This window comes from Lagopus leucura, unplaced genomic scaffold, assembly GCF_019238085.1.
Source record: "Lagopus leucura isolate 7727_CA_CO unplaced genomic scaffold, USGS_WTPT01 Super-Scaffold_100004, whole genome shotgun sequence".
In the NCBI taxonomy this organism is placed as follows: Eukaryota; Metazoa; Chordata; class Aves; order Galliformes; family Phasianidae; genus Lagopus; species Lagopus leucura.
The window spans coordinates 67,825,340-67,896,809 of NW_024962264.1; the positions used below are offsets into that span (position 1 = coordinate 67,825,340).

The 71,470-nt window shown below is 45.9% G+C and overlaps 2 protein-coding genes and 1 long non-coding RNA gene across 9 annotated transcripts in view; all 3 read right to left on the reverse strand.

Moving 5' to 3' along the window:
• Positions 1-22,401: 22,401 nt before the first annotated feature.
• On the reverse strand, positions 22,402-27,008 carry LOC122180139. Of its 3 annotated transcripts, none has more exons than XR_006178929.1 (4): positions 26,858-27,008; positions 26,547-26,739; positions 24,950-25,131; positions 22,402-23,439 (listed from the first exon to the last, which is right to left on the reverse strand). It is a non-coding gene; the product is annotated as an uncharacterized LOC122180139 (long non-coding RNA). The 3 variants fall into 3 exon arrangements; XR_006178928.1 differs by having other exon boundaries at positions 26,529-26,739; XR_006178930.1 differs by having other exon boundaries at positions 22,402-23,770; positions 26,529-26,739.
• A 16,649-nt stretch (positions 27,009-43,657) lies between these two features.
• Positions 43,658-51,071, reverse strand: LOC122180379 (5-hydroxytryptamine receptor 7-like). Its single transcript, XM_042871991.1, has 2 exons — positions 50,563-51,071; positions 43,658-44,429 (listed from the first exon to the last, which is right to left on the reverse strand). The coding sequence occupies exons 1-2, from the start codon at positions 51,069-51,071 to the stop codon at positions 43,658-43,660; spliced, it is 1,281 nt and encodes a 426-aa protein (XP_042727925.1).
• Positions 51,072-61,334: 10,263 nt separating this feature from the next.
• The window catches only part of SLC4A11 (solute carrier family 4 member 11), a 132,561-nt gene continuing 122,425 nt past the window's right edge, over positions 61,335-71,470 (reverse strand). For all 5 annotated transcript variants that reach the window (XM_042870991.1, XM_042870990.1, XM_042870993.1 and 2 more), the window contains 3 exons: positions 70,274-70,469; positions 67,983-68,152; positions 61,335-64,772 (listed from right to left, as the gene is read on the reverse strand). In XM_042870991.1, the coding sequence (XP_042726925.1) occupies positions 64,709-64,772; positions 67,983-68,152; positions 70,274-70,469 (430 nt within the window). In that variant the 3' untranslated portion in view covers positions 61,335-64,708. The remainder of the gene's footprint in view (positions 64,773-67,982; positions 68,153-70,273; positions 70,470-71,470) is intronic.

Sequence of the window (71,470 nt, forward strand, 5' to 3'; positions counted from 1 at the left end):
TTATCAACCCTTTCACAGAGTTGACTCCCCTCCTGTTTGTAGGCTCCCTTTAGGCACTGCAGGCTGCAATGAGGTCACCCCGCAGCCTTCTCTTCTCCATGCTGATCAAGCCCAACTCCCTCAGCCTGTCTTCACAGGGGAGATGCTCCAGCCCTCTGATCATCTTTGTGGCTCTCCTCTGGACCCTCTCCAACAGCTCTCTGTCTTTCTTGTACCTGGACACAGTTCTGCAGATGGGGCCTCACAAGAGCAGAGTAGAGGGGGATAATCACCTCCCTGTCCCTCTGGCCACCCCTCTTCTGATGGAGCCCAGGATACCATTTGCTTTCCAAGCTGCAAGAGCACACTGCTGGCTCATGTTAAGCTTTTCATCCATCAGGAACCCCAGGTCCTTCTCTGTAGGGCTGACCCAACCACAACCTGTCCCCACCATGCCCACTAATCACGTCCCTCAGTGCCACATCTCCATGGCTCTGGGATACCTCCAGGGACGGTGACACCACCATTTCTCTGGGCAGTGTGTTCCAGTGGCTTTTGGAGAAGTTTTTCCTAATATCCAACCTGAATAATGGGTTTCTCCTATTCTCAAACCTCTGGACAAGTTTTGTAAGTAGAGCCGTGATTACTTGTTCAACTATCTGTGAGAGAAAACAGGCTCATCTGCAAACAATCCCAAGATGCTAAATGGCAGTTCAGTGCCTGCTTAGGAATCTGTGATGATGATAATTCCTGTGGTTTATCCCAATTTAACATCTGCGGTGACTCTGCTGACATTATGTGACAATGGGGGAGGGAGCATAATTTCCAACACCCTTCAACATGAAAGCATATGTGCATGCAACCTCCAAGGGAAAACATTTTTGCTTCCAGTGATGCTGAGCTTAAATGACTGAAATGGACCATATCTGTGGAGTACAGCATCTCATACTTCTTTCAGATTGGATATAAGGAAGAAGTTTTTTACAGTAAGGGTTGTGAGGCAGTGGGACAGGTTGCCAAGAGAGGTGGAGAATTGGAGAGACTCAATTTCAGGCTGGACAGGGCTCTGAGCACCTGATGGAGCTGTGGGTGTCCCTGTTCATTGCAGGGGATGTGGACCAGATGGCCTTCAAGGATCCCTTCCAAATCAAACAATTCTACCTTTCTATTACTCTATGCCAGACCAACGTTGTTTATTTGGTAATGGCTCTGGCTTGGACCAGATACAGGTCTTTCCTTAATTCCCATACCTCAGGTCAGCACCAAAGCTAGTAAATTCTTGCAATGGACACTCATCATGCAGTATAAACCATCTCAGATTTAGCTGTGTCATCTCAACCAGCTTTCCATGCTTTCTCTGTAGGCAGTAGAGAGAGCTCAGTACCTGCAGGTGATTCAGCCCTTGCATTTTGCCTGATCACCATCGGGTGGGAGGACTTCCCTTCATCAAAGCCATCTCTCCCTATGGACCTCAGAGGGAATCCACGCAATGTTCTGAAGCTCATCCCTCCTCCTGAATTCTGGAATGAAGTGTGCTGTCACACTGGTACGAACAGCCAGAGCTCAGGCTCTGGGTAATGTCAGCATCCACTGGGCTGCTTTTTGGCATTTTCATCTGAGACACACAAAAAACAAGCTCCTTTAGGATGTTATACAGGGGCTCCTTGGATGCAGACTTGCTCTCCAGGTTGGCTGACAAATGAGCATGAGGGCAGAAGTCACAACCGGGGAAGATATGAGTCAGGTCTTACCTCATTAGGGCTGTAGCAGCAACGGGGGGCTGTTGGTGGTGCACAATATGACCCCTTATCTCGAGAGTCTGAGGCAATAGGAGCTACTACCAAAAAGCTGATCTGGGTCGTCAAAAACACCTTGTGAATTCCTGCTAATTCACCCATTACTTCAGCTGGAAGGAGCCCTGCAAACGCTGAAACATTTTGACAGCTGAAATATTTTAGCACTCTTGCATGAAAATGCTTCAATTTTCTCATTTAACAGCTACATCTAAGCTTTTCCAACTAACTTCCATTTTCTTCAGTAAAAATCGTGGGAATAAGCTTTTAAAAAGAAACAAAATTAAACAATTTAGATCACAGATACTTCATGAGAACCTGTTTTGGTTTTCTTTTTTTCTTTCTATCGCAGATGAACAATTCTTTTTTTTTTTTCCAGGTGCAGTAATAAGTACAGCTTTGGTAAGAAAATGATAGCAGCATGTAGCATCAGGTCTTGAAGTAGATGCATGTAGCATCAGGTCTTGAAGCAGACACCTTGCACCGGTGTCTGTAAGTCATCAGAAGGTGGCCTACATCATGATTAGAAGCAATCTTCCCAAGTCTCAGGTTGCATATTAGGAAAGTTTCTTCTCTGAAAGAGTGATCAGACGCTGGCACAGCTGCCCAGGGAATGGTGGATCACCATCCACGGAGGTGTTCCAGAACCATGGGGATGTGGCACTGAGGGACGTGGTCAATGGGCATGCTGGATGGGTTGGGATTGGGCTTGGGGATCTTAGAGGGACTTCCCAACCTTAATGATTCTATGGTGGAGAGAAGGAAACGGTCCTTTGGAGCTCCACAAAGGATGCGTGTCGCCACGTCCGAGTGACCGAGGGACCAGCTGTGGGCAGACAAAAAGCACCAGGGTTTCTGCATTTCAGGTCTCCATCTGCAAAAGGTCAACTGCCTGTGCTGTTGGCACTTCTTCAGAAGGAGGTGTGTCCCAGGCTAAATTGGAAGCAAAGTTTGGGATGATAAAACTAAGCAAGCAGCAAAACCCATTATGCCAAAACCCCTGACAGTTCGTTAGATTAGATCCACTGAGGCGCTAGGAAAGAAAGAAAACAAACCATCGCTCTGAGGCCTTTCGATGCATTTTGCACAATCACTGCCTTTTGAAATGTAAAAAGGAACACCCAGATTCTCACCGGGAGTGCGTGCTCTATTCACATGCAGAGCTGAAGGATTCTCCCTTACCATTTGTGCTGAGATGAAAGAACACCCGGTCTGTTGTTATTCAGGAGCAACTTTCCAGCTCGTATGTAAACCAGCGCAGTCCTTGGGACAGTATTTCGTAGTTGCTCAAATGGAGATGGTTTGATAAAGACGTGCAAGCCAGGGGGGAACCTGAAAGATGTGCTGTGATATAATGAGAATTTTCATGAATTACAGAGACCCGAAGGGAAGAGGGATTACGTTTTAAATTATGCATCATTTGTAATGAAGATGTTATATAGTGCAATGGATCATTGACCTGTGCAAATAAAGCATCTATCACACCCAAACAGAGCTGTTATGTGCTTCATCCTTTGGTCTTGTTTCACCTTCTCCTTGGCTTTCCAGCTAAATTCATGGTTTAAAATTGAATGAAATAGGGCAACTTCAGATCTGCTGTCCCCAGAGTTCTGTAGCATTGATTTTCAGGTCTGTGCAGTGGGAACCACTGAGGTAAACTCCTCTAGTGCATGATTTCTGAAAATGCGTGGAGAAATAGGGCAGTTCAAATCCTTGAAGGAAACGGCGATCATGGAGAATTTGATTGAGATGCTGTTTGTAGTTCTGGGATAGGTGTGGAAAAAAAGGTCAGGAGTAAAATATTAAGGTAGTCAAGTGAAAAAAAAAAATAGCTTTCAGCAACCTCCATTGCTATTTGCCTTGTCTTTGCATGAGGTTCCTATGGGTGTGTTGTGTGTAGGACTCACCTCAGCCAGCATTAAATTCCCAATGCTTGGATGCAACTGCTTGAGCTTCAGATCCTGGGCTCCTTCCCAGGCTGGTGGAATAAAAAGTCACTGAAAAGGGCAGTTCACCCAACCTGTTCTGGATGTGTTTTGCATCATTCCTGGGAAATGCTGCGTTGTGTTTTTTGGCTATAAGATCTTGTTGGCTGCGGGTCTTCGTTGCTCATGGAGCAAAGCAGCGGCAGCCAGCTGAGATGCAGGTGACCACCTGGAAAATGCTTGCAATGGGGCACTCTGCCTGTGGCCACAGACAGCTCTTGAGCCCCAGATTTGATGGAAGGGGAGCAATCTCAGAAGATATTCGTTCATGAAAAAAATGGCCAGAAAGAAACCTCGGTTGTGCCTCCACTGAGAAGAGGATGCAGACTGAGATCTGCAGTCCCTCATGCCCAGTAATTCCCATTGGGAAACACTTAACCCAGATTGCTTATCGATTACAACAAGCGAAGCCAATCATCCATGAATAGAAATACAGAGAAAGGCAGCTCTTACTGTGTGCTACACACAGAATTATGTATTTTCAACCCAAGAATCACTGAAGTGCTATTTGCTGTCTTAGTTGCCCATTGGCTAAAGAACCCAGCTGGTGTGATTTTGTCCAAGAGAATAAAAGACTGAAGACTTAGGAATCTTGGATCCAGGCTAGGGAAGGACTGTGTTTTTGGTCCATCTCTGTTAAAAAAGAGAGAAAAAAAAAAAGCAAACAGAAAACAGTAGAGAGTATATCATTCTCCAAATATTAGTGCTTTGATATCTTTTAATGTCACTGACGTAGGTTGCCCAGAGAAGTGGTTGATGCCCATCCCTGGAGACATTCAAGATCAGCCTGGATGGGGATCTGAGCACCTGGTTGAGCTGTAGATGTCCCTTTTCAGGGCAGGGGAGTTGGACCTTTAAAGGTTTGGACCTTTAAAGGTCCCTTCCAGCTTGAACAATTCCATTTGGACCTTTAAAGGTCCCTTCCAGCTTGAACAGTTCCATGATTCTATGACCTGAGATCCCTGAGACATTCATATAAGCCTTGCAGCAGCAACAGAGGAGCTGTGGGATGCTCTCACCTGTATTGAGATGTTACTGGAGGTCGGTTGAGATAACTCAGAGCATTTCCCACAGCTCTGTGTTTAAAGAGGTGAACCCAGTCTGAGCGACTACTTATCTTGTTATTGGAGTTATCTTTCATGCTTATTTTTGTGATTAGGGAGTAGAAGGCTTTGTAGGAACTCGAGATAGCATGCTGTGATTGGCAGGGCGTGGGAGACGTGAATCCATAAATCTGTGCCAAGGCATAATTGCTCGAGAGAGTTTTTTTTCCTAGCTCTATCCCAGTGAACATATATCACAGCATTTTTAGGTGGACCCCTTGAAGACTTGAGAAAATCACTTGCTCTGTGCAGTGGGAAAACAGCACAAGGTCACCAGGAATCATACTGGAATCACAGATTCCTAGCTGAGGGATAGAAAGGGTCCCAGGGTGTTTTTGGTCATTGGGATGCAGGCCTGAGGTGCAGAGCAAGCCACGTCCATGTCGTAGGTAGATGGTTGGAGTTGATGATCTTGAAGGTCTTTTCCAATCTTAACGATTCTGTGATTCTAACTGCTTTCATGCTCCTTACCTGGGCTGGAGACGCAGCCCTGTCCCTGCGCAGCCATGGCAGAGACAGAAATAAATTGTTGTAGACAGGTAAAAGAAGATCCCCTCCCCTATTTTCATCTTCCTGCCTCTAGCATTAGTTGCCTGAGACACGGCTTGCTGTGCTGTTATTGTTGCTTTTGTTTTATTTTTGTTTGCAGAGACAAACCCTCAGAGGCCAGCTTTGCAGCGTAACAAGCAAAATCCAGCTGACAGGTAAAGACAGGCCTGGAGAGGCGAGCTGGGTCATATGGGCTCATATGACTCATATTTGAGAGGCAAAAGCTTCCTCCCCCACTCTTTCCCATCTCGTCCTCACAACAAAACACACTGCACAGCATCAAAACAGTCCCAAGAAGTCTCTTGTCAAAGCCACTCGCAGTGATAAGAGGTGCATTTCCCACCGGGGGGCCAAGCCCTGAGATAAGTAGAGATGCTCTTAAAGGACACGGCTCTATGGGCAGCGCCGTGAAGTGCCAGGAGACGTCTGCAGGAGAGGGAAATGTCTGCCTCTGGAGATCTGTTGGGGTGATTATAGCTGAGCTGTGGGCAGAGCTGAGCTCCACAGTAAAGCCGTGTGTCTCCAAATTCGGACAGGGGCAAAGCTGTGGTCAGTAGGGCTGCCCTTTGGGTCCATGGTTTAAGGGAGTGCAGCGATGTTTGCATACCTGCATCTGTGAGCTGAGAGACCCCAGTTTCCACAGGTTTTCCCTGCTAAGCATTAAAATGGATGCCTGTTTTCATTTACCTGTACATCTCTTAAACTCCTCGTCACCAGACAGTTCCAATTTGGGTGCCAGCTGTGGAGGAAACATGAATGTACGTATCAAGAAAACAAGGGGCGAAGGAGTGTCACAGAATCGGATTCATTAAGGTTGGAAAAGACCTCTAAGATCCCAAGTCCAACCCTAACCCACCCCACCATGCCCACTGACCACATCCCTCAGTGCCACATCCCCACAGTTCTGGAGCACCTCCAGGGACGGTGACCCCACCATTGTCCCAGTCCTGATCACTCTTTCGGGGAAGACATTTTTCCTAATATCCAACCTCAACCTCCCCTGGTGAAACTTACCTTTCCTTTACATGTGGTCCCTGATGAAGATAGCTCATCACTAAAGAGATATAATCCCCTTAGCACCAGAGTTCACTTTTGGCTGCAATTTTTGGTCACCATGAGTAAAGCAGCAGGAACTTAAAAAAAGACTTTGGTCTTCAAGATTTCATAAATAGCTGCTTTCAGACACAGATAAGCAGCTGAAATCTTGCTCGAGCAGCTCCAAAAATAAATGGCTTCCTGCTCCTTCAGCTCAAGAGAAAATCAACAGCTTCTATGCATGAGCAAATTAATTTTTACCACTTGCAAAGCCCCTGTGATGGATGATTATGCATACGAAAGTGATATTGCTAGCGGGATAAAGGGGGGTTCTCCCCAGGCTTTTGGCCAGGCTTCCCGTGCTGCTGATGTTTTCCTTGGCATTTCTGCTGAAGCTTAGCTGCTCCAGGGGAAGACTTTGCTGGCAGTTTTCCCTAACCAACCCTGCTGTGACAGCTTCGTGCTGTTGCCTGTCACTGCCGTGTGCGATGCCCATCTCTTGGGGTTGGGAAGGCAACGGCTGGGTGATCCTCAGGTCACCTTCATCCAGGCTGGATATTAGGAAGGATTTCTTCTTAGATAGAGTGGTCGGGCACTGGCACAGCTGCCCACGGAGATGGGGGAGTCACTGTCCCTGGAGGTGTTCCAGAGCCATGGAGATGTGGCACGGAGGGGTGTAGTCAGTGGGCATGGTGGGGATGGGTTGGGCTTGGGGATTTTTGAGGTCTTTTCCAGCCTTAATGATTTTATGATTCTACTATTCTATTTGCTGAGCCCTGGGCTCAACTGGGACTTCAGCAACAGAAAAGATAAAAGATGCCTGTGGCCAGCCTTGATCTCTTTTAAAAGGGGAGGAAATAAGGACATGAAGAAAGCTAGCAGCTCTAGAAGCCCTAACCCAACTGGATCTGGGGTTCCCAGGGCTCTGCATCATGCTTCGAGTAGCAAGGAACCTCTATTCTGCATCTCACCAGGGTCTGGATTACCCATGTCACATCAGACCTGGACTCTGACTCATTTTCATAGAATCATTAAGGTTGAAAAGGACCTCTAAGATGATGCAGTCAACCATCAGTTTGTCCTCACAGTGCCTAGTAAATTATGTCCTTCAGTGCTGCATCTCCACGGTTCTTGAACACATCCAGGAACAGTGACTCCACCACTTCCCTGGGCGGCCTGTTCCAGTGCTTGATCACTCTTTCTGAGAAGAAATTTTTCCTGATATCCAACCTGAGCCTTCCCTGGCACAACTTGAGGATATCACCTCTCATCTTGTCTCTTTTACCTGGTGCAGAGGCTGACCCCTACCTCGCCACAGTCTCCTTTCAGGCAGTTGTACAGAGCCATAATGTCTCCCCTGAGCTTCCCCTTCTCCAGACTGAACCATCCCAGTTCCCTCAGCCATTCCCCATAAGACTTGTGCTCCAGACCCTTCACAGATCTGTTGCCTTTCTTTGGACATGCTCAAGGGATTTTGGATCAGTGCTGCCACCTGCACTGATCCATCCGGCACACTGTTTTCCATCTGGCAAAGCACAGATGTTGGTCCTACTCTCCAGCTGTCCCAAGCTGTCCCTGGAGATATCTCTTAGGGATAATGGATCTTCATGACCAACACAATGGAGGAGCCCATGAGGCCACAGCAGCTTTGTCCCACCACAAGGAGCTGAGGACAGATCCTGGCCAGCCACACTGCAGGGCACCTTACCCATGCTGAATTATGCAGTGGTTGATCCCATGCCATCTCCATCTCAGAAGGATGCAATAGATTTCCCTTCCCACCCAGCATCACACACCAGGGTTTGGGTTTCCAAAGCACCCTAGCGTCTGCCGAGCCTGTTGGTGTCAGTGGGAGCTGCTGGCACCCAACCAAAACTGTGCCCATTCAAGGTGACTCAGCTGAAATACAACATTAGCCAGAAAGGTAGGGCTGAGTTGGAAGACTTGAGCAGTTCTGCCTTGATTTTAATTCTGGCCGTGCATATCCTTGCAACGTTACAAAAGCTGCTGCACAGACTGCGGAAGGCAGAGACACACACACATCTGATTTTCAGAGTAGTACAACAGACAAAAGGGCCATAGATAGGCCATAGCATCCCGCAGAGAAAAGGTTGGCTTCCACATGACTCAGGAATGTCCTAGAGATCAGCTTTATCTATTTATGTATTTATTCCGGCTGGCATCTGTGAATCACTGCTAATAGCAAAGGGTTGCATAATTGCAATGAGGATGCTTTTGTGATGGCTCTGACCAAAGAAAAATACATCTATTTTGGCTTGTGTCTATGAATAGCTACTCTGCTCTGACTCTCTGCATTTGCAAACCTCAGATACTACTGAAAATAAGATATGATTGGCAGGTACAACCTGATTAGCATGTACAAATTGCCGTGGCCTTTCTCCAAGCAATCATTTGTACAAATTGTTTCCTCTGCTTCGTATCTGAACAGCAGCAGAGCTATTAGGTAAGTTGAGACTCGAGAAGAAGCAGCACGAGGCGAATGCTCACACCGTCTCATTTCACACCCTTCTGAGTGTTTGGCTTTTTCTGAACTGTGCTCTTTTCCCCTCCCTCAGAAAAAGGCCAAAAAGGCTTTAGGCAAAAAAGGAACTGTTTTATGGTGTTTGTTTTTTTTTTCTCCTGAAGATAATCCTAGCTTTTTCCTTTCTAATTTTTTTTTTTTTTCACAATCTTCTTTCTTTTTCTTTTTTTTTTTTTTTTTCCTTGCAGCAGCTGTTCCTAAAATATTTGCTCATCCTGGGTTTTCAAACAGACAAAAAATATCTTTCAAAGTTTTGAGCCTGTGTATTTCATTCCAAATTGCATCAAAATGGAAGAAGGGGAAAGGAAGAGAACCTTGCCTGGTGGAAAGTGCTTCAGAGTGGGCTGGGATTTTATGCCTCCTTTCCTTTCCAAGCCAGGAATAGGTTTCATGGCACTTTTTTTGAGTCATTTCATTTCTGCACACTGCTCTTAAGACATTTGCCAGTGCCAGTCGTGGAGATGCAAGCCACGAGTCGGATATGCCAAGCAGCTGAGACTGGCTCCAAAGATGTGCGCTCCCTCCCACTCATAGGAATAATTTGCTTGGCTTTATGGGATTTGGAGATTGTGTTGCACCATTCCTGGCAACCAAGAGCGATCAGACAGTGGGATTTTAGCAGGGTCTGTTGTGAGAGGACATGGGGAAATGGTTTCTAAGTTAAAAGAAGGGAGATTTAGGCCAGGTATAAGGAAGAAGTTCTTCACAAGAAGGGCTGTGAGGCACTGGAAAAGGTTGTCCAGAGATTTGGAAACATGGTGGATGCCTCAACCCTGAAGATGTTCAAGGTCAGCCTGGATGGGGCTCTGAACACCTGATGGAGCTGTGGGTGTCCCTGTTATTGCAGGGGAATCGGGCCAGACAGCCTTTAAGGGTCCCTTCCAACTGAAATCATTTTATGATTCAGTGATTTCCATGGTGGTGAAGGTTCCTTTGGCTCCAGGAGACCAACGCTTAGGACCTTCCTGTTCCCTGTAGGCAAAGCGAGGGGCAGCTGGAAAGTGAGTCAATGGAACCCCTATCACTGGCTCCTTTTGGGTGAGGATGTCACTCCAGGAATTTGATCCTACCCAACATAATTACAATAACAGCAGCACTTTGTAGAACAGCCCATCCAAATTTCATAGGCTTTTGAATCAATAATTAGGCATCTTAATGCCGGTTACGAATACCGAGCTGAATTCTGGCTGCAACCTTAATTAAAAACATCTCGCAGCGGGATAAATAAATAATTCCCTTTTAAGTGTGAGGCCATTTTGTGCTTCAGACTCTGCTGGGCTGCAGGAGGGCTGGTGTGTGGGAGAGGCACGATAGCTCTGCCTCGATGAGATAAGCACTGGAGAGGCAGCATGCGTTCTCTGATGCACTGCAAACCACGGGTCTTCCTGAGCTCTGCAGACTTTCTGGCCACGATCGCTTTGCTTTTTCTCTGCTCTCTCAGTGATACGTAAGATATATTTATTTCTACCCTGGTCGGTTCTCTGAGGGCTTAAAAAAATAGAGCGTGAGTGGGTGGGTGGGTGAGGGGAAGAGGAGGCGCTGGGAAGCCAAGAGAAGCGTGTTGTGTTGACGCAGTCATCATCTCCCATTTGCACAGGGATTGTGGTGCAGTGCTGCCCATCCCAAAGCACGGGTCATCCCCTGAGCCCAAAATGCCACGTGGGATACGAGGCATCATCCTAAAGGGCTCTTCCTGGCCGTGACATTTGTGCCGATAACTCAGACGGGGATGCAAAATGAGTGATGGCTTCAGCTGGGAAAAAGATTACTGGTGTAACGTGTAACGAAACAGGGCACACAAAAACACTGTGAGTCATGTGGGAAGTGCTCTGAACAGTGTTTCTGAAATAAATGAAGAAGTTTCAGAGGCCACAATCCAAAATGAGCTTGGAACAAGAGCGCGTGTGTCAGTTCAGATCAAGGAGAAGATGAAGGCAAAGCAGGACCCCGAAATGACAGTCCTTAAGGAGCAATGCTGAGAAATTCAAGTCAGTGAAACCATAAACAGGTTTTCAAAATGCATTGCTGCACGGAAAATCTCTGAATATGTGTATCTGGGTGACAGCTCCAGGTTTGCTGGACAAATTTGAGCTTTGGAATGGTAATTGGTGATATAAAGGAATAGAGGAATAAGAAAAATACAGGGTAGTGCCTGAGCAGAAATGTAGAATGGATGAATCCAATGAATCGATGGCCCCAATGAGCACTCTGTGTTGCTTCTCTTATTGAAAGCTGGGAAAATGTGAGTTATGAAATGGGAATTTCTGATCTGAGGTGAAAAGCCAGCTCTGTTTTGGATAGCTAACCTTGTCGTGGAGTGCTGAAGCAGCCAGCATTCCAGCTGGCACAGGAAATTTAATTAAAATCAGACCTGGGGATGGGGTGTGACTGGAGAAAACAGCAAGTAGTCTCTCTGTCTGAAAGAGCAAAAAAAAAAATGATCCATGCAACTACAGACCTTGTAGTCTGCCCTCAGTTGTTCATTGAGGAGCAGTGCTCAGGCTGGAGGAAGAGCCGGAGTTGGGAAGAGGGATGGGGAAAAAACCTTGGGGAAGAAGCAACTGAGCCCCAGCTTTGGACTGGCTTCAAGGTGGGCAGGAAGGTTTCCACCCCAGTCCACAGCAATAGGATGAGAGGTGATGGCCTCACATTGCACCAGGGGATGGTCGGGTTGGATAGGAGGAAAAATTTCTTCTCCTAAAGAATGGTCAGGCAATGGCACAGCTGCCCAGGGAATGGTGGGGTCACCATCCCTGGAGGTGCTCCAGAACCATGGGGATGTGGCACTGAAGGACATGGCAGTGGGCATGGTGGGGTAGGACAGGAGTTGGATCTGGGGATCTTCTCCAACCTTAATGATTCTATGGTTTTATGATGGAACTCCGAAGGAAGGCAGTCCCAATCCCCAGTGCATCTATTAATTGTGGAGCACGCTCTGTATTTTGCTGGCTGTGGTTTTGGTGGGCACAAGGGTCATCCACCCAGCTTTCCAAAGGGTCTGGCAAAAGTTGAGTGTCTGCACATCGATTCTTTATGCTGGGACATACAGGGACTGATAACATTTAATGCATTTCTTGTTGTTTGAAGGTGAACATTTATTCCCCTGCAATATTTAACACCTTGCTATGGATCCTGAGGAATATCTGCACCTTGATCATTATAATTAACAATAACACCATGCTGCAGGGGATGAGACTTCTCTAAATGCTTTCAATTGTTAATGACTCAGACCTTAAGGTTTAATTCATCCTATTCCCTCCTCATTAATTAAAGGCACTTGGTCTCAGCCAGATTAAAAAAGGGAGACTCAGGGCAGCTGTTACTGCCATGGCACTTCCATAAAGGTTATCCTAGCCCCAGATACTTTGGGAATGGGGATCACCGTGGGCAGTAGTTTGCTCCATCTGACTGGCTGCAAAGATGGAAAATGTGCAACGTGGTGATAAACCTCTCTTCCAGAGCTCCTTAAATCCCTTTCTTTACAACCCAGAGATTATGGCTACAGCTTGATTTCAGCTCCGATCCCTTGATAGCCAGGGATTTTTTATTTTGCAGCTATCAGATTGTATTTGCCACATGCAGAGCTCTTCTATTTTGTCTGTCTCAGATATCCTGGGGTTTTATACCTGAGTTTATGTTGTCTGAAACTCCCTTAGAAATACAACGAAGCCAAAAATAATTGTGTTTATTAAAACTCGTATTGCAGTTTTACTGCCAAGAGGTAGCAGAGGTCAGGACCCGATGGGACGCTTTCCAGGCAGAAAAGGGGTCAAGTGAAAAAAAAATCAATGCATTTTTAAGGGTGGGTCATATATCTGCAGCAGTGCTGTATCAAATCCAACTATCATTTCCAAGATCTAGATAAGATCCAACCCAGACTCCACTTGAAATTTAGTGAAAGTGAAAATTTATTTGCACTACTCTATTCAACAAGAGTAGAGTTGAAGTCAAAGGCGCCTTTGGTTGGTGGCACCTTCTCAGCCCCTTTCCATATATCCTTATATATTTTCAGTCCTTCCAACTTGGCAGTGGTTTGGTGCCAGTGCCAAAATGCTGTTCGGTAATGGAAGGCTTTGTCAGTCCCCTCCAGGGAATACATGTGAATAAGAGGGGTTTGGCACGAGGTCTAAATGACGGCACGTTCTTTGGGCAGAGCACAAAAAAAAAGAAGAAAAAAAAGAAATCAAATAATTTTTCTCTGCTTGAAAAAAAGTACTTTCATGTTAGACTGCAAATATCCTCCTGGTATTTTTGTATCTCCGGAGTAGCTTGGAAATGAAAGCAGCTTTGCAGAAAGGGCTTCAGAGGGGAATTTGTAGGGGTCTGAATTCTCTCTCTTGGTCCTGCCTGGGTTCAGGCAAAATTGGGAATTTTTGCTGCAGAAGTTAAAATCTGCTCAGGGATTTGAACCCACTCCCTGTCCCTCCCTGGGCCCCTGCTGCCGTGGGAGAATCACACGTTCTTTACCCTTGAAAACTGAAAAGCACACACAGAGATTGATTCATCCTTTGCCACTTGATAAAGTGGATAAAGGGAAATTTAAAACCTCTGCACATTTTGAGAAGATGCCACTTCTCCAGGTTTGCTTACCTCCCTACAGCAATTGCTGCTTATAACAAACTCAAAGCAGCAAGAACCAAGTTATCAGTGGTTAATCCTATTAAAGCAGGCACGAGCTGAGGCATAAGGTGTGTTTCTCTCCTCCACCAGTCATGGTGCCTGCCAAGTTATTTCTAAGACCCTTCACCTCATCTGTGACGTTTTGCTGAGCATTTGCTTGACCAGTAGGTTCAAAAGTTGGTAGCAGTGGGATGGACACAGAGACAGGGTGGACAGATGGACAGAGATCACAGAATCACAGAATGGCCTGGGTTGAAAAGGACCACGATGAGCATCTAGTTCCAACCCCCTGCTGTGTGCAGGGTCACCAACCAGCAGCCCAGGCTGCCCAGAGCCACATCCAGCCTGGCCTTGAATGCCTGCAGGGATGGGGCATCCACAGCCTCCTTGGGCAACCTGTTCCAGTGCCTCACCACCCTCTGGGTGAAAAACTTCCTCCTCACCCACACTTCAAAGATCCCTATTTGCACTGCTTTGCTCTGATCTAAGTGCACATATCTGGAGCACTGACTGTGTGTACAACCAATCACTGTACGTCAGCCCACAGCTGGATTTTCTTTGGGTTCATTATTCAGCACGAATATTTTGGCTTAGAAAAGATCTCTTTCACCACGATCTCAGTCACCATTTGATGCTCTGTGCCATATTTGGAGTTCACGTTTTTATATACATAATTTATGTACATATTTATATATGTAAGTTTTGAGTGAAATCTTGTGAGTGCAACTACACAGTGAACATATTCCCAGGGACACAGGGAGAGAGCAGAGTCCAGCAGAGCTGCCATGGGAGAACCAGAGCTGCAGGGAAAAGCCAAGGTCCTCTTCAAGAGTTTTTACAGTGGTCACAAATCAAAGAATCATTTGAGTTGAAAGGGACCCTTGAAGATCATCTGTTCCAATACCCCTGCTTGGAGATATGATTTAGCAGAGGGTTGTTAGAGCTACTAACCATAGTATGTTAGGCTGTGGTTGGACTTGATGATCCTTGAGGTCCCTTCCAACCTGAGTAATTCTATGATTCTATGAATGGACAGTGAAATCCACAGTTCGACAGGATGTTCAGAGCCCCATCCAGCCCGACCTGGAGTGTCTCCAGGGATGGGGCATCCATCCCTCCCTAAATCAGAAAGAAGTCTTTTCTCTGGAGTCACAGAAATATAAAAAGAATATATGGAAGATCTGATTTTTTTTTAAGCTAACTTCCATGATGACAACCAACTTGACCCCAGAGGGGAAAAGAGCTAAGAAAGCCTTCCCAAACCAAACTTCATCCAGATTTCAGGGCTTTTACAATGAAGCCAGAGGTTTGATTGGGACATCTGAGAAGAAAGTCTTCGCTGCCAGCCTATGTGTGAGATATCTGCAGCTTAATGGAACCTCCAGCCCTTCCAACACATGGTGCCAATATCCCACCATGCCCTCAGATCCCCCATACCCCATCAGATGATGGAATTACAGCAGTGCACCCACACATGGCATGGGAGAACAGATGGAAACCCACCATGCCTACGTAAAACCCAACACTGAGTTAAGCAGCCAATTTCTTCCAGCACAGCAGGACTGAACCCATAACAAGCTGCTCAGCAGCTCCTGCCCCATCCAGCATCACACTGTGCACATGATTCACTGCTGGCACTCCTGTGTTTTTAGTGCACAGATGTTATAATCAAACAGTCCCACTAAAGCCCCCAAGACTTGAGTATCTGCAGTCATTATAGCACCAGGAATGCATATTGAGCAACTGTTTTAGTTCTTCAGAGGGCAGAAAAGAAATTGAGGCGAATGCAGGATTACTGTAAGGGTGTTTGAGTGTGACAGAAGGGTATGCAGGGTTACAGAGAAAGGCTGCAGTCACCAATGGGCATTGTGAGGTGATGGGGACCATGATGCCATCATCTGTCAAGGTGGGAAGAAGCCACCACACCTGCCCACGAGCACTTTAGCCTCTTTCTCCATTGCCAACTGGATTCTCGGTTTCATTAGGCCAAGCATGGCCAACAGGTTAAGGGAGGTGATCCTTCCCCTCTGCTCAGCTCTGCTGAGGCCTTATCTGGTGTGCTGGACCTGGTTCTGTGCCCACAGTACAAGAGAGCCATAGACATAGCCCAGCACAGGGCTGCAATGCAGGGCCAGGGGGACCAAGAGGGGCCTCCAGCATTGGCCAGGATGGAGTTCCTGGATCCTGTCTTTTCTGGGATGTTTGAAATTCTTTGCCACTACAGTCCCGGGATCCCAGAGATGTAGTAATCCTCACAATGATGGAAGGAAAGAAGTCTCACCACTATTATGCAATTCTTTCCAGGCCTCTTAGAATCACTAAGGTTGGAAGAAACCTCTAAGATCACCGAGTCCAAGCATCCCCACCATGCCCTCTGACCATGTCCCTCAGTGCTGCATCCCCACAGCTCTGCAACACCTCCAGGGATGATGACTCCATCACCTCCCTGGGCAGCCTGTGCCTGGCAAATTTTTCCTAATATCTAACCTGAACCTCCCCTGGCATAAATTGAGACCATTACCTCTTGTAATTCAAATCATTCTTTCAGCTGTAAATGTTCTCAGGGAAAGGAAGAGTGTCCTTCTTTAGGACAAACTCTCCAATTGCAAGAATGCAAAGCACTGCAGGGCAGGAATCTATTGGAGGAGCAGTTGTGCCTGCAGAGAGCTCACAGTGCCTTGGGCATGGCTAAGCCATGGTTTTGGAAATTGCTTTCTGTCTCTTCCCTTTCTCTGCTCTTCTGAGTGTTGGCATCAGCCCAGGGTGGAGATGGCAATTTGTTTCTGGAAGCTCAGAGAAAGGTTCTGCTGTGCAAAAGGATGGAAAGCATAGATTTCTCTGTGGAATGAGCATCCTGGGGAGAAGCCAGCCTGGAAATGCCTTTGAGCTACCTTGTTCTGTTGGTATCTAACTACCACTTACACTACTTTACCACTCACCCTACTATCATAACATTGACTCATCACGAGGGCCCAGCACTGGGTTATAAGGAGCATGCATATTGGAATTAAGCTAAGTGAAGGCAAACAGGCTCATTCAGTGTATCAATATCTGACTACCTTTGTGAATCTCTCAGTCCTTCTTCCATGTTTGTGTTCCCCAGCATGATGGCCTGGAGGCAGTAAAGGGTTTCTTAGACAGTGAGAATTATTTTCACTGAGAGAAAGGAAGAGAAGCTGCTATTTTATGCATGAAGATGCACTTATTTGCTTTGCAGTTCAGGAAGAAAAGAGAGATGGATGAAGATAAAAGGGGAAATAAACCCTGCCAGCAATTCAGCCACCGTGACAGGAGAAGGTTGTCTCAAGCAATTAGCAGAAGCAACCAACAGCAAGATTAAGTAGAAATGGGATCCCTGGACATGCCAGCATTCATACATTCCTAAACCAGGTAGCTGGCCTCCTCATTCGGGAGGGTGGTCCTTTGGTCCTCTACTATGTTACCTGCAGTGCTGATGTACTCTTTGAACTATTTGGACAAAAAATTAAGGAAGACTGTGTCAAAGTTCTCCTTTTAGCTGTTTTTGCTGTGGGGTGGAGGTGAGTGACTGCTTTCATCTTGGAGGACTGCTATGGGCTTCACGTTAGCCCAGTCTTGGATGGAATATTTTTCGTCCAGGCTTGGGTCCCTCCCAGTGAAAGAGACCATGGGGAGCTGGATGTTCTGCCCAAACAGGAAGGAGGCTAATGCATCTAGGGAGCACAGATCATGAGGACAGTTAAAATGAACTGAGATAACTTATTTTAGAAGGGATGGTGCTGGGAGGTCAGGAAAAGATCAGCTTCCCAGTAGCTAAAGCATTGTGACATATAGGACTGACTGAATGCTCTTGACATCCACTAAGGAAGGGCAGGACAGAACATCAGAAAAAAAGAAAGATTTTTTTGTCTAGTAGTTAGGAAGCATGAAAGGCTGTGAAAAAGCTTGGAACTAGCTGTGAATATTTAAGGCTTTCTCTGGGAGCAGGCATCAGAAATAGGTTTAAAATACCACTTTGAACAAACAAGTCCTGTTAGTGACCAGAATGACCATGCTGTGGGGTCAAAGTTACAGGACAAAATCCACAGGCTTGTAGCTCACAGAGGAGTATCTCCATCCCACTAAGAAAAGAAAGTGAACAGATGCTCCTTTGGGGCTGTCCAGATGGCCAAGTAGCTGCAAAAGGCATAAAGAAGGATCATAGCCTACAGCAGCTTTCAAGTAGCCAAACAGATCTAAAATGAGCAACGACCTTCATAAACCCACTCGATGTAAAATACACCCTTGCAGCAGGGTGAAGATGAGGGGGAATCTCTGTCTCTCTCACGACATAGATATTTCAGCCACAAAAAAGGATTTCAGAGTGAGAACAATGTGCAGTCTGCTCTCACCACCAGAAAATCCACTTTTCCACACCAACTTCTTGCTTTCTAGGCAGGGTGCCAATGGGTACCTGGCAGCCTGCTTGCAGGGCACCACTCCTAATCACATTAGAGGAAAAGCACTTCCTTGGAAGGGAGACAGACATTGCAAAGAAAGGAGAATGTGGGCTGATCTTGCTAAGGGAAGTGAGCAAAATTACCACCCGAAGAGTGGTGTGAAACTTAGCACTGCAGAAATGGCATCTTTGTCTCCAGATGCTTATTAGATACAGAGAGCCTGGAGACATTCGTAGAAACAATAGATGATTGGGGTTTTGGGGAGGTCTTGCATCCATCCTATGATTCCATCAATCCTATGATTCATTCTCCTTCTACAAGGACCATCCCCAGTCCTGGGGAGAATTATCTGTCCCAGCTCATAAAACCTTCAGGAACGGACCTGATGTGACCTGCTGGTGTCCACAATGGCAATAAGGCTTTTGTTTTGCCTTTAACTATCCTACATTGGGACTTTTCTATATCACCATGGAAAAGAGTGACTCTAACAGCAGAATTGTGTAAAACATTGATCTCTGCCATCAGAAAACCTGGGGCTGTTCATTTTACAGATGGTGTAACTACAAAAGGCAGCTATGTTTAGGCAGGTTCCCACTTACCTGGTTGCTGGAAGGACTTGCAAATGTCAGGACCCAAGAAGTTATAGGTGTTATGGCCACATCTGCAGCACTTCCAGAGGAATTCCTGTAAACCAGCATGTGAAAGGAAAGAACGGCATATAGGCAATGGGAAACATGGTCAAGCAGAGGCAATACACTGATTTTGGGGACAAAATGTCAAACAAGCAAAGGCAGAGAGAAGAGCAGGGCAGATCTCAAAGGATGCAGGTAACTTGGCACACTTGAATGATTCCCACCACAACTTTTGCTTGCACAGCCACGCAAAACCTCCTGCTATTCCATGTCTACTCCACATCCATCACTCCTCCTTACTGTTTGTCCCATTAGGTGAGAAGTTCCTGGAGCCCAGAGCTTCGATGTCTTTACAGCACTGCTACAGAGGAGCTCTGGTATTAGATGGTTTGTTTAGGGTCTGGTGCTCAGATGCAGCACAGCACAACTTGGACATTATCAGTGTATTTGGAGGTTTTGGGTCAGTAGATGGTCATGTTATGAAGTAATCCAAAAGCCATTTAGAAAATGACTTCAAGAAAAGAGTTGATGTGGCACTTTGGGGACATGGTTTAGTCAGCATGGTGGTGATGGGTTGGGTTTGGACTTGGTGATCTCGGTGGTTTTTTCCAACCTTAATAGTTCTATGAAAATACTTACAAACAGACCTTTAAGATTTCCTAAGTTGTGTGTTTAAATGCCTTCCACATAAAACGTTCCTCATTAAAAAATCATTACAAATTTCTTTCTCTGGAATCAAACTCTCTTTGATGTAAAACAACATCTTCCATGGGAAAACTCCAAGCGTTTCAATGGAAGATGTCCAGCCAGCTCTCATGTCAGATCTCACTGGAATGGTTCGTGTGCAATAAAATGAATGCTCCTCCTACATGCGAAATGCATGTAACAGAATTAGCTTTTGCACAGGAGAAAGGTCTGGTCAACCACCCAGTTATTAAGAAATTAAGTTACTTTCTGTGAAGGACTCTTGCCTATCACAGTGTAAAGTTGCTCAAACGCTTTTCTGCTGGCAGGGCTCCTAATCCAAGTGAGGACTGATGTCAAGTCAGGGCTCTTGCTTCTGAATCTAGCAGCACAAAGTGAATGAAGAGGTGCATGAAATGGAAAAGACAAGATTGTCCCTTTTCACAGAGGAGGGAAGAGCTTCTGAAGAGCTGGGCTTTCACAGCTTGCCAGTTGGAAGCAGAGCCGCTGGATGAGTTTTATTTGATGTGAGCAGATTCCTCCTACTGCTGCACTTGAAAGGCAGATGGAAAGACCTTAATCTGGTCACTCCTGTTTTAAATTATGCATCCTCCATCTGCTGACTAGAGCACAGACATGCTGACAGTAACTGCTGCGCTTCTTAAAATAATCTCCCTGCTGCAACAGCTACTTGTGGAGAGGTTTACACATCTTCCACCTATGAATGGTGTCTGCACACCACACCTGAAAGCCTCTCTTGAGGGCCAGAACCCAACCTTGAGCCCTGCAACACTGGAAATCTCCAACCCCTGGTCCGTAATATTACTTGCAATGGGTCTTGATGGCTTTTGAGACCACAGCAGCCAAGCCTGGTTTCCCATCTAGTTGGAGCTCATGGGGATCTGTATTCAGATTCCAGCATGTGGGTCCATGGAGCAGAACCAGAACTTGGATGGGGACTGATGCCTGTACTCCACATTGAACACTCTCAATCCTCTGCCCCTTTCTTCCAACTCTAAATCAGTTGTGTCAGCTCCTTAATTATTTTAATTTTTCTTCCTTCTCCAAATCCCTCAAATATATTTTATACATAGGGTACAGGCTTAAAAAGGAAAGCTACTGCTGTGCCCTTTCCTCTGAAATATTACCGGAGAAATGTATGTATTTCATCTCTACCGTTCATTTTCCCAGACAGTTTTTACTTTGAAGGAGTTTGAAACAGTAATAGACTGATGGCTACTTTCCAGCTCTATTGATTAACAGTGAGTGGTCAAGATCTTCAGTGCCTGAGAATATATCCAGAAATAGGGACAGGTGAATTATTGCATTTTCCCACACAGGGAAGGAGCAGGGGACGATGAGACCTACAAGAGGGAGTCCAGAAGATCAGCCTACCCCACGTGGGTGCAATGTCCCAGCGTGGGGAAGAATCAATGATTATTTGTTTTAGCACAAAACAAGGCTAAATCATTTGCAGATCCTGTGATTTCAGAGTGTTTCTGTGGGTTCCTCCAGGCGTGAGGCAAAGAAGAGGGTTGGATCTAGATGATCCTTGAGATCTCTTATAACCCAACCCATTCTAAGGCTTGGCGGCCACCACTGCCCCTCCATCTCAGTGCTCATCTGATAGAGGTGCAATTTCTCCACCGACCTTCCAAGAAGGTATTTTTACTACCAGGAGGACAGAGAATTTTTGAAATTAAGTGCTCTCCTGGGATTAAAAAGCATTTTCTCATTTCTCCCATGGTATCCTAACACTGAAGAACGAGGGAGGGCAGATGCCATGGGTGACGGCAAGCAACTGGTCCCCACAATGTGCACAATGAGCCTGTGAGGAGTTGGGAGTGAAGTTGGAAGTGTTTGGATCTTCTCTGCAAGCTGTTGGTGCTGGGGGTGTTTCTGAACTGCCTTTCAGCTGGGCATCCAAGTGAAGTTTTTGTCTGCACATTAAGTGCTGCCACATCAGCCTCCAAGGGCATCAGAGCACTAGAAAGCTGCCATTTCCAATCCCAATGCAGCTAATAGTCAGTGAATGCCTGCTTCTATGATATATATTACAAAACTCAGATCCTGGCAGGATTAATGCACTGTGAAAAAGACTCAAGATCTTCAGTGTGGCAGGATGCTATTTTAACGCATCAGCTTTATTGGGCCCATGAGTGCCCAGTTTTGGAAGAATCAGGAATCCTTAAATGCAAAGAAATGTAGTGAAGAAAAACAGAAATGACAGCAAAAAAAGATAAAAAGCACCTGTAGAAAGTAAACTATGACAAATTTTTTGGTTTTTGTCTGTCAAAATGCTTAAGTCAATAGCTAACTGAGAAGTACTAGCATCAATACATATTGGAAAGCTGTGGAGTCCGAAGGAAAACAAATCTTTGTGTACTATAAAGTGATACATGGTGATATATATCACCAGGCAGCTGAAACACTACAAGAAAATCTTGAAGTAAAGGCATGTTCTCCATCTTTCTACTTATCTTTTTTATGGAATGAGATTGAACTTATATTATCTCCATTAAATCCAAGAGAATTTGCCAAGGGGGTTTCATCTGTTCTGCAGAAATCTAAACTACCATTTGAAGACACAACATTTCCCACAACGTTTTTGCAGTAGGAATAATGCATCTCTTGGGCTGTTCTGACTTATATCTTGCCCTGTTCACCTTCAGCTATGTATGTGCACCTCTCTTTTCTCTTCCCCTTTCCTTGGAAGGTGCCTGCTTGTTATCCACATGCACTGACATCGCAGGAGGACCAGCAATTTACGTACTCACCCAGGCTTGGGTCAGCTCTGCTCTCTTCATTTCTGTCCACTGATCTCAACAAGAGTTGGGTTCGAGCCACATGGTACCCCTGAGGATTACTCATGATCAATCTAGGGCTGAGATAATACTTGATCAGGTTTAGGATAAGCAATAAGAAGGAATAAACTAAAGCCATACATCTTTGACATTAGTAGTCAAGAAGCATCCCAGAGTGCTATTTCACTGATTTCAGTGGAATTATGTCATGCATTAATTTGAGCCAAAACCACAATACATATTTCAGTGCTCCTGAAAGCCCCCCTTAGAATTTATTCTCCAGTGGATGTTCCATTAAAAGAAAAATACACGACTTTTAGCCATTGATCAGAATATATTGTAACACATCTGAGCAGAGAGATTACAGAATACCTCACGGAAGACTGACCTTTTGATGTGTGACAGAAAGATTGCTGGAAACGAGGGAACAATCCAAGACTTATTAACTGAGAGCACCCAGGGGCATTAAAATCACTGCATTATGGCAGGCTTGGACTCTCGCCGTGCCCTTTATGTGCAGCTAAAAGAGACTTGCAAAAGAAGCTCCTCTGAAGAAATAGATACAATATTTTTGCAGCCAGTGACAAGAGAGTTTTGACAAATTTTAGATCAGCTCACTTGGAGGGAACAAAGGCTGCCGAAGCGAGTCAAGTTCACTCTTCAGTAGTCATGACAACACTTTCAGGAACTCACAATTTAGGGAAGAAGAAAAGGAAATAAATACTGATTGGAGACACAAAGCTATCCATTATTGCTTGTACGTTATCTCTCACCATCTGTGTGGCTTTGAAGCTATGAATCCAATGCTTGGTAGCATCCTGGGGTCCTGGCACTACATGGTACATCACAGCCGAGGTCAGAGCTCAGCAACTGCTGGGCAAATATAGGATCACTGTGCAGAAGTCCCATGGTCAGAGCCTGGGATGTTGTGGGCTCATCGTGAGAGCAATGGAAGAGGCCAGCTTCAGCTCCTTCCAGCTCTTCACCCGGGGCCACTTTGGGAGATGATAGCATTGGTGGACAAAGGAAGGGTAACCGATGGCTACCTGATATCCTGGGTGGCAACACAGGTTTAAGATCTCTTTCAACTTGACTTCTATCATTCAGTGTTATACCTCCCAGGGCTGCATCATAGGAACACAATGGCCGTCCTGAGGTGGGCAGAGTTGAAGGGATAGGTCCAAACTACTGCTGCTAATGCAGAGCACTCAGATTTTACGTTGAGGGCAATGAAGAACGCTGGGCACACTCCATCCTGCTGGCCCCTGGCCTGGTGGTGGCGTGGTTACAGACAGCTGGAAGATAGGAATATCAGAAACAACACCAACTGCTTGCTAAATGGAAGCAGATCTGTGCAAGTGCTTGCCTTGCAAGTCACATCTGTTCTTTGAAAGTCTATTTCCCTTCTTTCCATTCCCCCAGGAAGTTTGCTAGAGCATTATTAGATTTTCTTTTTCCTTTCTCTCTCTCTTTTTTTTTTTCCTTCATCTCTTTATATGTAATAGCTTCCCTCCAGCTAAATCTCTTCTTTGCTTCTTATCTTCTTTGCTTCTGCTAATGCCCAGCTGGACAAATGGAAACCAGAGTCCTCACTGGGCAGTGATGGGCCAATGGAAGCTGGAAAGGCTGCATGGCAGGGGAAAAGGGATTGGGATTGACAGCCCTGGTGCCCAGGCTTCCTTTGCAACCCCTAAATGGAGTTGGAAAATAAACAAACAAACAAGCAAGCAAGCAAGCAGCAAAGAACCAAAATAACAGCAAACCAAACTGGACAGAAATTATGGTTTCATCTGTTTGTAGCACAATGAAGGTAGGTGTCAGAGCTGTGCTGAAGCAGGGCAGAGGAAATGAGAATCTTCCATGGAAACTAATCTGGAGAGGCTGTGCTTGTGACCTGCGACCTCTACCAACAACAGAAATTGTCAAGTGGGGGACTAATTGGAAGGGAATGGATCCCAGTGCAGCTGAGGACATCTGTATCTCTTCTTAGTCTCTTGAGAGCCTCCTTGGACAGCAAGGTTCAAAGCATCACAGAAACTGAGCCTTATTGGACAGAGGCAAGAGATTGCATCCCTTTTGTGTGAAGTTTATGTACTGTATGTGTGTGCTGCAAGTGCCCACATGAGCACTGAGAGTACCTTGGCTGCATACCCCACTTTAAAGTAGCAATTATGGGACCCAACCAGAGCAAACACAGTTGTTGCAATGTCACCTTGTGCCTAGTGTGCCAGAAGAACCACGTCCAACAGCAGTGACAGATAGAAGATCAGCTTTTTTATGGTCACCAAAACATCTGAGAGATTGCAAATGTGCATGCACTGCTTTCCTGGGCAGGCTGTGATATGGTCTTAGGGATATTGAGATGAAAAGTGGGTGAAATGCACAGCAGGCCCAAATCCCAAACTGCAACAGGTCACAAGCACAGCCTCTCCAGATTAGTTTCCATGGAAGATTCTCATTTCCTCTGCCCTGCTTCAGCACAGCTCTGACACCTACTTTCATTGTGCTACAAACAGATGAAACCATAATTTCTGTACACATCAATTATGTTTACTATTATGTTGATCTAGAACATGACATTTTGACTAAATCTAAAATGCTTGCTAACAGTGAGTTTAAATCTAATCCTTAGGCAAACAAACAATACCCACCCCTTCTGGTGAGTCAACCAACTTGGCTGTACATGGAGGTAATTCTCATCACCACATTGAGAGCCAAAGGGAAAACTATTGCGATAAGCTGTACAGAAATCTGCAATTCTGATACCGAGTTTTGTTCCAGATAGGATAAACTTTCCAATCTTACCCACAAATAAAAATGCAAGTTTTCCATCAGGCCAATGAAAACTTCCTCCTCTTCACTCAAGCAAAATGTTTCACTTCAATTTCAGTCTTTTTATAGGTTGCTCTTTATCACGTAGAAAGAAAACAGTTTTCTTGCTGGTTTGTGGCAGTTAACAAAATTATATTCAGCAGCAAGCAAATAGCCTGTTAGAGGAAAGACATAGTTATAGGCATTATAATTCCTCTCCCAACACCATAAATGTCAAATACCTTCAAAACCACAACGTTTTCCAAGAAGCAATGGATAATGCCTTCTGTGAACATCACCACAGAGAGTATGGCTGCATATGGCAAGGAGAGAAACGTGATATAGGGCTGGGAGAGACACAGGTGCTCTCTGGGTGGTGCTAGGGCTCATTAGCCCACCCATTACTGTTTTAGCTCAGGTGATTCAAGCTTTCAGCAGTATGTTTTCCTATCAGTAACGATGCCACTTGGCTGTTTGCTTGGAGCTTTGCAGCATGTGGATGAATTCTGGGTTAGCTCATAGAATCAGAAGGTCATTAAGGTTGAAAAAGACCTCTAGGATCACCATGTCCAACCCCAACCCATCCCACCATGCCCACTGTGTCCCTCAGTGCCACATCTCCATGGCTCTAGAACTCCTGCATGGATGGTGACTCCACCAGCTCCCTGGTGCCCAACCAATCTTTTGGAGAAGAAATTTTTCCTACAATCCAACCTGATGCTCCCCTGGTGCAACTGAAAACCATTACCTCTTATACATTGGTTTGGAAAGTGAAGGCCTTGACCTTTCTAGTGCTTTTGCTGAGGGCATTGGGCAAAACACCGAGAAGTGCAGTTAATGGCCTAAAAACTGCCAAACATCCCTACAAATTTAAACAAGGAAAGATGTGCTTTTCTCCATCTTGGAGTCACAATAATAAAGATGAGACCAAACAGCTGTTAGACTTGGTTGTGCCTTTTTTTCCCCCCTGTATACCTAATGACATCAACGAAAATGTCAAATCTTATAGCAGCTCCTTCCTCCCTTTCCTGTTTCATAATCCAGTGTAAAATGCAGTTAGAAGAGAGGCTAGGAGCTGGTTTCCATCCAGATACTCCTATCCTTGTAGTTTTCCACACAGAGCTAGTGTTAGGCAGAAAAACTTAATATTTTAACCCAAACCACTCACTATTTCATCTGCCTTCACCCATGCCCAGCAGCTGTGGCCTCCAATCTTTACAGACCAGCATATTTCTCCAATGCTTTTGGGTACATACTATTGGCAACAGAAATAACTCATTGGGGGACATCTATTTTTCCAAAGCCATGACCCATCCATGGACTGCGGTTTGGAAACCAGATCCTTAAACAAAACACTTCCAACCCTTGAAATCCCTCCTTGTGCCTGGGGCTTTGCAAGCCTCCACTTCCTTTTGGCATCCATCTCCAGATTGTGTCACTTGCCAGCTTAGTTAAGAAGCTGATTTGAATGTTGTTTTATCACACTGTGCTTCTCAGACAGCATTGAGTCAGCTTTAAACCAGCGCAGTGTGTGCTAGCTCCCAGTTAATTATAGTCATAAAACATAATTTACTCCAGTAGAAGGAAATACTTGAATCTGGAGGGCTCTTTGCTGCAGACACCAAATCCTGAGTTGGGTTTTCTTTTCCCCCTTTATCACAGTGTTAGGAAGTGAATTTTCTGACTGTGGGATGGCAAATCACTGAGGACCACATCCAGACGACCCACAGTGCACGGATGATCACAGCAAGGATGTTTTGTCTCCAAATATCTTTAATGCAGCCCTGAGGAAGAGAGGAAAGGAAGTTGCGCCCTCAATAATTAACAGTTTACATCTTTATTGGGGCTTCTTAGCATCCACCAAAGCCCCCAGGTACCCATCCTCCCTCCAGTAGGACCTACCTCAATTCCCCATGGAAATGCCTCACAGGGTTGATGCTTCCTCCCATTTTCACTTTCCAGGGAGCTGAATTATTCCAGTACTAGTATTCTAATGGAGAACTTGATTTCCCAAAGACCACATGCTCTCAGTGCAAAGAGCTGCATCCTATTTGTTGTCCCTACCACAGCTGGACTGAATTCACTTCATTAAACCCATTCCTTACATCCATGTCATTAAGCAAATCCATCTGATTAAGGCACCTGATGGTTTGAGAGCTGAAGGTGGAGATAAGGAGAGATCAGCGCCCTCCTTGCTGTAGTCACAGCTCTTGGAAACATCCCAAGTACAGGACTCAGGGTTATTCTGGGATCATTTGCATGTGTTAGAATCTCTCTGCCATTGTCCAGAAGGGGGTTTTTGGCCAGAAACCAGGTTTAAGGTTTACACAAGAGGTTCAGGCTTGCACAGCTCAGCGTTTTCCCACCAAGAGGTTGCCTTGGATGAGTGCCCAGCTACAAGGAGACAGCTGGGGAAGGAGCATGGTGGAGGACATACGGTAGAGCTGCAGCAACAGCAACCCACTCTCTCCTTCAAACTGTCATGAGTGTTTGAAATAGGTGGGAGAGGTGTGGGCACAAGCTGGAATATCTTGTGAGAACTCCAGTGGGAGCAGCTTCTGCTGATGGGCACCTTGGAGGGGGCAGCTTGTTCCCAACAGTGTTTGAGGCATATAAGAAGGGTGAGAGCAAAGTGGATTTGCTGATGGAATGGCATATAACCAAATCCCTTTTCCTCACCTCTTTCCTTACTCCTTGCTGCTGGATGAGAAAGTCATCTCATCCACCTGCTTTTTAGCCAACACTGCATGAAACTGTGGTGCTCTCAGATCTCTTCCCTCCAGAGCTCTCCCAAAACAGAAGGAAGAGAGGCATGTAGGGGATACGTTGCCTGTGACATCATGATGGTGAACTTGATCCTCTCCAAATATTCCAGCAGATTCCCTTCTTGTTTGTTTCTCCAGCACTGATGCAGAGATGGTGGGTGGAAAAGCAGCTCTTTTAGGTCTATCTGGCCTATATCTTGTGTCTATCTACCTCAAATCCCAATAAACCCTTAGGAGATCCCAAATAGACACTGGCAGTTGTGGATTCAGCAAGAACAACCAGCCAGACGCTCTCCTTTAGGTTTAGGTGCTAACCAACCAGAAATGTGGTTCTCTTCCTTATGGGTATACACCCAAGTCCAGTAGTGTCGTTTACCATTATGTCCTCTGCACCTTCATCCAGCCTTGCTGGGGATGAAAGGAGTTGCAGGACAAGTAGGGAAATAAAAGCAGCTAGAAGAGAAATACACCTCACGTTTCCTCTTTTATCATCTTTCCTCTTCTGCTTTTTAATCCGATATTAGGAGGTGGGAAACTTTGTTCCAAATTTGGACAAGAAAGACCCTGGAGATGTGAATGCCAAAAGGAAAGGCAAGCTACCTGCAAGACAAAAGCCAAATGCAAGCCGTGGAAGCACAGGCAGATGTTTGCAGAAACAAAGCAGGGGATAAAAATAAAAACAATCTGCCAAATTTACCCTTAATGTGTTGGTTGGTTTCTCTTGCAGTGGGTTATTCAATTGCAAAGGATTTTGAAGTTCTCCATTTCCTGGGTGTGTTACAGGAGCAGCAGAGTTGAGACACAAGCTTTTAATGAAGTTTATGTAAATTTGGGTATGTTTATATTTAGCAAACCAGATTTAGGAGCACTAATAAAGCAGCAGATGAAGCGTAGAAAAGAGCTGGTGCAGTTTTCCACCGCTGTCATCTTTTAGCTTCCTCCCACCATCCCCGACAAAAAGAGTCTGTTTCTGTTGCCTCTTTCCCTTGCAAACAAGTGATTTAAAAAACCCCTTTTATCACCGAATGCTGTCTCCTGAGAAAGCAGCAGGGTCTGTATCTAAAGACCACAATGGAATGTGGAGAAAGAGAAAAATTTGGAGATGCCAAGAGTGGTGACCCCAGGTCCTCACGTATTCTGAGGAAAAGCTGGGTAATTAACCATTGCAATTAGCCTAATGACAGACGTGAGGTGTGTTGACTCCTGTCCATCTGCACAGCACTGCAACCTGGCTGTATAGTTCTTTGATTTGGGGAAGTGAGTGTAGTTGGACAGCCTGAAGAATGAAGCGAGAGCCTACAATGACCTATGTGGGGTTAAGCTGGAGACACATGGGAGACCCATTGTGTCCTGAGGCCTTGCTGCAACTTCTTTGAAATACGTAATTCATCCAGTCCAACCATCAGCTCATCAGCATCGTACCACTAAACCACGTCACTCCATGTGACATCTACTCTTCTTGAAAACCTCCAGAGATGACCTCCTGGATCTGAGCCACCCAGGCATATTCAAGCACTTGGATGGGGCTTCCAAGGAGCAAAAGGCGATCCCACATTGAGCAAACCCTTCCTTATCAGAAAAGAGCAGCACTCCTTTGTACACACAGGAATTCATGTTGAATACATCTGCCAGTCACAGGCATAAAAGCCAAATGAGATTTACAGGCTTGTGCTTGTGTTGGCTTGATGACCGGTGCTGTTTGGGTTGCATCCAGCCTATCTTAACCATTTATCTGGTCCTGTTGATTCCCTCTCTTCCACAGGGATCCCTCATTGTGACCATAAAAGTGCATCCATTTGGGGAAAGAAACGTCTTTAGTACTAGAAATTTCTATAGTCAGAGGTTGGCATCCAATAAAGTGTGACAGAGATTGTTACAGAATAGTGGGCAAAAAATGCTACCGAAATGCAAATAATTTCTCTTGTTTATGCCATCTCCAGCTTCTTATTTTATTAACAAAAGGGACAAAGTCTGGTTTTAGGATTAGCATGGTCAAAGCTTAGGTTTGAGATGGAGCTTACCCACATCCCATCTCAAAAGAGAAGCAACGCAGTGCAGCTGATGACAACAAAACAGCAAAACCCGAGCGTTTCCTATCTGCTTCTTACATCACAGCAAGGCAAAATTGCTGCCAGGCAGAAAGATAGCCAACAGACGGGAGCCTTGCTTCTTGTCTGCATGATTTAATGGGCGGTAGACATGCTGCATGAGAAAACCACACTTTCCTTGAGCCCAGCCTAAGATAGCCGATCGTTCATGTTTTCCTCAGGGATTCCATTCCTACAACACAAAGAGAGTTCTGAAAAACATTTTAAGAACTTATATGTTGGCAAGCACTCATGATATATATACATTTTACAGGAACCAACCATCTGCTTTAACAGCATTCACTGGTGCTTTAATGCTCACCAGGGAGGAAGCCTGCCAGTGCTGTGTGTTTTAAATCAACACCACCAAGCTGAGCATTATATCCAGATCTTGGCTGAAAGGCTCTGACATGGAATCACAGAAACACAAAAGCTTAGAAACATAGATTTGTGTGCACTAGAATGGACCTTTAAGGGTCAGCTAGTCCAACATGAGGAGCATGGAAATAGGCTCCACTCATCATGCAAGTATGTTGATCAGGGAGTTTTGTTTCTGGTTGAACTTTGGGTCATACAGTGGTTGCTGGGCCCATCTGAATCCTTCGCTTCCCTTGTAGGACTTCAGAGACTGTGCATCTGTCCCTGTGTGGCCCATTAATGGATGCTACCTGGTCACCTCCTCTTTGCTTCTGCTTTTCTTCAGCTCATCAGGGAGCAACTAGCAGTCCAGCTGGATCAGCCATTCTGAAAGGGCTATCTAACATCCAGATACCACAGCTAAGTAAAGATGAACATATTCAGTGCATCTGCCGTGCTCTGGAAATGTTGAACTCGTGGTATTTGCATCTTAATTAATGAGCATTGCTTCCCTGGAGTGGAAGTTACAGCCCAAAGGGATCAGGGGAACCTGGGTGGGCATCTCTTAGGAATGGGGGTTTCTTGCTTAATATAAGGTATTTTTGGAGGAAATGGGCTTTTTCATCAGCACTCAAATGTGGTCTTGGACTCCTGAGTGATCCAATTGCATGTGGTGATGTAGAGACAGGAAAACAAAAGCCTCTCAGGACTGACAGACTCACAGCATATGGACCGAACGCTCAACCTCACTTGATTTTTCAGCTGCAGCTTTTTTCCTAATGAATCTAAAGGTGCTGGAGGAGGAGAAGGACACATCTGGAAAAGAAATTTTGGAACCAGGAACCAGCTGTGATTACTGAACTAGAAAACACAGACACATGAAGAGAACAGAAAGAAAAAAAGATGAAAAAGCCAAAAATACAGCCCAAAACACAGGATCTGCCTAAGAGCTGTATTTCATCTTTCTTTCCTGTAGGCTCATCCAACCCAAGGAAGAAGGGCACTGCCATCACAAACCAGACCTACAAGGTTAATACCTATGTGAAAGATAAAAGGGAGCAGGAGAGAAGCCAGAAACATCCCACATGGTGACCTTTGCCATCTGGTTGTGGTGGTCCAGAAGGGAAGGACCTGGGGGAGCTGGTTGGAATCACGTTGGGCAGGGGATGCAGCAGATTAGTGCATCCAGCTCCTGACATGTCAGCAAGTCTCGTTAATCCAAGTTTACATTTTAAACAGAGAATAGGAGCTTCCAACCAAGAGGATTTATATGCAAGGACTTAACAGTTAAATTTATTCATGGCTAAACTGAAAAGCCCAGAGTTATTAAGGCATGAAATTGTGCCAGTCAATTAAAGCGTCAATCACAGCCAGGCTCATTTAGTAGAGCTGCTTTAATCCCAAGAAAGGAACATTTTTTTTTTGGCCTAGTGAGAGAACGCACTGACTTGACTTTGGTTTTAGTGGAATAGCTGTTCCTCAGTTACTGTTCACAGATTTGCCAATTTTCCATTAATTTATTTATTCAGATGCTGCCATGCTCCTTCCAAGGTGATACGTGTAGAGACATAGGTGCAGTTTGAGCTGAAGGTGGGATAACTCTATTGAGCTACACAGCAAACCAACCAGCAGACAAGGAAACGGAACAGAGAGGTATTTAAACTGGCAAATATTGCAACTTCGGGTCACCTTTTTTTTTATTCATACAATGGTTCTTCTTTTCTGTTTAAAGCTCAGCAATTCGATTATTCTACTTGTCATTTCATGCAACATCTGTTTGTTTTATTTGCTCTTCAGACATTTTTTTTTCCTTTCTGATCCAAATGCTGAATGCTGACTTCATTCGTGGCACGGTTTAAACAAACGTTGACTGTCATTTGGCCTTAGGTGAAGCATGGCTATAGAGAGCAAATCTCATACCTTATTGTAATGAGTTTATGGTCAGAAGAAATGTCTCCAGGGATGTTTTACATGGAAATGCTGGAAGAAAAAAGGAATAAAAGACCATATTCAGCATCTAGGCTCACATTCATTTCTGATATAGGGCTGGAGAGTCAACAGGAGCTCAGGGAGGTCCAATAGCTTGGCCAAGCTTGCACTGGAAGTTGTACATGGAGCTTGGTAGAGAGCTGATTCTCCTTCCAATGTATGAAGCTTATGTTTAACGTGGGGCCAACACACATCTTTAAGCAACTGTCAGAGCCTTGCTGGCAATGCAGCAGTATCTAGGACCGCATAAGCAGTGAATTTAGTGAATTCAAGTTCTCCGGTTTAAGGAGGTCAAAGCATTGTCCTCAATATCTGCTGTAGCAGTGGAGCATGTAGGTGAACCAACCCCACCTACAATAGCAGGGTCTGTTGTAATAGGACCAGAGGAAATGACTTCAAACTAAAAGAGGAGAGATTTGATTGGATCTGAGGAAAAATTTCTTTACAGTAATGATAGTGAGGCACTGGAAGTGCCAGAGAAGTGATGGATGTTGCCCAGAGAAGTGATGGATGTCCCATCCCTGGAAACATTCAGGTCAGGCTGGATGAGGATTTGTGCTCCTGATGGAACCACGGGCATCCCTGTTCATTGCTATACGAGGCCACATAAGATGAAAACCAACAGTTGTGCTGGGTGGGCACAGATGTGATGTCACTGAAGAGATTAACACTGAGCACTGTGGCTATGAGCCCTTGGCACTGCTTGGCTAAAGGGCTCAAGATGTCTTCCAGGAGTGAGTTCACAGAATCATTAACGTTGGAAAAGATCTCTAAGATCTCCAAGTCCGACCTCAGCCCATCCCACCGTGTTCAAAACCACGTCCCTCAGGGCCACATCTCCATGGTTCTTGAACACCTCCAGGGATGGTGACTCCACCACCTCGCTGGGCAGCTGTACCAATGCCCAATCACTGCTTCTGAGAAGAAATATTTCCTAATATCCAACCTGTATTGGAGAGAACCCTGTAAGTCTCCCCAGTCCTCCACCCCTGCCTCCATGAAGAAACACCTCAAGCCTTGCAGGGGGATGAGGCACTGAGTACAATACAGATGGAAGAACGCTGAGGTGTGACAGTGATTGGAGCATTATATATGCCTGAGAAAGTTGCATCTAGCTGCAATTTGCAGTATTAAAATAAGCCAATTTAATTACTAGGCTGCAGACTATTTTTTCCTGCTCCCACCTGCCACGAGATATTGTGAGGAAAAAATAGCACATGTGAAAAGAGAGCCTTAATAAAAAGTTGGGAGAAATTTAAGTGGGCCTTATCTCTGTTAGTATCCAGGTAACTCCTTTTAGTACTAAGGAAAAATTTCTGAGGTAGGCTGTTTGATTTATTGTCCGGGTCTTAAACTAGAACATTTCTGTCTTTAGCTCTGACAGTAAGAACAGAAGTGCTAAGCATAAGATGTCCACATTGTTTTTCATTTTGCTGATGGATGGTTTGACAGTCGAGAGACTTGTCACTGCCATCTCTTTTTTTCCTACCACTGATTTTTATAGGACATTGGCAGGGGGAGAGAACTGAACTTGCCATCAGCTGGTGGCATTTTGTCCGTCAGGTTTTTATGGTGAAATCTCAAATAATGTCTTGTCAGCTTCCTAAAAGCTGCAATGTTTTTCAAGTGTCACAGCCTTACATCCTTTGCGGCATGCAAAACGTTGTGTGTGTGCATTTTTAATCACTGACTTCAGAGAAAGTTCTTCCTTTATTTAGGATGACCTTGTTTAAATCCACTTGGACCCTCCTGGGTCAGCTTTCACCTTGATTTGTCAGGTTAGCGAGGCTGAGTAAGCTAAATTTGCAAGCAATGAGACTTAAAATTCAAGCAGACACGTCTTTTGGGTCAGTGCATCACTGAAGGGAAGGCTGGTGTCCCACAGTCCCTCTGGCTAGCTACATTTACATGGCCAGCTAGGCATTTGAGCATAAGCCACGCTCAAATTAAACCACAAGACTGCTTTAAATGGCCACTTCAGCCCAAGATCTTGAGTGTGGGCAAAGAAGGGAAAACCAACATGCTGGGCCATGACTCCCTGTGTGTCTCATCTACAGAAGTAGGGGGAGATATACCCACAATGGATGGACACTACAGTTTGGTGCCTTGGCTTCATCAAGGACCAGCCATTTGAGAGTTTTGAGCGTGCACTGTGTGCCCACAACTTCCCCTTCAATTTAAGGGCTTCCATTTGTTATTTCTCTCTACTTTTCTGTGTTACTTACTGGACGGAATGTTTCTAACTGATACTGCCGTCTGATTTTAATGACATCACGGACACAGACTATGGCAGTCCCTGTGTATGTGGGATTTCTGAGTCACCACCAGACACTTCTGCCAAATGTTTTGACACAGCTTTCCAAGACATTGAGATATACACAGGCAGGATAGAATTTATCCATTCAAATGCAGGTAGCTCCAGGGTAGCCATCTGCTCTGGGCGAGTCCCTGTGGGCTGTTTTATAGCACTTGGAAACAAACAGGCAGTGAAATGCATCTCATCTGCAACAGACAGCTAATTTTGGTCAGGAGGATAACTTCCTTAAAAGCATTTATTTCTCCACGGCAATGGCAACAGAAGCACTGTGTTACTACCTCAAACACAGGCATTAGGCATAGATGACTCTACCTCATTTTCTGATCCATGGGCAGCTCTAAATGGAACCTTGATGGAATGTTTTGGTGACCCTGGGTGCCAAGGAGGGAACCGTGCATCTTGGCACTGCAAGAGTTTGGGAAAGGTGAAAGAAACTTATTTTCTAGCCAGCTCTGTTCATATTCTTTTGAAACATTTCCTGGAAGAAATCCAAGGGAGCATCCAGCCTTTTGTGTCTAGAGATAGTCCCCTATAAGTTCAGATCCTAAAATGTTCTCCTGGCAAAAAGCTGCGGGAAGAGATGTCTCTATCAGGCTGTGTCGTGACCCAGAAGAAGAAAGGGAGTACAGCCTCTTCAAAGAAATTCCACTTGTGCCCTTTGGTTCCGTTTTACTCTGCTGAATTTTTACTGCTACGCTAACAAAGCTCGTTTGGATTGCCTGGACTGGGTGCCTAAATTCTGTGCAGTGGGAGTGAGCTCAGCCACGGGAGTCGTGTTGAGGAGCAGGTTGTGGCTGCTCTCTGTGCAACTCACGGTGCAAGAGAAACTCGGATGGGTGACATTTGTGTGACAGCTCTTATGAGGAGAGGTTGCCAAAAGAATATCTCCCCAGGCTACAAGTGTCCTTAATGTCTTGTGAAATTATCCATTAGAGCATGGGCTGTGCTGAGTTTTGGCTAGCAAATGGCACATGGAAGTGGCCACGCCAAGAGTCTCTCACCTTTAGATTTGAGCACAACTCTTTTTTATCACTTATTGCCATGTCTCTCTGGAGCAGGGGGAGGCACAATTCCCCTCCCCATTCCTCTTCCTGCCTCCTCTTGCAGCTCTATTTAGTGATTTAGGAGACTGAGCCATAGAATTCAAACCTAATAATGGGATCATGCTGATGTATTGATTTACTCTACATCTGATGAGCAGTGCTGCTTTATTCTTCTCTGGGCTCAGCAGTATTACTTGTAGTTCATCTTCGATGAGATGTCTCTCCTTGAAGCTTTTTTAAAAAATGTATTAGTGAGCATCATAAAATGCACATGCAATATAAAACACGGGGTGAAAATGTACTACATCACACTGATTTCCAAAAGCAACACATCCTGGGTTGTTATTCGCTTCATTTTCTTTCCTTGATCCTTGGTTCTTGCAGCATTTTCTCACAGCGGTGCTTTTGCTTTCTCTGTAGCATTTCTATTACTCCTGCTAATGTTTTTCCAGCCACCTTCCTTAAAGGGGTATTATGGAGTTTTCCCTATTAGAAGACAACCTTAACTTGTAAACTGATGGGACAAAAGAAGTCTGAATCCATTATCGGAGGGTCTTTGGGCTAAATTGTTATTACTGTTATTATAAAGAGGAGGAGGTGGAGGAGTATGGTTAGGGCTAGTTCTCACATCAGTACTGGATGCCCAAGAGAGAGAAATGTTTCTTCTTTCCAACACTCTTGAATGTGTCATAATGTTCATGTTGTTAAACTAAGGACTCATCATCATTAGACATTTCTCCTCAGTTGCCAGTTGAAAAACATAAAGAAGTAAGCAAGGAAAAGCAGCAAGCCAAACTTCAAGCCATTGGTGTCCTGATAGGATTTTTAAGTAAATTTGACATCAGAACATGTATGGGGTGGTGTGCAAGCAAGTCTACACCTGCTGGGGAAAGATACCTCCTTGGTCACTTTATCAGAAGCACTTTTTTTCTCCCAGAGAGACATGAACATCTCCTTATAGAGACAAACATTCCCTGAAACCATTTGCTTCTCAGCTATTTTGAAGGCCGTTTCATCCCCTGGTTTGATCCTGCAGTCCCAAACTCCATGCTAATTACTCTTCATTTAGATGATGCATCAATTTATTTACACTGCCGTCGTGCAGACCTTGAGTTTGGATTTCCAAAGTTTGGCAGCAGCCTTGAATACTCAGGGGATCTATTCACCCTTCTTCTCCCAACAGTCCTGAGATCCAAAGGGCTGATGGAATGGTTTCCCCATGGACTGTTGTGTTGGAGTCATGTACTGGTGGGCTTGGAGGGCTGGGTGAGCAGTCAGTGAGCCCCAGGGTGCTGGGAATTTGGATCACTCCCCAGGGCAGTGTATCTGCAGGCACCACTGAACTTATCTGACTGTTAGCATGTTGGATTTGTTGTAGCTAAAGGCTGTTGGCATTCTGATGTCTTTTGAGGATATAATAGAGAAGTGAGTCCCGAGGAGTGACAGCACTAAACTCTGAGTAACGTCTCCAAGGACCTAGATATTCAACCAGAACCGTTTTCTTTAAGCTGCATCAATTTCCATATGCAGCTCAGATTTTCTGACAATGCTGTAGAAATATCATGCTTGGAAAAGAGCAGTTTATTATGAGGAATGTTTCTCCTTCAAAAGGCAAAAAAAAAAAAAAAAAAAAGACTGAAATCCTTTTAAAAAATCCCTGAACATTCTTTCAAAAGTAATTAAGAGGTGACATTCTCACTCACTCTCATCCACTCTCACCTGAGAAACATCAAACGCCCTCAGCCTGGAGGTTTGCAGACAGTCGTGAGATTAAAGGGAAAAAGCAGGGTGATAGGAAGTGAAAGACTGGTAGAAGCCACAGGTAATCATGGAATCATATGATAGTATCATAGAATGGCTTAGGTTGGAGGAGACCTTAAAGATCTATGTAGATCTATGGATAGTTCCAACCCCCTCCACGGGCTGGTTGCCACCCATTAGATCAGGCTGCCCAGGGCCCCATCCTACCTGGCCTTGAATGCCTGCAGGCATTCAATCACATGTGGCTTTACTAGGACATTTCTGCTCCCAATCTGCCATTGCTTCTCTGCTATTGCCTCTCATGTCAGGAGAACCTCTTCCAGACCATGGCTCATCTGGGTACGTTCATGCCAGGCACATGACGTAAGCTGCTGCCCAGAGCTTTGTCTGTGAGTCAAATGGCTGAGGCGTTTAGGAGTCTAAAAATGTATATTTGGCATTCAGATTGTCTGCATTCAAACAGGAAAATCACAGGCTTGTGAGATGTGCTAATGGTTTACGAGCACGAGGCTGTGTTACCAGGTACTGTCACCAAGTGCCTGGCATGTGGCCACTCTCTTCCTCCCTCTTCTCCTCATTGCTGTATTAATAGACCATGATTGCATTCAAAGGTTCAGATACATGAAGCTAGGAATTGCAGAGAGGCTGAAAAATGGATCTAAGTAATGTGGTTCTTAGGCAGTTTTTCTCATCACCTGGAAAGAGTTAACTTTCATCACCTTTCGCATGGGCTGAAACAAGGGAGGTGGTGGAGTCACCATCCCTGGAGGTGCTCAAGGCCCATGGAGATGTGGTCAGTTAAGGGTCAGCTAAGGGACATGGTCAGTAGGCTGTATTGGCAGTAGGAGGATGGTTGGACTCGATGATCTTGAAGCTCTTTTCCAACATTAATGGTTCTATGATTCTACGATGTCAGACCCTATTTCAGTTTGTGGTGCACTTAGAGCCACATAGACTGTGACACCATGCTGTACAACATCCCCACCTTCCTTGGGCTGGGACACTTTTGTCACAGGGAAGCAGATATTTAAGTAGGAAACACAAGGAATCAACCCTGATGGGAGTTTTTGTACACTGTGAACAGGAACCCATTGGCAACAAGGGACCAAGCCCAAAGTTCATCCAGGGCAAAGTACTGGAGAGAGCTAAAGACAGCTGTCTGTTTGCAAGATGTATTCTCCTTCTCCCAGAAAAAGACATTTGTGTAACATCATCTTTCAATCTCCACTTGTTTCTTGTTTCCTTGCAAAATTGCACATTCTATGTGAAAGATCATGACCATTAAAAGAAAGTGGGCCCATGGAATAGGTGTCTGTTTCCTCCCCTGTGTGAGAGAGCAGACACTTCTTTCCTGATGTTTTGCTTAAGCTCTGTCTCAGAATGATGCACAAGATGGAGAAAAGGAGCCGAGTCTGACGACTGAAATTCTTGCATGCTGAATGTGAAATATTTGCAGATAAAAATGGCAGTAAAACAAACAAATGGAAAATCATTTCTTATGTAAGAACACAGGAGGAAAGTGTCACAGTGCTGACAGTTGTATCAGACATGCAGCTTAAATACTGCTAAGAGAAGGTTCAAAACAGAAGGAGCTGTTTTACAAGGCAGGTAGGAGAACTCTAAATTGTCTTGCCCAAGAACAGAGTTGCTAAATATCTATATGAGTTTGAGTGGGAGAGTAGACAAATCATCCAATTCAGGAAATAACTTGGTTGGAAGGGAAAGCTTGGTATCTCTGGTTTTATGAGCTGCTCAAAGGATAGACAGCTTCAAAGGTAGATGGAGTTACTCAAGGTCTGCTCCAGTGGAGATCTGAATGACTCCAGCCTTGGGAGCACCAGGCCCAGCATTGGCAGCTGGTAGAGCACTGAGATGCATCAAGTGAGGGTCAGGTGGGGGTTATGGAAAGGCTCTGTTCCACAGGGCAGTAGGGATGGCCCTGAGCTGCTGGAGCTCAGGGAGCAACACTGGGACATTGCTCTCAGCCATAGGGTTTGGGTGCTGTTTGTAGATGGGGGTTGGACTCAGTGATCCTTGTGGGTCACTCTCAGCATCTCACTGATGAGGGTACTGGCCCTTGCTGAGCACTGTGCATCCCCTAGGAGAGGCAAGATGTCCTGTCCCTTTATTTTTTGCCCAACTACATCTGGGACATCCCAGCTGCTGGGAGACCAAGGGGAGAAATAAGACAGAGGTCTTCAAAAACATAACTGACCTGGGAACGGTGCATGGAGATGATTGGTTTCAAACTTAAAGAGGGTAGATTTAGGTTGGATATAAGGAAAGTCTTTCACAGTGCGGGTGGCAAGGCACTGGAACAGGTTGCCCAGAGATGTGTTTGATGCCCCATCCCTGGAGACACTCAAGGCAAGGCTGGATCAGGGTCTGGGCAAACTGATCTACCTGTGGTGTCCGTGTTCACTGCAGGGAAGATGCACTGGATGACCTTTAATTGTCCCTTCCAACTCTAAGGATTCCATGGTTCTATAACCACTCACTCACCTTTCTAAAGGCAGGGCTTGAGTGGAGGTGAAGAACATGGGGATTTTGCTGAGCTCTCCACGCAACTCTCCAGCACGTGTTTCTCAGCTGAGCCCACCTACAAAGTGCTGACTTGAGGCAGCTGTGAGGTTTTGTACCCTTTGAGCAGAGACACACTGGCTTTCACTGCCCTGGGCTTTTCGTTACATCTCTAGCTGATCTCCACCAGCTTTGCTCAATGTCATTATCAAAAATTTCCAAACCCCAGCTGGGGTGGCTGTAGGGGTTTGTCAAAATTGTCTTTTCTCTCCAGATCACTTCTGTGTGTGTTTCTGTACATATTTCCTCTGCTGGCGGAGTGGGATAAAAAGCTGACTTGAGACCTACTCATTTTATGCCTGAATTACTTCAATTTTCTCTGCCCGAGGCTCCTCATTCTTTTCCACCGTGTTGCTACTGGTCTGCTGGGAATCTCTCCTTTCCTGTGAAAGTTTCTTTTGTCCTCCAAAATGTGCACTTTTCCCAGTGATCTCCAATTTCTGCCCCTTAGATCTCACGCAGTTCTGTTAGACACTTGTGTATGCACGCTCGATTTCAAAACGGCTCAAATTTATGTCCAGCCATTTTTATCTATTTATCTTTTGGGCGATGATGCACTGATTCCTGTCTGATATAAAACAAAAAATGCAACAAAACAGAGTGCATTTTCAGCATGGTTTAGCAGTGCCTCTGCAAGAATCTCGAGTCGCTTAGCTAAACAGTGGGTGCTCACTTGGGCGTGGAAAAGGCCTTGGTGTCTTTGGATGCGTATGGCTTTACTTAACCTAAGTACAGTCTTACCCTGGAGAGTCAAAAAGCAGAAGGCGAAGGTGATATCGACACAGTTTGGGTAACACTGCTGGAACGTTCATGAGAGACACCTCAGTATTTTGAGCAAAATGCTTTGTTTCAATGAAGCTGTCTCCAGCGTTTGGGATTCTCAAAAGGCAGTCTTAGCACTAAAGACTGAGGCAAAGGAGTTATTCAGTTGCTCCACCGCATTTAGCAGCAGACCTGCATTTTCCCTGGTCTTCCTTCTGTTACTGACACACTTAAAGACACCTTTCTTGTTATCCTCCATCTCCCTGATCAGGTTTAATTCCAAGTGGGCCTTAGCCTTCCCTGTTACATATCTGATGGCCTCACAACCTTCCTATATTCCTTCCAAGGGCCCAGACCCCTTTTCCAAATTATGAATACTTTCTTTTTCCACTTGAGTTTTTCCACGAGCTCTTTGCTCATCCGTGTGGGTCTTCTGCCACCTTTGCCTGACTGCTTACTCTTCAGATTGCATCAATCTTGACCTTGCAAGTGGTGCTTGAGTGTCAATCAAATCTCTTGTGCCCCCTACCTTCCAGTGCTTTAACCCATGGACATTCCATTCCAGGACAAACATTGATTTTCACAGAATCACAGAATTGTAGGGGTTGGAAGGGACCTCCAGAGATCATCGTGTCCAACCCCTTTAAGACAAACCATTCTGCATGATCCTTAACTTACGAGAAGTGTTGTATTGGATCATCCAGAATCATATTCTTTCCTCCTTTTCCTACTGAGGAACAATCAGTTTGAAAAAAAAAAACCCACCACTTTCCATATGCTTTCACTGAAAAGGATCAAACTCTTAGTCTTCATAGCTCCTCTCCACTCTGTTTTTAAGCAGTGCTAGGCATACCATCAGAACAGGGATGTTCAGAGGAATTAAGCAAGATTACAAACTCTGAAGGCAGTTTAGGAACTCATAACACAGAAAACTAGTATAAACTTGTCATTACCACCTTATGCATATATATATATGTACCAGAGCAGAACAAACCAGATTTTTGCTATGTGCTGACTATGAAGTGTTCCATCCTGGGGGCTTTTGCATCCTGGCAAGACATTCTGAATTAGCATCTGGTTAGTTTTAATCCTGACAGTGCAGTCAAAAGGGCATCATTAGCTCCATGGCAGGGAAGAAGATGGAGAGCTTAGGGAGGAAATCAAACCCTGAAGCAAAAACACATCCCTGTGGCCAGTCAGATCCAGTGACCAGCTGCTACTAAAATGCTGTGACAGAGCTGATGGTGGCCCAAAGTGTTTTCTGGGTGGAGAAGACTTGTTTTTGATAAGTCAGTCCAGAGATGGGCAGTCAAAGGATGACCTAGAGACATGTGGGTGTGGGAGTGCATATTGCACTGGCTTGGAAGCAGAGGCATCATGAAAATTGCAACCAAGATGGGGAAGGGTGATGGGTAACAAAGTGCACCAAAGTGACAAGACAATGACATTCTAAAGTAGGGAGGTTGTAGCACCTGTTGATGTTCTGGAAATGTGGAAGAGAGTGAGGGTATGCTCATGTCATACGGTGTCTCGTTGCATCCCTGGGATCCACGTTTTGCAAGGTGAAAAATCATAGGAGAATCTCAGGGATACCCCTCAATTTTCCCTGGGCGATGGCAATCTTCTTCGGAAGAACACTGGAGAACAAATCTCAACTTCTGGCATTGCTTTGTGTTCTGGGCAGGAACATATGACTGTAGTGATAAACAGCATCTTTGGAACATATGGAACCTTAGACTCATACCGTATGAGTCCCTGTTCTTTGTCTTGCATCAGTACTTACCATGGAGGCTCCTATAGTGGAGGGTGGACTGTAAAACTCCTTCTCAAGCCCTTATCTGAACAGTAGAACTTTCCTTCTGATCAACATCTGACCCCATGGAGTGTTGTCTGTGTCCTCTTTCTGTTGACGCAAGTTTGATGCAACAGGGTTGGTCAAGAGCAAAGATGAGTGCAGAAAAACAAACCCCACCAGTACATAAACACAAAAAGACACTTTAAAGCCCAAATACCCAAAGAAATTACACCAAAATAAAGAAACCAGTCTTGTATATGTATTTTTTAAAAAAGATACATCAATTTTAGTGTATTTTTTCAAGCTTGCTGGACATCGTACTGAAGCACTGTAAAGCTGTCAGAGAAATTATATACTTTTTTTTCTGTTGTCAACCAAAGCGTGCTTTCATGGAGTCAATTAGCCACAGATTATGAACACACATCACTTGTCTGAGAATGAATTACAGTACACCCCAATAAACATACCCATCTTTGCTCACTGGTTATCCCCATGATGGGGATGGCATCAGATTTTCCTATCCAACCATAAAGGAAACTGCACGTTCGTGTTTCATCCTGCAAGTGTGCCTCTTTCAAATGCTGCAGTGCTACAGTGTGAGGGGAGAGAGGGTCATTGGTGTTACTGCTCTGGCGTGCAAACCTGGACATGAGCTCAGTGTGAAGACTGCATTTACACCGGTGGAAAAAGTTCGTATAAGCTGGGCTGGCATGAGTGCTTGGATCTACAATGGAGCCTATAACTGCTGTTGTATCTGATAGAGAACTGCAGTCAGCATCATCTTTACATGGCATATTATGTGCTTTCCACCGACCTTAGAGCCCTTTTTGAAGGTGGAGAGCCACAGTCCTATTGAGATTTTTTTGTTCGGTTGGGGGGTTGCTTTTTCTTTCCTCTCTTTTTTATTTTTTTTAATTTTTTTTTTTTTTAACAGGTGGGGAAACTGAGGCACAGAAAGGTGGTGTGATTTGCCCACAGCTGGTGGTAGACCTTGAAACCCCCAGTCTCTCTCTCAGCTGCTCAACTCCCACCTGGGACATGGTGGAATGGCTGTTTGCTTGGTTCTCTTGGGGGAGAACTGCATCTCCTCCAGGAGAGAGGGGAAAAGTGTCACTCTCAGTGGCAATGTCTGGCAGTGGGCAACAGCACCCACGGTTTCTGCCACCCCAAGAGGCAGGAGAAGCAAGGAACCCGAAATGGAGGGGCAGGAGTTTGCTGGTCAGGCACTGAATTGGAGGACACAGCTCTACAGGATGCATTCGTGTCTCTCTGTGGCTTTCAGGGCCTCGTGCATGCTGGCGGCAGAAAGTCTCCTGTTGATATTCCTGTACCTGCACCTCAGAAGGTTCCAGAAGGTAGTCCTCAAGTCTCGGTTAAAGAAAGCATAAATTAAGGGATTGATGAGGGAGTTGGTGTATCCCAACCAGAGCAGAGTCCTCTCCAGCCTCAGGGGCAGGCAGCTGCAGTGTATACCACAGATAAAAGGCCGAGCCGTTGACATAAGGAAGAAAGGCAGCCAACAAAATGTAAAAGCCCCCACGATTATACCAAGGGTCCTGGCTGCTTTTTGTTCCCGTTTGAAGATGGAAATATTCTTCCGGTCTTGCCGGAGCAGTTTGGAGAGAGTGGCACATTCCTCCACCGCCTTGGTGCGCTTGGAGCTGGGATGGCCGCGGCTGGAGGCCTCCAGGCAGTAGACACCCTCCTCTTCATAGTGCTTGGAGAAGTTCATAAAGCGGTGCTTCTCAGCGCTCACCTTGGCAGCTTTGTAGATCCGGCTGTACATGACGAGCATGACCGCCATAGGGATGTAGAAGGCGACCCCTGTGGAATAGACCGTGTACCCAAAGTCCTGGCTGATCAGGCAGACTCTTTCCACGGTGACGTTCTTAGCCCAGCCAAAAAGAGGAGGAAGCGTGATGGAGGCGGACAGGAGCCAAACGATGAAGACCATCTTGGCCATCAGCTTCCCGTTTTGTCTCACGGGATACGTCAGCGGACGAGTGATCCCCAGGTACCTGGAAGAGGAAGAGTTGCAAAGCTCAGGAGGGTTTTGAGGCATAAATACTTCTTAAAGAATCATAGAGTCCTTAGGGATGGAAGAGACCTCTAAGATCATCTGGTCCAACTGCTCCTCTGCCACCAGTATTACTCACTAAGCTGTGTCCCTGTGTATCACATTTATACATTTTGCTTAGTGTTGGGTGATTTTCACTCCTAACTAGTGGTGAGGCCCTGGAACAGGTTGCCCAAGGAGGCTGTAGATGCCCCATCCATGGAGGCATTCAAGGCCAGGCTGGATGTGGCTCTGGGCAGCCTGGTCTGCTGGTTGGTGACCCTGCACATAGCAGGGGGTTGAAACCAGGTGATCATTGTGGTCCTTTTCAACCCAGGCCATTCTGTGATTCTATGAACTTCAGCCCGGAAAGGGAGTAAGAAATGAATTTCCCAAGTGAAAACATTCCCAGGGATCTGCAGCATCTTCTGTGAAACTTATTTCATACTCCTTCAGCTCTCTTGCCTAAAAGCCCTGTTTCAACTATTCCCTGCTGCATTCTTGCAGCCTCTCCATGCATGATACAAGAAGTCATTGAATTTATGAGCACAATCTGGGACCCGCATGGTTTCCTTGGGAATAAAATTAAAGCTTAGTTTTCCACCAGAGATAGTTTGCACAGAGAACACGCAACAAATTCCAGCAGTAAGATGTATGCTCACAGAATGGTTTGAGTAGGAATGGACCTTTAAAGGCTATCTGGTCTCACTTTCCTGCAGTGAACAGGGACACCCAAGGCTCCATCAGGTGCTCAAACCCTCATCCAACATGACCGTGGGTATCTCCAAGGAGATGGGCTGTCCAACGAATGGAGGATCTTATAGGAGGCACCACAAGCATGCGGTGACCTGTGGGCACACGTGTTTTAGTGGCTGGAGTTCTGAGTTACCTTATTAGTGTACGTCAACCATCAGCTCCCCTATCAACAGCAACGCACGACTTTGAAACACCCCCAGTGTCGAAGGGGTTTGTATGACTCAGAAATTTTGTCAACTGTTAGTTGGGAAATCGCAGTTGTACAAATGAGTAGGGAATTAGCCACTGTCAGCAAGGGTTCCCACTGGAAAACTTCTGCTTCCTATTCACCCCCAGTGAGTGCAGCAAAACCCTCCAGCTGTTGTATGGATTTCTTCCACGTTACAGCCAGTTTCGTACGAGCCCTGCCTGCTGTCAGGAATTTGCAGGCATTTTTAGGCAGGATGGAGTCACCTCCTAATTGTCTTGGATAAACTGGGTCAGGCTGGAAAGAAAGTGAGAATGGCAGCTGTATGGGCAGTTTTTTGCTGAAAGCTTTCCCAGTGAAAAAAGGCCTTTTTTTTTTTCCAAAAGGAGAATTTCTGTGGAGAATGATACCCTTGATGTTTCAGTTATTTCTCTCCAACATTCCAGCCACCTCACTGTAGGTGTTAGCAGGTTTTTCTTCCCTGATTCTTTTCCCTTCTCCAAATCCTCCACCAAGAGTGGAAAAAGACAGAAATAAAAAATAATCCAATCTTCCCTTCCTTCACCAGCGCCAAATAAATTCTAAGCTGGAGTATTCTCCCCTGAATTCCAAATGAAATGAGTTCTACCTCACTGAATTACTCTTTACCTATTTTCCTCTGTATTTTCCTCAGCTGGCCTTAGTTGCAAAAAGCAAGGCAAACCTTACACAACCACCTACACTGCTGAGTGCCTCACACTCACACAGGCTGAAGGGCGGTGTTTGTAGGCACAAACTCAGTGCAGCCTCAAAGGAAAGCACTTCTAACTCCATCACCCCATGAGAACATGTCTGATCACTGCAGGGGAGTTGGACTCCACGACCTTTGAGGGTCCCTTCCAACTCAAACAATTCTATGATTCTATGCATTGAGATGAATGAGATCTGATGAGACAAAGATGGACAATGGGACTGGTTTTGGTGCTGAGCTTCCAAACAAATTATCTTCTCCATCTTCCTGCCTGATCCGAGCTTGGTGAGAAGTGATGAGCTTAGGTGGGAGATGAGGCTCCAAGGGTGCAGAGTTAGGACAACAGGCTGAGAGGGAATGGCCTCAAGCTGCATCAAAGGGGGTTCAATGTTGGATATTAGGAAGCATTCCTCCAAAGGAGTGGTGATGCACTGGCACAGGCTGCTCAGAGAGGTGGTGGGGTCACCATCCCTGGGGGTGTTCAAGAACCATGGGGATGTAGCACTGAGGGCAGTGGCTGTGAGCATGGTGGGGTTGGACTTGGTGATCCCAGAGGACTTTTCCAGCCTTAATGATTCTACGATGCTAACGAATGTCCCTCCTGCTGTAGGAACCAGCTGCAGACTGGATATCTTTGGAGCTAGGGGAACACCGTGCCCTGCTGCTACATCCCCAAACACAGCACGGAAAAAATAATCACTCCTTCACATATCCAGGCCAAGAACTTTGCACGCTAATATGTGCTGCACTGTGTGATATCCTTTGTTACGCTATTACCCAGTCTTCTTCAGAAGCTGATCCCACTCGGGATTTGCTGAAACTTCAAGGAATTTACAGGCTAGCCAAGCAAATTCACAGTGACAAGATTAGAAAGGCAGGCAAAGCCAACACATCTCTACTGTGGGTGCCTCGTGCCATCTCTGCTGGAGGAAATGGAGCCGTTCTGAAATCTTTGCTGATGGCTGTGATGAGAGCGGGGAGAACTCAAAATAGGGCAGCATCTGCCACAGAGCAGAGACAGGCACTGAAATTCAGATCAAATTCCCTCGCTTTGATTCATTTTCGTGTGTGTGTCTGTGTTGCTGTTAATCGTGTTTAGTGGTAACGAGGAATAAAGGGCAGTTCCCACAACAGGGATTTCCTCGTGCTTTGTGTGACTTTGCTGTTCCATCAGTTGCTCCAGCCTCCTGGACTGGCCACTTCAGCACATTCATTCCATGCCCAACGGCAGCTACTGGCTCCTTACATCAGGGATTAAATAATAAAGGGAAGGAAAACCTCCTCCAGGTGGAGAACAGCGGGCAGGTGGAGGTTGTGGCTTCATATATCCATCCCCAAAGCATCCCTGGGAGCTGCTCATCCTGCTGTAAATACACCACAAGGGTCTGCCTGGCCAGGGATACGTTCGGATGAAGCAACAGGAAAAGCAATCCAGCAAAATGCTGTGCAAGTTTCACCTCACCAACACTTTCATAGAATCATGAAGGTTGGGAAAGACCTTCGAGATCATTAAGTCCAACCACGAACCATCATCTATGCTCGCTAAATTTTCAGGAGGCATCCCTTCCACTGGGGACAATACCAACTTGGAGCTCATCATGGGGTAGAAAACACCAGGAAGAAGGGAGAGCCCCACAAGGATTGCCTAGGAAATGGATGGAGATTTCATCCTCCATTCCTCCACCAAGAAAATATAAAGCATTTTGAGGGCCTTCGTTTATCCACAGCTTGGATTCTTTACAGAGAGCTTCATTTAACCTGAGTATCCAAAAGGTTTTGGTTTGTTTTTTGTTTTTCGTAATAACGAATCTATAGCTTTGGCAGGCATTTATGTAAGAAAAACGTAGGGGAAAGATGGATGTTTCCAGCATTTTTCATTCTTGATTTAAAGGAAAATCAATCAAACGCCACTTCAGACAAGATTTATTCCACCAGCTTCAATCAGGAGGCTTTTAGAAAGCGCTCTGCATTAATAATCAATAATAGCAGCCTACATTTTAAAAGTAGCCATCATCTTGGACAAACTGAGCATCTTTTATATCTAAGCTAAGCAAAGAGTGAGGACACTTCAGCCATCAATAAAAAGGCAGAACCAGGCAGCTGCCCAGTGGTGCCGACCAATTCAGCATTCAGGAGGGCACCAGAGGAAGAATTCATGTACCCTAGGAGGTGCCAAGGGAAGGATGCACAGGTGCTGTCCTTTCTTCTTGCAGGGCAGGAGGAGCAGCTTTGGGGAAAATTCCAGCAAACCCTTCACTGAACAGCGCTTTCATCTCTTTTAGAGCAAGTATTGCAGGCTCTCTGCAAGCTCAGCAATCCTTTTGCTTCAGCTTTACATTAGCACAGAAGATGAAACGCGTGCTTTTGGAGATGTTTCTATCAGGGGTTAAGCCTCAAATCCCACCCATCCCAAGATCCTGGATCCACGCTCTCCCTCCATTCACCTCCATCAGGAGCCTGATGGGAATAGAGCAGATGAAGGCTTGATGAGGAGCAATGGTGACTTAAAGGGTGGTTCATGCAGCCCACAGCTCTTTCCTAGGGATACTTGAGGGAGAAAGCAGTGGGAAGTGCCTCATTCTCTCCTCAGGGAATCAGAGAACATCCAAAATATTCCCCTTCCTTGGGCATGGGATGGACTGAACCCAAGGTGAGCTTGGTCAAGAGGTTCACCCACCTATCCCTCTGTGTCAGTGGTCAGGCACTGGCACAGACGTTCCAGGGAGTGAGGAGCTTGGAAGCTGAATGAGATGGGTACAGGTGGACTGGCCCCATTCCTAGTCTCCTCTAGCCCAAATCCACATGCCCAGTCCCATCTTCATGGTGAAGGGCAGATCAGTGTCATCCAGGACATTTGCTTGCACTGTGCCTGCCCGCATTGACAGTGGTATCGGGCTGGAGAGAAGTGGCTAATATGTGGGGGGATGAGATGCAGTGATTTTCATATAGGGTCTGTTCTGTTTACTTGTGCGTTTGAGAGAGCGTTTGTGTGTAGGAGGAAAAGGGATAAAAAGGGAAGGGGGAAAAAAGGAAGGGGGAAAAAAGGAAGGGGAAGGAGAAAAGAAAGGGAAAAGGGAAATTTGGAAACTGAAGCCAATCTAGTTAATGTTCAGCTGCTGCTTCACTCCTCGTGCATCGAGAAGAGAATTTCACCTATTACTGCATTTGATCTCACTGACGCAGACACGCTTTCCTCCTGACTCTTCATACACCTGCTTTTCAGGAACAGCCTGTTTGTGAAAGCCACCAGTTCAGCCGCAGAGCTGTGAGGTTGGTGGGGATTTTGCTTTCTGAGCAGCAGCACCCCGTGCACAGCAGCGACTGGCAAAGGGCTCGGGTGCATGATGCTGCAGCAGCCAGCTTATGACTGACCCTCTTGCTTTGTCACCCACTGCCACACCTGGGTGAGCCACCAGGGAGCTGTGACAGTCACTGTGGCCAGGGAGCGCGTCTTGCCAACCCTGTCCCTTCTCAAGCTGCTTATCACAACCCAGCCTGGCTCAGCAGTGCCAGCACAAAACCAAATCACCCTTTCCAGAAAGCCAGCATGCGTTTCAGATCTGGATCCGTCCCACTGGCTCGTCAGCACAATGTCCCTAATGACGCAGGCTGCTATAATTAGACCCAGGGGGGTGCTGGCTTGCCTGAGTTGCGTTGCTTTGCCAGACATGCTCAGCCTTTCCCTTTGCACTCCAGGTGTGGGAGCTCAAACCAGCAAGACCACACTGAAACATGCGCTAGGCTACATCAGGGTTTTATGGAACTTGGGATGGGGTGGGGAGATGCCAGCAATCTTGGCCAAAGCACAGGTCCTGAGAGCAGCAGAGCATCCCATAGGGTTGGGCTACAGGAGCTCCATAACCTGAATGGCTCTGAATCTGTACACTTCTTTGGTTGAATAATTTCATCGAGCTGGACTCCATGATCTTTGTAGGTCCTCACCTGTGCCCTCCAACTCAGGATATTCTATGATTCTAACCTTATGAACCAACCCCCTTCCATGGTGATACAGATAGACAAAGGTCTAGCGTCAGGGCTCTGTTCTGCAAACCAAGAAAGACCAGCATGCTGTCCAAAGGGTGAGGATGAAGCAAGTACTTTAAGAAGTTACTTGAGCTGCAAAGGGCACCTAATTCATACAGAAAACCCTCACTCATCCTGTGCACTTGGAAAACACATGCAGCAGCACTGCAGAGAGAAGTTGTGGAAAACCCACCTCTGGAGGCATTCAAGGCCAATTTGGATGGGATCCTGAGATGTAGTGGTTGGCAGCCCTATCCACTGCAGGAGGGTTGGAGCTCAACAATCTTTAAGGTCCCCTCCAACCTAAGCCATTCCATGATTCTACGATCTTGATTCTGGTGGCCCTCAACCAACAGAAAATCCCCGTACCCAAGCACGCCGCTGCCCCATTTCCCTTACCTGTCCACGCTGATGATGCACAGGGTCATGATGGAGGCAGTGCAGCACATGACATCCATGGCGATGAACACGTTGCAAAACACCTTCCCAAAGAGCCACTCTCCCCCCACCAGGTCCGTGATGGTCACAAAGGGCATGACAGCGAAGGCCACCGAAAGGTCAGCGGCAGCGAGGGACACCACCAGGTAGTTGGATGGCTGCCGGAGCTTCTTGACAATGCAGACAGAGATGATGACCAGACCGTTGCCTGCGATGGTCATGAGGATGATAATGGAGAGCACAGCTCCAATGACAATCTTCTCAGTGTCCCCATAGAGCAGGATCTCCTCGCCGCAGTCCGTCGCGTTGGTGTGGTTGGAGGAAGGCAGGTCTGGCTCGGCAGGGACAGAGGGTTCCTCAGTCATGAATGGATTCGGGAGCGACTCCCGAGCTGGGTACTGCTGCTCTGCGTTCTCCACAAAGAGAAGATGGTGCTCCAGAAACCGCCGGGGGCTGCCCCTCAGCAACATGCTCTGAGCTCTCCGCAGCGGGCAATGGCACAGGCTTTCTCCCAGCAGTGACACCTCCAGTGGCAAAGCAGAACATTTTTATCACATGCAGGCTAAGAAAATAAAATATCACCTTCCAGCCCTACCTCTTGCCTCTCGGAGCTGCAGATGGAGCTCATGTGCTCAACGAGGAGCTGTTTCCCAAGTCTGCCTAAAGACGCACAGTTTGCTGGATCTGGAGGATGCTCGGAGGAAGCTTGCTCCACTTCTGAAGGAGCACAAGCTACCCAGTCTTCCCACAGCGGCTGCCTAATTGCCTACATGCTTTTCCAGCAGCACAGATAGCAGCAGCTGATTGCAATTGCTCATGGCATTAAGCACTGCTGCCAAGCCGTGATGCTGGGCTCGCACTTCCCATGCACATCCGTGTGCCCTGCACATACCATAAGTGAATGCAAGAGAGTGGGTGACAATCTCAGCCCCAGAAGGATGCCCATGCACCACCAGCTGCATCTCCTGCGTGTGTCAGTGCACAAACTTCACCCTACAAATCTATGCAGTGTCAACACGGTGACTGCACACACTGAGCTGCATCGGGAACACACGCAGCATCGCTGCCATCAGTACAGGCAAAAGGAGGGCTGGGGTATCCCTGAGCTGTGGGGTCCTCGATGTGCACACAAGCAAGCAGCAGTGCTCCCACCCATAACATTCATCCCTGCAAATATTTCCTCACCACCGATGGGGAAACTTTGGGGCGAGGCTCACCCTAAGCAGAGCTCTGAGCATCGCGCACGCCCTGCATCCTCCTTCTTTCTGCTTTCCCCTTGAAAGGAGTTCTATTTAAACCCAAGGAATCCCGCAGACCCCTCTCTCCCCCTTTTTGCATTCTACCCCCAGGGGGTGACGAGGATCCCGTCTTACCTGTGCCGAAGGGGTGAGACATCCTCCAGTCGAACCCCGCGATCTCCGGGCAGGAGAGGAGCCGAGAGCCCCCGGAGCATCATCCTCTCTCCCCTCCCCGGTCCCTCCCACCGCCTCCCTCCCGCCTCTCCCAACAGCTCTGCCTGAGCCCCAGGAAGAGCAAGGAGAGCACAGAGTTATAAGGGGGACAAAAGCAACGGCTGACACTGAATCAAGCCCTACCAGTGGAAAAGCTGGGGGGCACAGCTGGAAGTCGAGCAGCCATCCCTGAGCGCGGTGCTTCGGGTGCAACACAGCTCTGGGGCTGTGCAGGACCATCAGCATCCTTCCCCACTTCTTTTTGCTGAAAGGAATTTTGCAGGGAGGGGTTTCTCTCCCTCTTCCATGCCGTTCTTTTTTTCTTCCTTCTCCCCTTCCCCACTCCCTGCCAGTAGGAGGTCTCATATTCATACAGCTTTATGCTAAAGAGATGAGAACAGCTCAGGCTAAGCCTTCTGCTAAGGAAATGGAAACAGAGGAAAACCCAACCTAGCAGGAGCATGCAGCCACTTCCATGGGTTGTGCCTGGGAGCACTGGGCACTTCGTGGAGAACACACTTGGGGAATACAATGGGCACCTCTTAGCATCTTCTCTTTGCCCAGCCCAGCCCTATGCAAGCTCTCCCAGTGTGCAGCACCTGTGCACTGATCACGGGGAAAAGCAGCTTTAACCCAAGGTGCTGCACATTGTGATACCTCAGGTCATTGCCAGACGTTCCCTTCAAAGTGCATCTGAGAATGAAGCTGCATTGAGCTGAGCTGGGGCTCAGGCTGAGCTTACCACTTGTGTTTCTCCTTCGCTGTGTGTGTGGGAGGATGGCTAAAATAGCTGCCTTGCCAGGGCAGGCTGTGCTGAAGCGATGGCTCTTTTGCTTATTGCAGTAGAGGTTGCTGCAGCCAGGCATTAGGATGGGATGGGGTTGATCCCAAAATTTCTTCTCTGAAAGAGCCCTTCCCAAAGAAAAATCCAAGGGTTTCAAAGAAGCAAGTCCAGGCCTTGGTAGGGGGCTTGAAACTAGATGATCTTTGATGTCCCTTCCAACCCAAGCCAGTCTATGATTTGGCTTCTCTGTGCTTGGAAGGGTCTGTAGTAGAATATCACCCTCACACCCCTTGGAAATGGCTGGCACCAAGCCCTTGAAGGTGAATGAATTGCAACAAAATCCACTTTCTGACCTTCTGGGAGGGAAACCTGCAGCAGGGAACGTCTCTGTACAGCACCACAAAGCACGCTGCCTTTCCCCTTCCAGCAAACAAGAGATGAACCGGGCGCCCCAATCTCTGCCCATCTGTGTTCTTCCATCTTCACCAGTGGCCACTGAAGCGGCTATTTTAATAACTATTAATTGTCGACATTAATCTCTATTATCGCTAATAATGAGGTAAAAGTTATTAATATGCAAATTCTGAGAAATCTCATTAACTCCAAGGTCTTCGAGCTCCCAAAGTTTGTGGGATTAGCATCCCAAATTAGGCTTTCCCGCATTGCAGGTGTTGATATTTCTCCCTCTGAGGAGGCAGAACCAATCCAGAGCAATAAAATTATTCACTTGGCCCTATCAGTTTTCAAGGAGCATCAGTAGGGACTGCTTTTGCTCCTAGGGAGTATCAAAACCTTCTTTGATTTGGAAACAGGGGAGCAGACAATAATCCGACCCCATGGTTCTTCACTGGTGGCTGAGGTCAGGAATGAGGTTGCCCAGAGTGTTTTAAGGATCTGTAAAGCTTCCAATGTCACCTCCTCCCCAGGGGTTCCTCCAAAAGACATCCCTGTCTCCTGATGGGTCTATAAGCTCAATTCCCAGAGGTTCCAGCAAACACCATCTGGGTATTGTGGGTACCCAAGAAGTGGTTTAGGCCTCCAAGACACGGCAAAGCAAAATTAACCAGACACTTGAGTTGTCCAAGATGGCAGTGGAATACATCCTTCAAAAACCAACCTACAATGCTAAAAAGGGAAAAGAGTATTCAAAGAGTCCCTAAATGAGATATGTGGATGTAGAAAGGGATCAGTTTTGGTTGGACTGGGACAAGATTTCTTGACCCTCTTCCTCAGCATGAAGTCCTCAGCCCAGCCTAACATTCTCTACTCTCCCATTTCTTTGGCTTCCCCCCAGCAGCAATACAAGGCATTACCTTTCTACAGAATTAAGGTTGGAAAAGACCACTGAGATCATCAGAGCCAACCTTCAACCCATCACCACCACGCTCACAAACCCTCAGAAACTCATCCTCAGGGGAGGAGATGAAGGCACAGTGATGGGACACTGCTCAAAGTGCCCCGTGGGGACTCAGGGTCTGGTCCCATACTGTTGACAATGGTAGCCAAAGGATTTCAACAAGAGAATCCAGCTAGCAAAGAGCTTCCTGCATAAAATTCTCTTTCCATGTAAGGAAAAGCCAAAGGAGATTTAGGAAGTTCACAACCAATCTGTGATTTGAAGTTCTCAGAGCTAGGCTGTTGTGTTTTTTTTTTTTCCCCTCTCTTACTGGACATTTCCCCAAAATAGTCAGAAAAAAATAAGAACTTTTGTTACAAAGTGATGCCATGAATTGTGCTGCCAGAAGAGACGGGGAGCAACAGGGAGCCTTGTAGAAAAACACTGTCCCAAAGAGATGTGCAAACAGCTCATCTCAACCCAGAGAGGTGGAAGATGCTCCATCCCTGCAGACACCCAAGGTCAGGTTGGATGGGGCTGTGAGCACCTGATGGAGCTGTGGGTATCCCTGCTCACTGCAGGGACTGGGACCAGATGGCCTTTAAGGGTCCCTTCCAACTCAAACACTGTGATTCTATGAGATGGGTGTTATAGCATCAGGCATGGCCACACTCCCTCTGCTGGAGTCTGCACAGGCAGCAGACAGCACTCAGCTTTCAGCATTCACGTTGCCAGAGATGTGCATGTTTTGAATAACCAGGAGAAATTACCATTGGGAGTTACCCCTGCACCCCAGTGCAGCCAACCCATGTGCTGGTGACATCACAGGGTCTTCCTGATGGCCTGGAGAGATGCAAGTGATGAGGATGAGGCAAAAGGATGCAGGATGGGGAGGAGAGGAGCCCCCAGCAGCGCCTGGTGGTCTGCAGATCCAGGAGAGGAGAGAACTGCAAAACTTAGAGAGGAAAGGGTGAAAAAATGAGAGATTTAGTTGAAGTTTCTGATGCAAACCTCCAGCCACACAGTACACAGGCATAATCACTCAATTGCCAGCTTTTATTAGCAAGCTGCTATCATTACTGCCCAATCTTTACTCCGAGTGGTGGCCACATGTTGGACGTGCAGCACTTTCACCTACTGCTCTCCCATCCACCACCTCTGGGGTAGAGCCTGCCTTTAGATATCTGCAGTGACACGTGGACTACTTTATTTTGGAGGGGGGGGGGGCATATAAAGAACATACCATCCCACCTCCATCCCATCCAAACGAGAGATGGAACAAAGCAGGTGATACAGAACATGGGTGGACTTGGTGATCTCGGGGGTCTTTTCCAACCTTAATATTCTATGACTGTCCTGGTCGACCCTCTTCTAGATCTCAGCTGGATACAGACCTCTGGAGAACAGCAGGGAGGTTCCCCTAGGATGCCCCCACCAGATGGGACCAAAGCAATGGGGACCAACGTGGTGGTGGGCTGAGGACCTTTGGAGGTGGCAGATGCGTTGGGGTCAGGGAGCAAACAGCATTGGTTTGGAAATAAAACCCTCCTTGTCTTCTTTGGTCTGTCCCCTAGATGGCACCTGCTCTCAGCAGATTAAATCCCTGATGGAAAGCAGTAGGAAGAGATACATTAAAAACAAAACAACCCTAGAAACCTAAACAACAACAAACCGAGAAAAGCAAAGAAAGAAAACCCCAAACATCAAATGTATATATTTTGATCAATATATATATATATACTAAACAAAACCTAGAATTTATAGCTGTTTCATCATTTCTGCTGCTTTTTCCTCTCTGGGTGTTCAGTTCCCTCCTCAAAACACCACTGGGAGAAGGTTGCTGGCCTCACCCCAGATGCTTTCTGCAGCAGTGAGGGGTCATCTGGGGGCAAGAAAGGCCACCATCAGATCTCAGCACCTCCATGAACACTTCATCCTTATCGTTTTGGCTGAAGGATGTGAACCCCCACTCCTGCGCAGCAGCCATCAGTGTGTCCTGGTGAGGAAGGGAGGATGAGGTGCAGGGAACACGTCCCCATCTGACCCCTTCCATCCCGAGCACTGAATGGTGCTGACATTCAGGCTGACTATTCTTAGATCTGCTTTGAACAGGGCACTTCGCACCTCAGAGGGTTATGGCCCTGCCAGGCTGATGCCCAACAGCCACAGCCTCATGTGATGACAGCCAGAAGGCGAGATGTCCTGCACACCCCTTATCAGCTCCTCATGTATTTAAAGTCCTGCTGTAACATCAAGAACATCATTGCACTGCTTCGGCAGTTTTGCAGCCTTCCCAGTTCACCCCTGCACCCAGAATGGACCTGAGGGATGTCCTGGTTGAGGCCCTGTCCTGTGGGCTGAGGACGGAGACCACAGGGGAGGCACAGGTTTCCCTCTGGAGCTGTTGGATTCACAAACTGATGCATGAAGGTCTGCGTAGCAGCTGGCTTCTCCTTCCCTAGGGAGCCCATCTGCTCTTGGTTAGCTCATTTATCCCTTCCCAGCCATCACTGCAGTCTCACACATGGAAGAACATCATGCTGGGCCACTGGAATCATCCAAAGCATTTGGCTTTGACATCCCAACATCCAGCTCTGCACCCTTACTCACCTCAGACCAAGACTTCCAGACTTACTTACTACCATTGCTTACCTTTGTAGGAATGCCTCCTTTCATAGAATCATTAAGCTTGGAAAAGAAAAAAAAATCAAGTCCAGCTGTCAACACATCAGCACCATACCATCAGCCCTGTCAGGCTGGATGGAGCTCTGAGCACCTGATGGAGCTGTGGATGTCCCTGTTCATTGCAGAGAAGGACCAGGTGGCCTTCAAGCATCCTTAACTCAAACCATTCCGTGAGTCAGTTCTGCATGTCCAGGACAGACCAGTAAGAACACGTTCTGGCTTTCCAGTCATCTTGCTGGAAGTAGACAGCAGGCAGCTTCATACTGAGCACAAAACCCATCAGGGCCTCAAAATTTGGTGCTGTTCTCACACTGAGCAATGAAAAATCACCAGAACTGTCTCTGGGACCCATACAGTAGGGCAGAACATGCCTCAAGCCTCCTCAGAAGTGATTCTATCATTGCTAAGTTCTCAGCTGTGAGGGTCACACAATGCTGAGGAGTCTTTGGGAAGAGCTCTCAGCTGCCTTCCAGGTATCAGAGCTGTGTGCAATGCTCAGCTCTTAGCACAGAGATCTTGCTTTCTGAAGGATGATTCACTTGCTGAGTACAGGTGGTTGGAAATCACCTCTCACTCCTTCCTCCCCAACCCCACAGCCTGTCCACATGCATATGTAAGTTATTTGAAAGAGTCAGTTGTAGGGCAGCTCATGCTGACAGAGGGAAGAATTGATCCTCTGGCCAGAGACCTGTGAAGATGCAGAACCTTCCTCCTTGCAGAGGATGCCACCATGCTCGCGCTGTCCTATCTTTGCCTCAATCTCATGTCCACGTCTGCAGTGCAAGACTCTTGAGGACCCTGGTAAACTACAGGGAACTGGAGAGAAACTGTTCAAGCTTGGGTTCCATATAGATAACTAGTGACATCATTTCCAGGTAACAGAGCTCATCCTCAGGCTCCCACAGTGCACCACCTCACTAATTTGAGGCTCGTCTCCACATTGGGCAACGCCAACACAGAGCCATAAAGGCAATGGTAACCAGGCCTTGACTCTCTCGGTGCACTGCATCAGCTGAAAGGTGCAATTATTTCTTGTTCTTCTCCATTAACCATAGCATATCTCATGTTGGAAAAGACCCATGAAGGCTCACCACATCCAACACCTGGCTCCACGCAGGACCACCCAAAAATCAGACCCTAAGACACAAAGCAATCCCATTGTGGCTGCCCAGACTCCTGCCTACAAGATAACGCGTCTATTTACTGTCACAGTTGAGATGCTCAAATACTGCAAGCATTGGGGATTACAGAATTAATCTCAGCTACAGGGATACCCACAAATAACCAAAGAAATGCATACATCTGTGCGGGACAAAGACCCAAGCTGTGCTGGGAGCTGAAGGTTAAATAAAGGACACCGATTAGGCATGAAGTAGAAATATATAAACAGTATATTTCTTTTTATTTTGCTTTTAAATACAATTTCCTTACACAATAAAGGAATCCCCTTTCCCCCACCCTCCCCACGTCCCAAAGCAACTCTTATCAAAAGAAATCACCCACTGTAAAATCAACACTAGATAGAGGCATGCGCTTTGAGAGCATATTTAGCAAGTGCAACATCTATAGGTCCTACCTCCATAAATAGGAACGTGTGCTTTCCCTCACAATAGTTCCCCAGCAACCTGGGGAACAAACTTCCCAGACACCAAACCCAGAGATGTTTAACCAGCTATGTGCCATGCTGCAGGAGAAGTGGCGCCAAGGGAGGCGGTCAGTGGGGTTTGGGAATCTTTGAGGTCTTTTCCAACCTTAATGATTTTGAGAGCAGAACGGGGGAAAATGAGGAAGCATTTGAGATGCAGCCCCCTTCTCAGGTGGAACCAAGGGTTTGGTTTGCACTCATGTAGGACCACACATTTTGGGAAGGAAGGTTGCTGGATGTCTTACTTTAAGACAAGCCTTGCTTTTAAGGGTAATTCCTGTGCGGAGAAAAGGCACAGCCCCACATATCGTTGAAGAGGATAGAGGAAAACAGAGACTAAACAATTCTGAAAGTAACAGAGCACAAAGGCATCTGACTCACTGAATCAGAGCAGCTCCACCAAATGCACGAGGCTGACATCCTGCGGGGGTCAACAGCACGATGGGTTTCTCACTCTCCAGCAGCTGCATCATGCTTTCTCCCACCCTAGGATGGGAATGCCGTGGTCCCACATTTGAGAAGCTCAGAAAGACATGACGACACATTAATAAATGAAAAATGAAATGGAAAGGTGGCCCAACTGCTCCTAAAGGTAAGCAGTTCACGGAGGAAGGGCACGCTGCGTTGCTCAGATGTCCACACCAAGGGCTGCACCCTTTGCTCCATTGGGCAGGACCAGCATGGCCATGTTATACCACCACTGCCTATGTGGACAGTGGCAGAAACCGCCCAAGTCATCCAACCTGGTGAAACCAATGTAAATTTGATGCTGAAACAGCGATTGTTGCTGATAGGCATGGTGACAGCTGATCACAGCCACCAGCGAGCTGCCGAGCGCTGAAACCAATACCCCAGCTGCTGAATTTGATACACTGCTTCTCAAAGCCCACATCACGTAGCTCCACTACTGCCACAGACCTTCTGTTTTGACGTGCGAGAAGCAGAAATTCAGTGGAGCTCAGAGGTTCAGAAGGAGAGAATTTAATTGCCAACTATTTTTTCCAACTCTTTGCCATTTTGTTCACTTTGAGACTCCCACCTGGGGCAAAGCAAGGGATGGTGATGGCCCTTGTGTAGCAGCAAGAAGCGTCACATGGAGGACAGAGATGCCACACGCATCCCCTCCTCCTGCAAGCAGATCTTTGCAGCACAGATGCAGATGGGGAGCAGAAGGCAGCACGTCCCTTGGGACAAGCTCTTAATATTTAACACTGCATCAGAACTGTGCCAAGTGATCCGAGCTCATGCAGAGTTTTCTACAAGGGAGAGAGTCACAGCCAAGGATTGTCTTTGCTTGGAAGGAAAACACACAAAAGCTGAAAAGGAAAGTGCTAATTTGTAGTTCTTAAGCATGTGCTCAGGCAGCTCCCTTGTATGTCTGCTCCTTACACCATATTGATGGCTTGCTCTTTGCAACTAGAGCCAGAGCCAGTAGTATAATGGTCAGGGTTGGCATTTAAATGCCTCAATTAGATATGAAAACAATTAGAGAAGGTTATTCTCTTCTAACATCCACAGGCTGCAGCACAGATAGAAAACTGGGCAAACCCCTCCCATACTGCCTATTTAAATTGTTTTGGAAGCATGACAGATGAAAAAGATGACAGCCCGACTGGAACACTGTGCCATAAAGTAATCAACTAAAGAGATGCAGAAGACAGAGCAACAGCAGGACAATTACAAATCCTTCCTAATTGCCCATTATGGCAGAGCGAGCCCCAAGGGAGCAGCCGCTGCCACGCTGCTGCTCAAACACAGGCTCGTGTTCTCCAGAGAAAAATACCCACTCAGCATTTTGTCAGCATTCCTGCAGTTGGGGATGCCAGAGAGCTTCCAGGAGAGAGCTGGAGAAGATGAGATCTATGTCAGGAGATGGCATCAGAAGCAGTGAAAACACTGAAGTTTCGGAGGAACGCACAAACGTTTGAGCCAACTCCCATTTTTTCCCCTGTTAGGCCATTTTGGTGATAACATACCAAAGGACAAATACAGAAAACAGTGGATAAGATTAAGGATAAACATGAGCACGCCCCAACCGATGGGGCAGATCCTAGTCTGTGACCCAGTAAGTATCCACGTGGAAGGAGCTCCAGGTGACACAGCATGTCTCAGGTTCTCCTCCAGCATCTTCTGCAAGCGTTATCCAACTTTGACCAACTTCATGTATTTTTCTGTTGTCGTTTTGCTTCTGTCCCCAAAGAAGGTCCAGAAAAAAACACAGTTCAGCAGCAGTTTCTGAAGCAGACAAATACAACATGCAAAAGTCTACGAACTGTTTCAGTCTTGGGGATGGGGACCTTTGAAGGACAATTATTTGAACCACAGCATGTGGGTGCGATCGTCTACCGTATTTGTTTTTTTGGAGCATCCCAGTTCACACAGGTCATCCGGAAGCACGCATCACATCTCACAGCTGTTGGATTCATCTTGAAACACTTCACCAGGTGGTACAAACTAGTTGAATTCGTTTTCTCCACTCCCATCCTTCCTCAGTGATGCCTTGACGTATCACCCAACTCCAGTTTGACATTTATTAATAGCTTCAGATGTTGATGCCAGAGAACGCGGGGGGTTGTTGTTAGTGATGTTGCCAGACTTGCTTGCTAAGCAATCCAGAAAGTGCTATATTGCCTGTTCAGCAGCCCATGTTTCAACAACTGCCCTTCATTTACATGGAGAAACAACTATTTCCATACATTAGAGCGTCAACATCATCTTTGAAGGCAATAAAACGAGTCTCAGACCAACAAAGCTATTCAGGTACAAATCCAATTTTAATTATCAAGCTAATTTCTAGCTCCTACATTCAGTGCAAGGATCAAAAACTACAAATTCAAGAGTAGAAATTTATTCTATTCTCAGTTTCCAATTGCTTTGGCAACTGTCAGAAGACAACTCCCAAAATGCATTTATTCCAGAAGCATTCTGCGACCTCTGTGGTTCCAGGTGAGCATCATGGACTCTCAAAAGCTACCAACATCCTTCAAACCCAACTCTTTGGCAACAGTTATACATAGCATTGTGCGTATATAAAGAGCTTATAATAAAACTTCTTTTACATTCTAATTGTCTTAACCTTCACAGAAGTATTAAAGTGCTCGATCAACTCTGAACAGTCCCTCCTTCCCTAGTTAGCCTACTTCCTGGAGATGCCTGCCTACACTTACGTCAGCAAAACCAGAAGCAAACAAGAGAAAAGGTACTCGTAGGAGGAAAATCCTCTGCAGGACCACTGCAACTCCTCAACAGCCATGAGGCCTTGGTAGTCTTACATCTCTCCGTTACCCACATCTTTAGACACGGGTCCGAAATATTCACACAGGCTAAACCAGCCCCCCATCACTTGATTCTTTGGCCCCACACATTCTGTAGAAAGAAAACTTTGCAAAACAGAATCCTAGGGATGCTACTGAGAAAACACAAACACTGAAGTCATACTGGCAAAGCAACAGCAATGAATCCCCAACCCAATAATTGTGATGGCTATTTAACTCCCCCCAGTTATCTGGATTTTAAGTGACCTTCAATTAAGTTTGACTCAAACCAACGTTTTCAAATTGACACTTTTTTGGTCCTTGTGAGCAGGGACTTGGAGGGCGCATCTCAAAATTAATTCTTCTTGCAACACTTGCATGCCAGCCCATCTCAGCTACTCTGCACTGGAGGAGATTTCATCCAGGGCCTCGGAGAGGACCAGAGGTTCATCCCAGCAAGCACACTGTCTCCTCCTTCCAGCCACAGCACCCACAATACAGTTCAAACTACCCTGCAGGATGACTTCTCTCAGCCAAGAGCTGAGACACCAGCAATGTACTCCCAAGATAGGTAATAGCTTACTTGACCATAAGTTAACACTTGTCATTCTAGTTCTGGTTAAATATAACATCCCCAGCACACAAGCATTGTCAGGCCTGTGCAATTGCTCTTTCACAATAAGTACTTAATTGTTTGCTGTCATCTTTTTCTGTTGACTGGAGATCAGAGATGCTTTTACCGCCTCCACCCAGTCCCCAAAATCCTGTTTGCCTATTGCTCACCTTCTCTTTCTACATGTAGACCTTGGTAATAGCCATCAGCAATTTCACCACAAAAATGAATCAAAGCCCAGAAAACATTGATGAAGGCAGTCAGAAGCCATGCACAGATTTGCACTTAGTATCACACCACTGGTCAGACATCACGTGAGTTACCCCTGCTGCCTTCAGGACCAACTGAAAGCCCAATGTGTGACGTTTACCTGCTTTCATCTGCTGGAGTGTTACCTTGACCTGCAGCCTTCTCAGCATTCACAGAGAATGGGCTGTGACATGAAGGCCTTGCTGCTGCTTGGCTTGCTATGAAAGCTGACAGCTTTCCCTGTGTTAGCTCTGGGATGCAGTGACCATGCCCACAAGGGAGCACATTTAACACTCTCTTTCATTAAGATGAAGAAAATAAACCTTTTCACACACATGTGAAAACCATAGGCGACTGCATCGAGATGAAATACCACCTGATATTTAGCACAGAGACAACAAATCATCAGCGGCTCGAGTCTGTTCGTATGCTGAGAAATTTTCTCTGCAGCTCTCTTCCCTCTCATTGCAAAGTTGGCCTTCCTCATCGTGCAGAGAAACACCCAACCCGTAGGGAACCGAGCAAGCAAGCAACATTTCTCTCTGCTAATTTACAAAACAATTTCCCCTTTTCTCATTTTTTGCTGTTTTGAAAGTTTGTCATCATCAGGACTCCACTTCCCTTGAAGTTTTGCCTGCAATCTGTAGCGTGCAGCAACGGGCAGGCATTGACATAAAGGGCAGCTGGTTTCACAGTACTTCAAATAAGAAAACTGACCACTGTACAAGCAAAATTAAATAAACTGAAATATAAAAGACTGCAGAAGTTAGATTCATCCAGAAATATAATATAATGTCTGGGAGCAGGGGAAAAAACTGGAGATTAGTCACAGAACAGAAACAATGAAATGAGCAACAAATATTGATTAGGCAAAGGAGGAGAACTTTCATTGCATGCTGTACATTAAAATTAAATGCAAAATTCACATATCAGACCACCAAGACAGAATGATGAAGGTCTCAAGCCATGGGAAGAGGAAAGTAAAGAAACATCTTGAATAAAGAATCATGGAAAAATAATAGTAAACAAGCAGCTTCAGAAGAAAAAAAAAAAACAAGGGACCATACAACAAATGAGAAAAAGCAGCACTAAAGCAGAGAACAAGTATATGGTCAAGACACCACAGGTAACACTGATTGCACAAAACACTTCTGATATTTTGAAAGAACCAGGCCTATTTGAATATCTATGCAAAATATATACACAAATCCATATGTATATATGTACACAGAGGCACTACTGTACATATGTATATGCAATCATTAACACAACTGCCCTTCAACAAGTTTCAGCATCTGACTCTGGGTGCAAGCAAGGACGTTGCAGTTGTGCAAAACTACACTTCTGTGTTTGATTACCAAGTGGTAAAATCAGAAAGAGCCAAAATAATTCAGACCCAGATGCAGTTCCACCAACATCACCACGTGAGCCCAATTTCTGAATGCTTCCAGGTCATCTGTGGGACTTAAATACTCATCCAAAGCTGTGGGTTGTATCAGTACAAACTAACTTGTTTCCAACCCTTCTGCTAATGAGTCTGAAGAGACAGTCAGACATTTCCCCTAACAACAGTTTGCTATGAGGCCATCCCACTTGGGATACCAATTTGGGAATGCTGGATTAATAGGAAATGGAATTCAAAGGCCAAACTAAATAGGACTGTCATTCTGTAAAAGGGTCAGCTGTTGTCCTTACAGTGCTTTGGAAAAAAGGGACGTGATGCATACAAAAGGGATTTTCCCCCACCCCTCAAACAAGGGTACACACAACTCTGAATGCATGCTCCAACTGTATGGCATGCTGTTTTTCCAGGGTTTCCAGCTTTGGGATGAGAAAAGTGGCATTTCCATCGAGCTTGCTTGCCTCACAGCTCCAAAGATCACTGGCCTCCCAAGTCCATGGCTGTTTTGGTCTGACACTTCAATGCTCAATTGGTCTTTGATATGTGCATTACCAACGCCATATTAGAGCAGAAAGAAAGTGGTGAAAGAAAGAACTGCAGATAGACTGTCCTATGCCTTGGCAAAGACGCCCCATCCTTCCAACTCCAAGAGAGCCATCCTCACAGCTCCGCATGCAGCAGATCTTGTTTAGTGCTCTGCATCCATAGCATCCAAGTACTTGGCTTCAATGATTCTAGGGAGCAGGTTATACCTAAGAATGAACCAGAGAGAGTGCATTAGAAACTGTTCAATTCAAGTGTTTTGTTTGCCAAGTCTGATTTTCATTTGCCCGCAGACACATTCATGTTTTGTGCTGGGGAGGCAAGCAATAGCTTCCTGCTGTCCCCAGCTTGCTAGTGGATGGATTACTTGTCCATAGGTCACAATTTATATCCTGTTCCTGTTTTCTTAAGCACTCTCCCTACAGTTTTCCAACACACAAACCATGCCTGATGCAGCCTTACATCCAGTACAACACTTTGAACAGCAAGCATTGAGGGTTCACAGGAGAAACCCTTCCCAAAATTTCAGGGCTGGCACAAGCTTTAGGATACAAGGGTATTTATCTTGCATTTCCTCAGTCCTCCAAGTACATCAGGTCACTCTTTCCAGCTCTCCCCACGAGGAAGTTTTAATGGGAACCCAGCAGCTTCAGAGAGTCTTTTAATAAGCACAGAACACATCAAGACTTGAGATCAAGAAGTTGAGCAGGGCAGTGACATTCCAGCTGCTGGTAAGGCTCCATGCCTACCCAGCCCTTAGCATCCATTTGATCACGGAGGTAATGATGCCTCTATTCTCTTGCTTTCCTGTATTCTGGGGGGTTGTTTGTTTTTTGTTTTGGTGTTTCATTTTTTTTGTGTTTTTTGTTATTTTCTTCCTCCCCACAAACACCTTCATCAATTAATGTATTTGGGTGAGAAATGAAAGCCACTAAGAACATGGTAGAAAGCTGCTCTCATCAGATCCCACGGCACATTTGTAGTTTGACACTTTTCTTGTTTAAGAAGGAAGCAATTCAGCTGTTCTAACAGTGTACAGTGCTAGAAAGCCTGTTTACAACCTGAAGGGTCTTTTCAAAGAGCTAGAAAAGAGATCCCAAACAGCACTTGCTGCTGAGAAATGCCCCACCTGCTTCGACTGACCTGCCATGAAGTAAAATGCTTGAAAGCTGTGAAAGCACAGAAACAGAATGTAGAAAGATTCTTCCTCTCAGAGCAACTTTAAGTACGTCCCAGGGCAGGGATAGGAGTGTAACAAAAAACACCAGACACCCCCCAGTTTTGGCTCAACGCTTGGAATTGGGCACACCAAAAAAAAATATCATTTTCTCCCAACAGACCATTCCACTGCAATAGTAAGTCACCGAAATCAGTTAGTTTTCAACACTGACACTGGAAAAACATTGGACCCAGTAAATGACAACGCAAAGCACGTGTTTAATGCAGTTGGAAGGAAGGGAATGCAGCCTTGAGACAAGCAAACCATATGGCAAGTTTTCTGGATGGGACACCGAGCTGTGACTCATTCAGCTGGGTTTGATTCTTGACTTTGACCCCTGGCTATTCTCCTCTTCCTCCCTCTGCTTCTTTAAAAAAGCATTTCTTCTTTTCTGCTTCATCTATTTAGAGCGCCAGATCTCCATGAGAAAGTCATTATTTGCTACAGAGCTAAGCATCATGGTGCAGCCTTCTCAGCTGGAGCCCACAGACATTGCATGAAAGCAATGTGGAATTCAGAAGGAAGGAAGCAGAGGGCAGCTTTCCATTCCAGGTATTCCATTCCATTTTCCCCTTAGCAGCAGGGCCAATTACAAAGGCTATTTGAAAAGCTGCTCTGGCAAGAGAAACAACTTAGTAGATATAGCATAAGATGACAGTGCCTTATTTAGTCAAAGAAAACATGTATTTGCACCATTAAATTACCCAGCTTTTTGAGAAATTCAGGTTCTCTGACACAGCATTCTCCACAGTAATTTACCTTATAACAACTTATATTAACTGAATATTTATACCTGCCCAGAGATTGTGAATACCCCATGCTTAGAGGTGTTCAAGGCCAGGTTGGATGGGGCCCTGGGCAGCCTGGGCTGGTATTAAACGTGGAGGTTGGTGGTGGCTCTGCCTGTGGCAGAGGTTAGAGATTCATGATCCTTGAGGTCCCTCTTCCAACCCGAGCCATTCTATGATACTGTGACTTCAGTAAGAATGCCCTGAATTTTCTTTCCTATACTGAGATACTCTGCAGAGGCTTGGAATTCCCACAAGAATCCGTCATCCACAAATTATTTGCCAGCCATTTAACCAGGCATCCCTAGAGCCACCTACCTGAATGGTGGGAGAGCATCTCCTACCAGAAGAGCAATTATTTCAGTGCTCTCTACTGGCTGGTTCATCTTCAAACACCCAGCCCAAATAGCTCTAACTGGGATCCTGCTGAAAGCCATGGCAGCTGACATTTGCTTTTGTTTTGGAAAGAACTGAACCCAGCTTTACCAGCCAAGAGGATTGCCACCACAATAGCTGCTTTTGCAGATTATCACATCAGGAGCACTGAGCTTCCATATCAGATGCAAAACCTCCAGCACTGCGAGCTCAAAGAGAACTAGATATCACTGGATGCCATACAGGCCTAAAAATAATCAAATGGACTGGAAGGAGATATGTTCTGAGATCTTATTAAGGCTTCTCATTACAGCCTAAGAATGGAGAAGAAAGCATGATTTAACTGAAGAATGATGGACAGACACTGTTTAAAGAACATTAGGAAAACATTAAACTTCAATGATTCTCTTTCAGGGATTGGACACGATGATCATTAAGGGTCTCTTCTAACTCACGATATTCTGTCCCTGAATGAGGATTGCAAGATATTGTGGGGTTCCTGTAGTTTTATGTTAGATGCATTTTGAAGATTTCAGGTGGTCTGTCTGAGCTGATTACTTACAATGGCATTCAGCAACACAGGTGGTCTGTAAGGTCACTGCATCCCAGCACTATATAAAAGATAAGGATTCCTTCCTCTTTACATTCATGTGGTGCAAAAGAAAGTTTCCAGCTCTGCCCTGACTGCAGGTTTTGGGGAATCAGAATGCAAAGCAAGATGGAGCATTCTCAATACCAAGAGGAAAGGCTCAGATGACTGCAGCTACTCAGGAAGACATGTGCTCACAGGCACTGCAAAGGGAGACCCAGGTGCCTCTTTGCCAGCTAAAAAGTGACAAAGCAGACCACGTCCCTTTGCACAACACTTTGTGTTATTAAAGTCAAAGGCTCTCTGTGCTATTCCTCCTCAAGCCATCATGTACTCAGGAGACCACTGTGTCTCCTCTTCAACCACTCAGGCTTCCAACAGCTGGAAGACAAGAAGCATTGGAGATAGTAAAAAATACAGCCAAGCTTTGTTGGGAAGAGTTTCTTACCTGATTGGGATCATTCCTATCATGATGAGTGGGAAGATCATCTTCATGTAGGGCAACGGTGACATGCCAAAACCACAGAGGATGAGGAGCTGCAGGACCTGCAAGCCTGTGAAATAGTGGATCTTTCTCTGGGGCACTCTGCGGATGTAATGAGTCGGAGGATAAGCAGTCTGGGAAGAGAAGAATGATGTCTGAGAAATGCAGCAACCTGGACTTGTGACTGCAGGACACAACGCAGGCATCAGAACAAGGGTTTTAACAAACCCAGTTTACACCACGCTGTGCATTAACAGTCCTTAATGTGCTCAACAGCTGAACGTAGGATTTGTAGGGTTAAAGCATGCAACAACCTGACTGCATTGGCAACAACACACAGATGATGACTGGGCACGAGAAACCCGGGGGAGAAATAACACACAATGAAGACAGCCTCAGGGAGCATCTGGAGTGCAAGAAAATATCTTGATAAGTACAGTAATGAGATTCCCCTGAGTAGGATTATCAGGGCTTTGCAGCAACACATGAAGTGCCTGAGGGGGTGCACAGAGAGTGATGGGAAGCAGAAATATTCATCCAGCAACCCCATCACTTGTTTCCACACCTGAAACCCAGCTCTTCATTATTACATAGCCTTTCTCCTGCTGATCAGACTATGCTTGCCCTGGTGGTCCCATTTTCCATCTGAACCTTGCTACGGGAACAGCAAGAGATGAGATTGTGGAGGTGCTGGAAGAGGCCAGCCTCCAACAGCCATGATTCTCCACTCACATGAACTACTCGCTTTTGAGAAAGAGCAAAAAGTGACATTAATAGGCTAAATATCACTCGTGGTTTCCACTGACAGTGACTTGCTCATGTCTGAGTACAGGCTTTGACTCACTGTCTATACATCAATGAAGCGTATGAGCGACTGTCTGCTGGCACTGATACAGACTCAACGGATTCAGATTGTGCCATGACTCATTAAAAGGTTTCCAGAAAAGTGAGAGTTCCATATTTAACATTACTTTTTAATTTTCCAAGCTGAAGCTCGGAAAATTCCACAGAATTTCTATTAAAATCAGAAGTAATATTCCACAGCATCACTATTCAACCACATAACTATTCAATCTCCATTCAAAAAATCAACATGACAATGGTAATCTTTACCCCGATTTCACAGTCTTGATCTCTGATGTTACATCCCAGAGGTTAAGACAGATTAGCAGAAGCACCAGGCTTGCTAAGCCCTTGATCCATTACATAAGAGGTGAGCTGGAGACTCATTATTGCTCCCAGGTACTGCCCACAGTGCCAATGAGGGCCTTAATGCACTTGTCATACAGATGGCTTGAAAGCAGATTTCCAGATTTGTTTTCATCCCACATCAGAAGCATCTCAATAGCACAAGTCATTTCATTTTGAGTGTACTATCTCATGACACTTTGCACATGTTGAGACAAAAGCATAAAACGAGGCAAAAGTGACCTTTTCTGAAGCTTTGTCAGCAAAACTGAAAGTCATCATCGTAGATTTGTTTCTTTTTTCCTAACTATTCTTAAGACACACATACTCTGCAGCTGACAGACACTGGGGGGGGGGTTTAAGACTGACAAACACCCCGTGTGCAATGGTTCTGCAACTATCACAGGCAGTGTTTGAATGCATGTGTTGTGCAAATGTGTTCGTGCCCTACAGAGTTCAGAGCAGGTCTTCTCCTGGTTCCACCCATGCACTCATTCTTACCCTCCTGGAGAAAGGCTTTCTAGAGCAATCCTGAAGCAAACTGAGAAGAGTGGGATTATCTGGGACACTACTCCAAGCAGGAGAACTCAAATGCTTTCACAGCAGGGAAACGCAGAAAGCAATTTATGCAGAATTTGAAAGGAATGAGATGAGGTGTAATTCTCTGAACAATTTAGCTACCACTTTTTTCTAACCCAACAATAACCTTGCCACTTTTGTTGTTTGACACAGCATTACTCTCTCACTTGTTCATCTGCTTTCACACAAAAGAATTCTCTTGCTCATGTCTCAGTGACAGTCAGACTCAGCCAGAGACATCATCTTTCACTCCCTCCCCTCTCTGCAGAGAAAGGTGAAATGGATACGCAAGGTGCAGGTGGAAAATGGAAATCAATGGAAATCAAGATGGAAGATGGAAATCAGCCTCACAAGAACATGAATTTTGGGGGTAAGCCCATTCCCAGCACCACCAGCTAGCCACACCATGTTAGCTCCTGGCACTGGCTGGCTCCCGGGTTGTAAGCATGATTTATTTACTCCACACCAAGCCAATGTGTGAACATTACCTGTTCTTTGAGCAGCAGAGCCACCCTCTCAAAGAGCTGGTTCCCATCAATGGAGGTCAATGCAATGTAGAGGAAGAGGCCGTAGAGGACTGGTTTTGGAATCCACTGAAGAGGGAAAGGGAGGAGCAGGAGCGAGAGGCCAACCAAGAAGTTTGCCACCAGACTCGTCAGCCGGGTCTCCTTCACACTCACAATCCTGGAAGCAGAAAAACAGGAATTAGTGGAGAAGGATAAGAACCCCAGTACCCACATAAACTTCTTACCGGGGCACACAGTTCAGAGGGAGCTCAGGACACGTGCCACTCAGGAAAGGGAAACTCATCTCCACAGCACTGAGATCAGCACTTCTGGCCCCACGCTGACACCGAGAAGACAGAGCTCTGCTGGATCCAGGCCAGGCACTTAATCCACGACTCAAACAGAGCACCTGGAGAAGTGCCAAATTCCCCTTCTCCGAAGCTGCACGGATCCCATCCTGAACTAAATTGCCCTCTAAACTAATTCTATCCAGCACATTGCAAGAAAATAGGCAAGAATCCTTTTTCTGGGCATTAATCCTTCCCTCAATTTACCCAACGCATATGCAACTGGCTTTTATCCAGAATAAAACTCGTTGGCTTCTACAGGAACTAATGAATGTCTTGGAAGGAAAAAGATGGATCTGCATTCTCAACTGAGAGTCAACAGATGTATGTGAGGATTGCCTTGTTTACATGGAGGGAATGCTGGAAGCACTATGCATGGAGCTAGAAATTTAATTCTGCTGTGGATTACAGCAGCAGTGCTGTGAATTGCCTACCACCATGTAGACCTTATAATTCATTAGTGCAAATTTCATAGAATTTATGAACAATTTTTAATAAATAGCAACAAAAGATGGACAGAAAAGTGTGCAGCAACTTCCAGAGCCTAATCAGGGGTGAGAGGGTTGTTTTGTTTTGTTTTCATTCAATGTAAGCCCAAAACAATGGGAGCAAACAAAACCCTCATCTCTCAAGAGTACTTATAGAGAAAAAAAGAGATTCTTAATGTAATTCATACTTATACACATATTTAGAAGATAAATCCACAGTATAAGCGGGTGAATAAATCCCCTATTATTGGTGAAACTCTTGCCACAGGCTCTCTAGGCATCATCTGGTGGCTGCAAGACATTCTGAATTAACTCTCTACACAAAGCACCGTGAGGATTAGCAC

What these genes read in the sequence shown, in the direction of transcription:
- LOC122180379 (XM_042871991.1), bottom strand. Translation starts at nt 51,071, where the DNA reads ATGTTGCTGAGGGGCAGCCCCCGGCGGTTTCTGGAGCACCATCTTCTC. An exon ending in TGCATCATCAGCGTGGACAG is followed by an intron (nt 44,430 to 50,562) that starts GTAAGGGAAATG and finishes TTCCTCTTCCAG; the next exon opens with GTACCTGGGGATCACTCGTC.